General features: G+C 35.7%; 6 protein-coding genes across 7 annotated transcripts; 2 read left to right on the top strand and 4 right to left on the bottom strand.

Annotated features, from left to right (window-relative positions):
* The first annotated feature begins 601 nt into the window (after positions 1 to 601).
* LOC136799095 (uncharacterized) lies at positions 602 to 5,134 on the top strand. Its single transcript, XM_067055780.1, has 4 exons — positions 602 to 872; positions 2,779 to 2,931; positions 3,612 to 3,775; positions 4,283 to 5,134. Exons 1-4 carry the CDS (start codon positions 617 to 619, stop codon positions 4,553 to 4,555), a joined length of 846 nt encoding a protein of 281 aa, XP_066911881.1. The 5' UTR covers positions 602 to 616; the 3' UTR covers positions 4,556 to 5,134.
* Positions 5,135 to 5,464: 330 nt separating this feature from the next.
* LOC136799094 (chitooligosaccharidolytic beta-N-acetylglucosaminidase-like) lies at positions 5,465 to 19,702 on the bottom strand. 2 transcript variants are annotated; one of them, XM_067055779.1, is made up of 9 exons: positions 19,453 to 19,702; positions 17,550 to 17,719; positions 16,857 to 17,113; positions 15,478 to 15,876; positions 14,930 to 15,221; positions 14,413 to 14,531; positions 8,653 to 8,901; positions 7,768 to 7,914; positions 5,465 to 5,817 (listed from the first exon to the last, which is right to left on the bottom strand). In XM_067055779.1, exons 1-9 carry the CDS (start codon positions 19,521 to 19,523, stop codon positions 5,590 to 5,592), a joined length of 1,932 nt encoding a protein of 643 aa, XP_066911880.1. In that variant the 5' UTR covers positions 19,524 to 19,702; the 3' UTR covers positions 5,465 to 5,589. The 2 variants fall into 2 exon arrangements, with proteins under 2 accessions (XP_066911880.1, XP_066911878.1); XM_067055777.1 differs by lacking the exon at positions 19,453 to 19,702 and adding an exon at positions 18,489 to 18,844.
* Positions 19,703 to 21,175: 1,473 nt separating this feature from the next.
* On the bottom strand, positions 21,176 to 41,879 carry LOC136799093 (uncharacterized). Its single transcript, XM_067055776.1, has 7 exons — positions 41,719 to 41,879; positions 35,157 to 35,259; positions 25,796 to 25,891; positions 25,224 to 25,448; positions 23,671 to 23,904; positions 22,525 to 22,695; positions 21,176 to 21,723 (listed from the first exon to the last, which is right to left on the bottom strand). The coding sequence occupies exons 1-7, from the start codon at positions 41,797 to 41,799 to the stop codon at positions 21,572 to 21,574; spliced, it is 1,062 nt and encodes a 353-aa protein (XP_066911877.1). The 5' UTR covers positions 41,800 to 41,879; the 3' UTR covers positions 21,176 to 21,571.
* On the top strand, positions 27,304 to 30,327 carry LOC136799092 (uncharacterized). The gene is made up of 3 exons (XM_067055775.1): positions 27,304 to 27,644; positions 28,438 to 29,115; positions 29,462 to 30,327. Exons 1-3 carry the CDS (start codon positions 27,317 to 27,319, stop codon positions 29,944 to 29,946), a joined length of 1,491 nt encoding a protein of 496 aa, XP_066911876.1. The 5' UTR covers positions 27,304 to 27,316; the 3' UTR covers positions 29,947 to 30,327.
* A 1,626-nt stretch (positions 41,880 to 43,505) lies between the features above and the next one.
* Positions 43,506 to 45,943, bottom strand: LOC136799100 (uncharacterized). The gene is made up of 3 exons (XM_067055786.1): positions 45,298 to 45,943; positions 44,403 to 45,080; positions 43,506 to 44,229 (listed from the first exon to the last, which is right to left on the bottom strand). The coding sequence occupies exons 1-3, from the start codon at positions 45,686 to 45,688 to the stop codon at positions 43,733 to 43,735; spliced, it is 1,566 nt and encodes a 521-aa protein (XP_066911887.1). The 5' UTR covers positions 45,689 to 45,943; the 3' UTR covers positions 43,506 to 43,732.
* Positions 45,944 to 48,523: 2,580 nt separating this feature from the next.
* LOC136799102 (protein FAM133-like) lies at positions 48,524 to 53,423 on the bottom strand. Its single transcript, XM_067055787.1, has 11 exons — positions 53,363 to 53,423; positions 52,481 to 52,537; positions 52,037 to 52,131; positions 51,773 to 51,851; positions 51,094 to 51,150; positions 50,943 to 50,966; positions 50,520 to 50,600; positions 50,079 to 50,120; positions 49,806 to 49,871; positions 49,477 to 49,545; positions 48,524 to 49,249 (listed from the first exon to the last, which is right to left on the bottom strand). Exons 2-11 carry the CDS (start codon positions 52,502 to 52,504, stop codon positions 49,175 to 49,177), a joined length of 612 nt encoding a protein of 203 aa, XP_066911888.1. The 5' UTR covers positions 52,505 to 52,537; positions 53,363 to 53,423; the 3' UTR covers positions 48,524 to 49,174.
* Positions 53,424 to 60,948: the final 7,525 nt, after the last annotated feature.

Here is a 60,948-nt window from a genome sequence, read left to right as displayed (position 1 = left end):
ACCATAACAATTTACTGGCGTGCGTTGGTTTTGGAAAAGGTCAATTAAAACATCAATAGAATAGTTTTTTAACGAGGAGCTCGTTAAGAGGTTACTGACGTCGATAATTGCCATGCAGTAAATGAGCTTTTCTGTGAAAGGTGATTAATTTTCCTGATAAGTAAGATGTTTTCAGTTGCATTTGGCATTTGATGTTTGATGTTATTGCAGTTGTCATAGAGTTTTACATGGAAGAGAAGCATAATTTAGCTTCTTTGACGAAAATGGCGTATTCTAGCTTTACACTTTTTAATTTGACTTTATCTTCAAACTTCTATTTTGATGGGGATGTGCGTACCTTTAAATTAACTGGATGTTTTAAACTTTCACGTATGCTGTTTCGAAAAGGGCTAGCTAAAAGACCAGCTCACCAGTTTGCTACATATGGTAAAAAGCGGGCTTTATGGGAGAAACATATCGATATTCAAAATTAATTTTCTGCTATTGTTGAATCCTTACCAAAAGGCCCTTAAAGGGATTGCTTGTCTTGAAAGTTTTAAAGCGATTTCAAAATTCTACAAAGTTGAAATATTTATCATCATTTTTTGTGTTTCACAGATTTAAAAAACAAAACAAAATGAATTCATCGTACAAACTACTAGTTTCCACCATATGCATCCTGGTTTTAGGCCTGGCAGGTCTAATTGTCGGGATGCTGGCTGATCACTGGTTTCACATCGAAATGCCTGGTGCTTATACGTCAAATTTTGGAATGCTTCGATTGTGCATCAGAAAATGGTCATTCGATAATAGATATGAGACTACATGTTCACAACGACCTATTCAAACTTTCTCAGACAACACTGTATGGCAACTACCTATCGAAGGCGCAGGTAAGGCTCATTTTCTTATTCGCATCAGTTTCAAATTTTCAACAGGATTTCTTTGTTAGAAAATTATTGACTATTCGTATTTTCTTCATGAAGTTTTAGCATCAGGGAGAATATGAAAAACTAGTGACTTATGAAAACGATAATCAGGGTTAAAATTTAAACCACTGCAATTAAATCGAAAGGTATTGTTCCAGGGGGAGGGGAACCCCCCGCACTCGATTAAAAAACGACCGTAAGTGCAGCCAGAAAAAGGCCTTTGAAGTCAGATCCTTTACAGTGAACTTTGGGAAGCTTGGAAAATATACTCTTAAGGGTGGTACGTAAGGTAGGTCATTTACCTTGAGTGCTTCCCAGGGGTATATTACAAATGATAATAGGTAGTTACCAAGTTCTTGATTATATCTTCGAAAACTTAGATGACTCATGACCATGGGAAAAAGTTTTAAGCAAGATTTGGCAATCTTTTTTTTCTGGCAGGAATCGTAGGGAGCAAGTCCAGAAATTGGATTTAAAAAACGGCTTCCTAAAAACTTTCTCATGGACATGTTGGTAAGCTTTCAAGTACTAGTCAACCACCATTCTTCTAAATCAAATTAGAAATCATTAAAATATAATTAAATATACTTTGTTTCTTGAGGCTTAACGAGATTTTAAAATGAGGTCAAAATATCAGAAAACAATAGAAAGAAATCATCATTAAGGAATTTTTTAATTAAACTTTAAAACCAAAAGACCAGTAGTTATAGAGTGGTTTTTTGAACGTCCAGTCAACGTTCTAGAAGCACCATTGGCTAAAAAGCTGAGATTCCTCACATCAAAGAATAATTTATACTTTTATCTTTCAAAGTCAATATAGGTCGAATTTAGAAGATTTCCTCCAAGCTTTTCGAATTCTTTCTTTTATCAGATCTTGTTTATGGAAACTGAATGATGTCTTTGTTTGAAAGTACTACCATTTTACAGATACAAAAAACAAAACAATAGACCAAGATATTTGCATCTTTAACAGTTTTCATGTTTTGAAATATACAAATCTTTGTCAAAAAAACCCTCGAAAATACCAAGCAAATTTAGCTCCACAAATTGGTCAATTATTTCGAGGTTTTGAAAGGCTTCTAAAAATATCTTAACTGCACTTCGGTCGACACTAATGAAATAATAATTCTAGCCCTTGAATTTATGATCGTTTAAACCCTAAAAATCAAAAATAACTTAAATTCTCGTTAAGTGTGTCTTAAGTATCGATTAATTAAACACACTCTTTGTAATTAAAAGACCTTTAGAAACGTTGATCTAGTAATTAAGGTCATTAAGACCAAAACTTAATTATCATTTTCCTAAAAGTTGTCTGGTATAACAAATCACCCCACTACTCAGTGAATTTTCAGTCGCTAATTAAATCTAAACTCGAAAACAGTTGATAGAATCTCCTACAGTCTTGGCAAGCGAAAAATCTATTTCATTTGAACTTTTCCCAGGCCCGAGGAACTTTTAAGCACCTAAGCCAATGAAAAAGTTTGATAGACATATTTCTAAAACTTTCAGCACATGTAAAAACTTCTCTGACTAGAAGGAAGATATCAAATGTGAGATATTATGCAAGCCAATCTAATTAGGAATATTCACCTAAGGAAAAAACCGCCATCAACTTCACTCCAAAAATCTAAAAAAAATGTAGATTAGAAAATTATAAATTCTTTAACATTTAGAGGGTCTAAATCAAAAAATATACTGAGCACGACTTTTTTGTTCACAAGCAACCTCATAAAAACTAAACTCTTAAACTAAACCATATCCCATAACTTCATCTAGTATCCAATGAGATTCTGACGGTGAATCTTGTATGGTAGACTGTTAAAGTCTGCAACTTTTTCCTAAGTAACCCTCCACTTTCTCATTCATCTAGTATTCGATGAGATTCTGACATTACTGATGACGTCAACATTGATTGGAGGAGTTGCATTTGCTTTCTTTGCATTCATGGGTTTGACGATGGAGAAGAAAAGATTCAGATGGAGGTTGACTGGCGTCTTCGGATTCTTCCTCACGCTCACTGCAGGTAAGAACCACACCCCCTACCACACCCCTGTGTCTTGCATAATTCTTACGAGATTCTATAAGCTTCTATTTTTCTTAAAGGGTAGCCATTATGGACTTAATTTTGTAGCCCTAAAGGTTAATGCGGTATTACGCTAAAAGTAAAAAGAACGTGAAAAAGTAGGAAAGTAAATTCCGATGAATTGAAAATCCTTTGAATCAAAAAAGATGAATCTACTAGAAATCTATCACATGACAAATTAAAACCAATCGAAAAGTTTCTTTCGACATAATCTTGAAAAGCCAAAACCGATTAAGGGAGTTTTTATAAGGAAATAGTAAATTGATCGACAATTAAAAGAACCTTCTACAATATATTTGTCTACGTGATATACAATCTACATCATGACTCGTCACTACCTAAACTAAGACGTCATAATAAGGTCATAACCCTGTTCGTCAACCTCTTGAAAAAAGGAAGTAGCTCATTTGTGATGACGTAATCATTCGTTCCTGGAAAATATCTTTGTTTAATTCCTAGTTTTTCGACAAAAAACATGTTCTAAGGGGAGAATGCGGCAAAAGGGAGGTTAAGTATAATGCTTTTCTACGGCATGTTAAAATTTGGAATAGACTTTGAAGCTTTGCACTGAGAATTAGTGAAGAAATGAATTAAAACTTACTCTCATATTTTCTCTCCAGCAATCATAGCCATCACAGCATGTGCCATATCAGAAGGATACATCCAAAATGAACTTTTACATCGTGATTACAATGTGACTGAACAATGGACGTCTACTGTCTGTTGGTGTGGTGCAGCATTACTCATCATTGCTTGTTTAGCTTCACTTTTCGTCATCTACAAGGTAAAGATTAAAGACCCTCCCTCCTCTCCTCGCAATTAAGTTAGATTCCCAAGAAAACATTTTGAGGGTATTCAAGAAAATTTATCATGGAAGATACAAAGGGTCACAAGGAGGTTTAACCAAAATAAAAAATCGTTGTTTCGATAAGTTAACGAAAGTTAAAGAGGGGGGTTTGTAGGGGTTCGAAATACCGTTTTCCCGTCAAAATTTTTTCTGAATCCCTGAATCCCGAAAATTGAAAAATTTAATAACATTGTCACACCGGTTTGTACAGGTTAAAATACCGGTATATTGACAAAAAATAAGACCAAATAACGTCACCGTCTAATTTCAAACTTTTTTTTCGTCAAATCCCCTAATACCATACTAAAAAAGGGCCAATCTCGTCACACCTTAAAAGTACAACCCCCGGGACTACAGACACTCATGACTATATGCATACAATTCTCAGTTTTGACTATTGTCAATCAAAACAGACAAGGTTACATAATTTCTTACTCGTTCCAGGCCCCTGATGATGATTCAAATAAAGATTATTCCAACACTGGCAACACTGAACCAGTATATACCGTCCAAGCCAACATTCTCCACACCAATGAGAATCTGTACATGGATGCAGTGACTGCTTTACCAGATACTGTCGCTTTGAGTCTTGATTTCTTTAACATTGCTAATGAGCTACCACCTCCACCAAGTTATGCTGAAGCAAGGAGGGATCAAGGTACACCACCTTCTTACATTGAGATTGTAGGCATTAGTAACCCATACACATCTTTATAGAACCCTGGTTGGAGCAAAAGAATATGAGTTATGTTTGTTCACTCAAAATGGATTGAGTTTAAGTCTAAGTTGATTTCTCAACATTGGATCGTCTACAAAAAGCTCCAAAGTCAACCACATCTGGAATAAAATACTAAACTAAGTTTGGTGATACAATACAATGTGGGAATTAGTTTTGGTGAAGACTATGGCATTTAATAGGAATTTTGTTTCACTCTCCTCTTCAAAATTTGAAATCAAGAATTTCCATTGTTTCAACCTTACTAGAAACAGTTTAAATTATCAAAAAATTTCCTGTTCAAAATTTCCTGAAGATTTCGACTACGTAATGAACTACGTACTACATAGGGAGAATTAGTAAATTTTCTGTAAATATTATATCAACTTTGTTCGGTTAAATTTCAAGTTCAAAAATATTGTTTTAAAAACATTTTTTCTAATTTTTTAATACTTCACTTGTTATGTAAATTTTATTACCAATTACTTTTTAAAAGCACTATATTTTTTTGTAAATTTTGTAAAAAAAACTTTTGTATAAAAATTGTCAGACAAAAAAAATCATATAAATTTTAAGAATTGAAACAAAAATTCAAGGTTGTTTATTTTGTAAAAATGTCTCACGTTTAAAGTCAAATAAATTTGTACATAGACCTTGAAACAGCTTGAAAGCAAGGAAAATAATCAGCAGAGGGCACAGCTATCGGGGTACCAAAGCATTCCCAATGACCGCATGAGGTACCACCTTTTAAATGTTTAAATGTTTTTAGATTTTTCGATAAAGAAAATGGGTTGGGGTTTAACCAGAGGATTTAGCTTGCTCAAAAATCCAATTTTTTAAAAGAAAATCTAAATTTTGACTGGAGTATCTTAGGTATCCCGAGCAAAACGAAATATTGGAGAAATTCAAGGTTTGTTTGCTTGCATATTGATTTTTTTACAATAATGATAAAATTCCTAATAGTACCCTAAAAATGAAAATAATACATTTGATGTTTTCAAAATCTTTTTTGTTTTTGATGAAGAGATTAATAGTATCAATGGTGACCCTTGATGGAGCTATCGTAATAACAATGTCCTCCATTCTGCTCACACCATAAAGGTTGTAACGCATCAGCCTGTACGCCACGATTGACAAGTCGTTCTCGATGAAAGATTAGCCTGTACTCTGCATCTCTCCAGCCATGATCTGGGTTGGTCCATAAGCGCTCGGCCAAAGCGGCGGTTCGGGGCCAGATTTTACCTTCCGATGCATGTTCATCGACCTGAGGGAAAGTAAAAGAAAGAAGAATCATGAATTACGTACATGCTATATGTAGACTGCTCAAAATATTTTATTTTTTCCAAGCCTTTAACAACTGCGCAACCTCGAAAATTTTGGCCGTTTTTTTCCTGGTTGCCGGGAACAGGTTAACTTGTTTTAGATAACATTCAAAAAAATCCTGAGAAAAACGACATACAAGTCTTATATCCATTTTTCTACCATTTCGATGATCTAATCTAAAGTTTTGGATCACGTTTTTAGAGAAGGAACTTTTTTCCTTAAATATTGAATTTTTTGCCTTGGTAAAATTTGATTCATTGGCTACGTATATATCATGAAAATGAGATGCCACAAAAAGTACGAAAATTTATGATGGCTCAGTGAACTTTGGGAGGGGGGAGGGGTAGAGAAATTGAAACTGCTTTCAAAGCATGACACGAAATACATGACAAGATATGAGCGAAGAGTGTAAAATCCCATATTAAGACAAAAAGTAATATCACTTTTGGATTGAGCTTTTGGGAAATTTGAGTGTGCAGGAGCTCTAACTACGAACACACCTTTTCAAAAGATGGACGAGAATTCCAAACTTGCGACAACAGGGAAAGTTTGAGGTGAATCGTTAAATGCAGTCTTAGGAAAACCCATTGTCAAAACGTTATGTCATGAATAATAAATATGTTGTTACACAATATGACATTTTGAAAGAGGTTTTTGAGGGAGAGGAAAAGCTTCGAGAACAAAAAAGAACAAGAGGAAGATACATTTCGAACATATAGAAAGCTTTTTGTTGACTTTGCAAAACCAATAGAAATCAATAAAGGCTGTTTCATCAAAAATGAAGACCACTTCATGGAACAATCCACTGACGTGCGAGATGACTGCTTTAAGCAACTGCATTTTTCGCAATGACTCACCTCAAGAACCGACGAGGGTGCACCACTGGATGAAAAATGATCCCTTTCCGATAATGGGATACGGCTTTTGCTCAAATTTTTATATACTCTATTCGGTGGTATCAATCATTTTTGTTGTATTTCGATTTGAGAAAAAGTTTCAAAATACTATTTTCTTTCGAACCAACCAAATGTGTTTGCGTCTCACAAAAGATGTTACGGATCTTAGAAGTTTGTCTCCTACGACTAGTACCGACTACCATAGGTTAAACAAGTGATCTACCTGGTTATGTATTCAACACATATATAATTGATATATACTTGATCAAAAAGTTGAGTAATTTGACTATAAGAACATCGATGTATGCTTATAAAACTATTCTTATGGATAATTCAATTTTTGAGGCAAAAAAATTTTTTTTGTGAAAATCTGCTTCAACCATCTTTTACCGACGATGATACCCTACTTTCTTGCAAAAAATCAGAAAAAATTATGATCCAGTTTTCTACAAAGTCCAAAAATCCCTTTTAAAACCGTTTTTTGGCTGGAATTTGCCCCAAAATTTTTTTCCCCAAAATCAGGCTCCGTCACATACTAGGGTTTATAGGGGAGTTAGGCACCTTTGTGCAAAAAACGAAAATTGCGAAAATCTGCTTCAACCATCTTTTACCTATGATGGTACCCTACTTTCATGCAAAAAATCAGAAAAAATTAATGATGAAATACTTCACACAGTCCAAAAAACACGTTTTTAGCCGTTTTTTGGCTGAAATTTAGCCCAAAACTTTTTTTTCTGAAAATCGGGCTCCGTCACATTTTGAGCATTGCTATTTTGCATCATTGTGCAAAAAATTAGAAAAAAACTAAGGAGCCAATCTCGAGAAAAGCTCATAACAAACGAACTAACGGACGAACGAACGGACAACGGTTAATTCATAGGACCTCCACGTACCGGGGTAGGTCCAAAAATCGACCATGTCCAATTGCGCTTAAACTTTACGACGGTACATATTGTGTTAGATGGTTTAGGGGATGAGAATAAAGATTTTGGTACCTGCTCGGACCACATAGCAGCCTCTTGTCCAAGAAGACTTTTTCTGATGGCATCGGTGACAGTGATGTTGAAAGTTTGTAAAATCTTGACAGGATCATTTTCGTAAAGAAGTTTCCAATCTTTATACGGCGAGCACCAGTTGTTGCCCTGATGCGAAAGTAAAGAATGGAAGAATTGAATGCAATGTTTTAGAGATCTGGACAGAGTTCTGCTGACAAAGCAGATTCAACAAAAGAACTTTTTCAGAATCTATTGTGAGTGAGAGATGGCGAAAATCGTCCTTTCTTTTGTCTCAATAGGTAAAAAATGCGAATAATAACAAACGTCGAATAAAGGCACACTCGATGCCCGAATGGGTTGAAAGAGCTTGGGTTCAACAAGGATGAATGAAATTCGATGTTAACTCAAATACGTATCTCCTAATGCATGAGTTTGCAAAAGAATTGACCTCCGTAATACGACTAATTTAGACATAAGAGGAGAAAATAAACAAAAAATAATGGAAGGACCATAAATTATATTTATACAAACTGGTATTATGCCACTCCTGTCTCTGTTTTCCGCGGGAAATGAGTGTACGTGAAAAATGGGTTCAATATAATAGTTGATAGCGAAAAAGACCCAACTGGGACAAAATGTTTGGGGGGGGTAAAAATCGAGTTACACACATAACAATACCACAAAGATTGGACTTGAAGCAAAGGATGTCGGCAATATGGTTTTGGTTGGTGTTTACTAGGGTCAAATGACGTAAAACGTCTCAACGTAAAATGCCATCAGAATGTCAGGGATATTTATCGAATTTATTGGACCCTGGGAAATTCAAATGCAACAACCTAACCTAAAGTGTTTTCTAACTGTCATATAAACAAAAAACATTTTCACCTTGACCAGCCAGTTCCCATAACCACAATCCAAATAAAGGGTGTCATAAGTCGAGAAAATAGTTTTGAAACCACTGTTGACAATATTGGCAATATGAGAATCAGTAGATCCAGTCCACAATTGGATGATGTGTCTCTTAGGATCCATATATTTGGTGAGGTAGTTCTTATTGTTGGTCATGCCACTGGTCCATAGAATCAATGGGATTTCTTTGCCGTTGTTTGCTTCGTAAATTTTGTTGGATGATTTCTGCAGAAAAATGGAAAACGAATTGTACATAGTAAATTCATATTGTTTTCCAATGGAGGAGGCACCGAGTTTCAAGCCGAAAGCTAGATAAAGATCTTCAACCTTTCCCAAACAAGAAAAGTGATAATTTTCGGACTTATCCTGTATTTTGGATGATGGATTGAATCTAGCACTTTCTTTGTTTACGCATTGATTTTTTTTTCGAATTCTTGCAGTGAATATTACTTCTAATACAGCGTTTATATAAAGACCACATGGGCCGCGCAACTTATTTAGGAAATAAGTACACCCCAAAAAGTAGATTCTATTGACTTCCAAGCCCGAAGGGCTAGGCACGAGACTCCTGGATTACTCTAGGGGCTGAGTTATGTCTCGTATGCACATCGGCGTATAGTCATTTTTTCTTTTGATCATGAAAGTATAGTCCTTGAAGAGTCAGAAAACGTGTGTGGCGTTATTTGGATCAGGCACAAATTTCCATAATGGCGGATTTTAGATTTTCAACCCTTTCAAGCCCTATTGCTTGAAAAAATTTTTTTTTTAACTTTAAACAGAGAGAGAGAGAGTGAGAGAGAGTGAACCATCCTAGATCATTAGGAATTGGCCTAGAAAAATTAAATATTAAATAAAATATCTCTAGGAAATTACTACGCGTAATAAAGCAAAACAATATAGCACTAAAAAAATAGACATTATGTAAAACTATTAATCATTCTACGCCATTCACAACGATCTTGCGCCAAAACAAACCAATTATCTTTACTGATATTAGCACGACGAAGTGCTTTATACATTCCACGCCCAAAAGTAAATTCAGGTGCACCCCTTGGTCTACGATTTTTGACCCACGAAGATAACAATTTCCTCGGCATTCTTTCAAAAGACATTTTCAAGCAACTCATTACTACTTATCCGGTGTAAATAAACGTGTCGACGATTTATTCGGTGCATTGAACGAGCACATCTATGATGAAATGTTCGTAATTGATTATAAAGATTTTCCGTTAAACACCAAGATTCCGCACCATACAGAAGAATGGGAAGGATGAGAATACAATAGGCAGCACCTTTGGCTTCATACGTTATCGATGGGTTTGAGAATAAAGAACTACGTAATGCACCAAAGGCATTACCTGCTTTTTTGATTCGACAACATACATCTTCGCTATCTTTACAGTCGCGGGTAAACATGGTGCCGAGGTAACAGAACTTTTCAACTACAGGGAAGAAATAACTTCCACCAATATTGATATTTGAAAGATCAGTATCATCAAAAGTGGCAGCGTTTCGGTAAGATTTCTCAGGAGCGGATACGAATAGAACTTCCGTTTTCGCAGGTTTGTCTGGACGTTCTAGGTCACCTTTATGGATTTCCATACCGAAAAGATCGAAATGTTCAACAAGTAGCGGTGAGTACTCAGCCAAAGTCTCGCGAGATTCGAAAAGTACTGCAGTGTCGTCTGCATATTCGGAGTCTTCGACTGGGAATTCGAAAACTTTGGCATTGTAACGACGACCCGTCATCTGGAAATCATTTTTTGTGTGGAAAAGACAGAGTGGTCGGTTCGTTTTCTTTCTCCAGGTGATCATGATTGCAGCGATGAAGATGGTGAACAGGGCCAGTCCTTATATGTCTCCTTGTTTGACGCCTATTGTGCATTTCAGCGTGTGGGACACTTCGTCGACTACGAATTTCACTTGGAAGGATGAATGAAGTGATTTGAGCAGCGAAACGAGCTTCTTTGGCGTACCGAATTTAGTAATATTATATACCAATCGATCACAAATTTTATGCTGATTAAGAAAAATGTCAGAACCATGGTCTGAAAGTTTCGTTATCTGGAGATATGAAGCACTTTCGATTTTGATTTTTTGAAATGACTACTTTTGGTTCCAAATTTGCGTGGCTGTAACATTTGATTGGCTTACTTGATTTACTTGAAATTTTCGGAGGGTCTTGCCTACCGTTCAAATAATAAAATTCAGGAAAGGTTTTTTTTCTACATAGGCAAGGTAGGCAAGACCCTTCGAAAATTTCAAGTAAATTAAGTAAGCCAATCAAATGTTACAGCCACGCAAATCTGGAACCAAAAGTAGTCATTTCAAAAAATCGAAATCGAAATCGAAAGTGCTTCATATCTCCAGATAACGAAATTTTCAGACCATAATTTTGACCTTTTTCTTAATCAGCATAAAATTTGTGATCGATTGGTATATAATATGTCTATGTTTAAACTCAAAAAAAAATTTTTTTTTCAAGCAAGGCTAAAAAGGGTTGAAATCTAAAATCCGCCATTATGGAAATTTGAGCCTGATCCAAATAACGCCACACACGTTTTCTGACTCTTCAAGGACTATACTTTCATGATCAAAAGAAAAAATGACTATACGCCGATGCGCATACGGGACCTAACTCAGCCCCTATAGCCGGTTATTACTTATAACCTTATAATAAAACTGTCAATCAAATAATGTAAACACTAATTAAATATTCAGCGCGCGTGAGAAAAAAGGAAAATAACCGACTAGAAGCTACTTCCAACGCCTTTTTTTCTTCACCTAAAATCGTAAGGAGAGACATACAGATTTCTGTATGTCTGACCCGTGCGGAATTGCATTTATTTTTCTTTCTGTTTATTGCGTTTTTAGAAATGCTCATTTATTTATATGTTCCCATGTTCAATGTTACTATGAAATATCATTTAGTCAAAAAAGTTGGATATATATATATATTATTTTACCATATAAACTATAACTAGTAAATGGGACCTAAGTCAAACTTTAATCATCAAAAATTGTTAGGTAAAAATCACTATTTCATATTCAAATTTATAAATCTGTCGATAGTCAAATTGTTATCTGACAACACCTGCTCTAGGAGAGAGGGAGTTGTTCTTCCGATTCTATGATATTTATCGGAATTAAACATTAACTGTTTAATACCACGATCTACAGACATTCGAACGACATGTCCTGCATAATTCTTTTGCTGTTTTCGAATGAAACTACTGACGTCTTCAGTATGGCAGATAGAATGGAGCTTAGCGTTATTAATTTTTAATCGAAAGTCTCCTTCTTCAGTATCGACTCGACTGAAACCACGTCGTATCATTTTGCGAAGTAGACTTCTGTACGTTGAATCAAGCTTATCAAATTGCGCTGCGGTCAGATTCCAATTCTGACAAGAGTACGTTAGTCTACTTCTCACAAAGGAGTTAAAAAATTTAACTCTTGTAGATAGATGAATTCCATGATTCTGAAGGAGGTTTGTCATACTTGCGAATTTTCCAAGTGCCATCTGAATGCGATAGTTGATTTCAATGTCTCCGGTATTAGGCGCATTTGGAGAGATGTGCGAACCAAGATATTTGAACTGGCCTGAATTTTTCAACGGGACATTGCGAATATTAATGATGCTATCAGGATAGTTTGTCTCGAGGTAGCAGTGATTGAGAATCATCGTCTCGGTTTTGGTTTCGTTGATTCGAAGACCAAATTTAACGAATAAGTTGTCTAGAAGTGTTGACGCTGATTGTAGAGATGAAAGATCAGTCAAGAAAAGTATCAGGTCGTCTGCGTACCCACACCATGGGAGTGATGATTCACCTGATAGCTTCTCGTTCTGATTTCGCATTCGAAGTCGTTCTGCTCTAGAGATCGATCTTGGATTGATTCGATACTTATGTTTAAAGAAACTAACCTCGTCAGTAAAGTTACATTTTTTAATAAAAACTCGCATGACGTAGTCAATGTAGAGGTTGAACAACAGAGGACTCTCAGGTCCTCCTTGACGAACGCCTGATGATACATGGAATGAAGTGTTCGCTTCATGGAAGGTCAAGGATGTTTGACTGTATAACTTCTCTAAGATATCGAATAGTTTTAGGTCAGCATTATCAGGAAAGCGAATTCTGATTGATAGAAATAGCCAGTCTCTGGGTATATGGTCAAATGCAGCCGTTAAATCAACAAACAGTAAGTAGAGTGGTTGCGTTTTTCGATTGGATATTTGTTGTGTTCTTTTGATAGTGAAAATTCCGTCTGTTGTACCTCGGTTTTTTCTAAATCCATTTTGTTCATCTGTGATTTGTGCCTCATACCACGGTCTGATTCGATCCAGTATGATATTTATCATCAATTTACATACAGTCGAGCCAATGCTGATTCCCCGATATTTGGTTGGGTCGGATTTGGAACCCTTCCCTTTCCAAAGCGTTTTCAATCTCGAGTTTCCCCAGGCGCTTGGTAGATCCAGATTAGACCAAAGATTTTCTGCCAATTTATGGATAACTTGGAGCATAATCGGGTGCTCGCATTTTTTGAGGATTTCAGGGTCAATGTCATTGCTAGCTTTGTCTGATTTTAGTTGATGAAGGTGCTTTTGAATTTCCTCGATGGACGGGGTATCAGTGTCTATAGGGATGTTGGTGGAAATGTTACGAAGCTCATTTATAAAATCTGGCACGTTAGTCGAGAGTTCTTCAGGGATTATGAGATTATCACGGCTAGGATTGAAATGTTTTTGGAAGTGTTTTAGAAGCATTTCTGGGGGGCATTTTGCAGTTGTGCTTCTAAGGGTCGTCTCTTGGTTTTTAGCCCTCGAAAAGAGTTTGTCGAGTTCTCTATTGATGGCAAATTGAATGGATTGAATTGGATGGATTCTCAAAAACCTAAAAAAAGTTGTAAAATTAAACAACGTTTTTTGAGGGAAGTAGCTTCTAGTCGTTGAAATTCAGAAAAGAGACGCAACTTCACCCCTTCGATTCTTTTTATTTGGAGCTTGATTTTTTGTATATGGGTCTGTTTTCAACGACTAGTTTACTAGTCTACCCCTAGAGTAGATGGGAAATGAAGCCACTTATTTCCAATCCTAAACGATCCTTCATTCTAAATGCGGCGCAAATGTTAAGGCATCTTAAGGCATCGCTTTTGCTTGATAAAGGTTGGAGGGTTTAAACTCAATGGTAGATTCTAGCCCTCGGCTATACCCCCGGGGGGGGGGGGGTACTAGGGTTGCGAGCTGACGGGGGGGGGTGCCGTCCGACTTTCGAACTTTGGACCCTTACCGGGACTAAAAAGGAGAAAACAAAGGAAAATTTTGGGAATTTTGCGAGCCTTAGCGTGACAAATTTGACCACTTTTGACCAAATTTCCATCTTTCAGTGGGTAAAGAGTTGAAATTTTCCTATTTTTCCGACCCTTAGTGGGACTGAAATTTGATTTCTGATTTTTCCGACTCTTAGCGGGACTTTGGAAGTCCAAAAAAGGTACCCTTAAGGGCGGCACATACCGTACCCTCCATTTGCCTAAGTACCCCCCCCCCGGGCTATACCCTATTGGGATGAGGCAATGCAGCTTCGGCGAACTGTGGTCTAGCGGCTAAAATATCGGTTAAAGTCGAAAGATCACATATCTTCTCAAAGTATGTGCTCAAAGTCACTAAACATAGGTGGTGACTTCCGATACCAGTCTAAACTAACATTGAGTTCTACAAAAGATCACATTACCAACCTCTAAGAACATTCCCCACATTTTCATGATATCTTCTTCGCTTCGGCCGCCGTAATTTTGAACCAACCAATCAGCGATCTCTTGTGTGGAATTCCAGCAATTAAAGTTGATCTCATCCCCTGTGGACAAAATACGCAAAAGAATCATAATCCAGCAGCTAAGGTAGGCCACTGGTGAATAAAAAACTTTTTTGGAAGGACCTAACATAATCGACCGATGTGCCGAGTTTCGTAGCGAAAAGTCACAACATATAAAATCCAATTTCAATTTGGTTGTTATACTTTATATGCTTAATAAAGATTCTTTCTCAAGTTTTAGCGATTTTAGATTAAGACTTCGATTTGAAGTCATACACTATTTCCAATCCTTCGAATCACACTAAAAACGAATGCCAATGTTGTTCTGGGTACATGGAGTATCAGAAAACATCACAATGTACCTAAGAAAACATTGCGGGCGTTCAAGCGAGAACGGGGTTATAAAAAGTGCATTTTCTTCCTGACAGTCACACAAGTACCTCCGGCATGGAACAAGTCAGGATCAAACATATCAAAATATTCTTTGTAGATCTTTCCCAAGACGTCATACACGTTGTCGTTGGTTGGGTTCAGTTGCCCACACGGTGGCTCCACACAATATTGTTGCCACGGTTCACGGTTCACACAGACTGCTAATTTACCGAGACCGGCTTTTTCGCCGTATTGCCAACCTTCTCCGCAATGTGCGGGTTCATCGAATTCCGGAAGTACACGAACGCCGTGGTATGATGCGTATTCCATGATCTCACGAACGTCCGATTGAGAATAGACCTGGAAAAGAAGTAAAGTTTCGCAAAATAAGTGGACACCCCAATGAAACATTGACTATTTTGGTAATATAGGCCTCCCAACCTTTACGGAAACTCTGAATTATCTCTAAGCCATTCTCAAAGGTTCTCATAAACTTTTTACCCGTTTTAGGATCAGATAGAATAAAGCTTTGCTGCATAATTCCAGCCGTTCTAGAACAGTTGGGACCTTGAATGAGGGAAATAACAGATTCGATTCTTATCAAAGACGTAATCACCTTGTTATGATCATAAGCTCCATACTGCTGAAGTTCCGGTACCGATTTGATTTCAATCGGAAAACTATGAGTATCCGTAATATGCCAATGTAAAGTGTTCATCTTGTTGAAAGACAAAGCCTTGATGAGTCTCTTAATATTTGCCACTGAGAAATAATTACGGCTTGTATCCAATAAGAGACCTCTGTATGGATATGAAGGCTTGTCTGTGATATCTGCACTTGAGATAATTTGCAGACCATTTGATTCATCGTCGTATGCGCTTAGCTGACTTAAGGTTTCCAAGGCGTGACGTGCTCCAAAGAAATTTGTAGCTTTGATGTTGACTTGGATGACGTCATCTGATGTTGACGTCATTGTTAGACGGTAACCTTCGTCAGTGTCTAAAGTTAACTTTTCCTGAATTGAAGAGAAAATATGAGATTAATATTTTGCGTGGACATTTCGAATGAAATGGGTGAAATAACAACTGCTACCCTGTAGATCAACAACTATATGGAGAGGACGGGCATCAATGCATCTTCAAGTCCATGTGACGAAAGCTAGAATTAGTTAGCAATCTATTTGTAACTTTTTTATGTCACATCTCAAATTCCAATTAATTCATTGGATTTGCGGGGAGTTAGACAGAAACAATATTGGCTATGTAATTAAGAAGTTATACTATCAACGATTACAGGGATAGTGAACACGGGGAAATATATATACGCAGAGTTCACATCCGGCTATGACAGTGAGAGAAAAATTGCCGCGGTTGAGACCTTCAACTATAAGGCAAAATCTGTTCACGAATTTTTGTTCGGCTCGGAGAATATTTCTTAGATAGTGGCAAAGTCTTAGACTTTAGCATAACACAGAGAACCTTCATTATCTTGACGCTTGAAAACAATTCCTTCACATGTGCATAAGAGCTCGCAAGACAATAATGTTGTATTCGAGGAGAGAATCTATGGCCATTTCATGGGTACTCAGGACCAATGGCCTCTTCCTATTGGTCCTAAACTTTGAATGCTTTTCGTCTTCGACGGGTAAGTAATGTGTAATCAGTTTACCAGTATCAACTTAGTTCAATCATTTACACATTACAGGGCCCGCGCCACCGGGGGGCCCTTATGTTTTTCTTTTCTGCGCGCGTGCCAATAAAAACGTTAGAACCTTTCTAAAAGGGGACATGGTTTGTATTATCTTTCGGAAAATCAGAACAAAAAGGAAGCTGTTTTAGCCAAATAAGGCAGGTCAAAATCGAAAATTTTGCGCCTCCTTAGTTACTATATTTTTGTTGGCCCCCTCACTTTAAAAATCGTGGCGCGAGCCCTGCATTACCCATGATTAATCTTGACCGTGAAAATGAACTGTTTTACAAGCAGTATAAGAGATACCTCTTCAGTCGTCATCTGGATATCCACATTGATCTGTCGATCAGTAGTTTCTCGGTAACATTGGTGAGAACCCTGGTGATTCTTGTTTTCTTGTTCCTTCAAAGTCAGATCCAAAGTATTCTGCAGTTCAATGAAAGCATTGGTGATCAACCATTTGACTTGACCACTGCATGGCTTCCCTTGGCAAGTGTAAGATTTCAACTTGAGAGCGGTCGAAGGGAAGAAGGAGACAGTGTCTTTGCCAATCAGGGTCGTTCCTGTGATAATATAGACAAGTTGTTGAATGCAATTAAACTTAAACTTTCAAGTTTTTCTAACCATTCGACCGTTAGGACCCTAATTCATACTTTTTACTCGTCTTACATGCTTTTTATAAGCATTATACTTATATAAGCATATCTAGGCTCAGATATGACAAAAATTTAAGCATATGCTAAGTATTACCTGAGCCTACGAAAAATGTATTTTCCTGAATTTTGGCTGGGATTTTCGAAATTTTCCTAAAATTTTGCTTGGGATATAAGCATTCTTATAAGCATTTTTCAGTCTTGCCAAGCCCTCGACCTAAGCATGTTGTTTTCGAAACTACATGTTTTTTCAGCAAACTACATAAGTCTAAGGGACTCATGAGAAACATAACTAAAGAAGGTTACCGTTTAAGCGAGTCCAAAAATGAAGAAACTTCGGTCATACCTGATGGTTTTGGAAACAACATTGACGAGTTTCCACATGTTAATTTACACTTGTTGAGACTTGTTGCCTCGTTTGATGCACTGTCCACGTGCACTTTGACACATCTGGGCAATCGAGTCTCATTGGTGATCGAACTCTTGTCTTGACATTCCCAACGCCAAACACTTGAACTAAAAAGAAAAAGCAAAACTAATAAAGAAACCACGAAAATGAATTCTTGGTATTCATGACGTAATCTTTTATACGGAAACACATGAAAAACTTCGGGCGTTTGCCACCAGTTTTGAATTCAAACAAACAACGAAACTGATGGTAAACACCTGGTGTTTTAGGGTGTTTCCGTATAAAAGATTACGTCATGAATATCAAGAATTCATGTTCATCTCACTTTAGTTACCTACTACAATATGTTACGAGTTCCATTGAACATTTATTCATTTATTCACTGCTATGTCTTCTGACATTACATCACGGACCCAACAGCCCTGATTGGTTGTAAGTATATCAATACGTCACTTGCAACCAATCATCTGTTAGTTTCCTGGAAGACATTGCAATGGTGCATATCATGATAACGAGAGATAACATAACAACAGTGAGTGTACTGGACTTAGCTTTTTATAATTTTCGGTGACGCTGACTCTTTCAAAGTACGTAACAGCCCATCCATCCATTCATCCAATCATTTTCTAAGGCCTTCAGTGGCCACCCCGGTAGGTCGGTTTTTGGAGATCTGGTCCACATTTACCCGACATTACAAGTAAAAAATTGTTGGCAAAAAGAGACGAATTTTTTTCACAGACGGATTTTTTACCAGATAGCTATGTCCGTTATTCTGTACTACGATATTATCGTAGCTCAGTATGGTTTAGAAGACGGATTACACTCAAGTTAAAACATAACCGTAGCCTTTATCTGCAAATTGCGGTAAAAACTTACCACGTAGAGGCTAGAGGTGAATCATCGGGTGAGCCAACATTTAAGAAAGCAAAGAAAGGACATCCAACACACAAAATAACTAAAACTCCAAGAGCTACTAAAATTTTCTTAGAAAATCTATTTCTGCATGCAGCCATAACTTTAGGAGATCTTTTCCATTGCGCTTTCTTCTTATAGAGCATTTAAAACGACACTCAAAAATAAACAAATCATCGAAACGCTACACTATTAGCTGACAACAATTTTTTCCTTATACAAACATAGAATATCATAATCAGTTGCTGTAATGTTTACCATTTCTTAACACGAGCTTAATGTTATTGTCAAACAACCACAAAATCCTAAAAACGCTCTTACACGTTTTTCTTTTATAAGAACGTCAAAAATTTTCGAAGCCTCTGGGTGTTCTTAGTTTTTTGGATTTTAAGCCTAAAAATGTTCTTAAAATGTTCTTATTTTCAGCATTTTTTGAGCATTTTGATGTAATTTCTTAAGAAAATGCATGTTTTTAAGTCTCCAAAGCCTTAGAATGTTCTTAGAATGTTCTTAAATTTTTGGGCCTCGAAGCCTTATGTTCTTATATAGTTTGTTCTTATAAAAAAAAAACGTGTAATCAACTCATCAGCATAATGTCCCAATTTATCTCCTCTACCTCCAATTTTCTACAAAAGCACTTTCATGAAGAAAATTTAACGATACCTAATAACAGATGTGGTAAATTATGAATGACAGCAAAATTATGTTTTGTTTAGAACCTAAATAACGTGAGGATTATCATTCTCAATCAATCAATCAATCAATCAATCAATCAATCAATCAATCAATCAATCAATCAATCAATCAATCAATCAATCAATCAATCAATCAATCAATCAATCAATCAATCAATCAATCAATCAATCAATCAATCAATGACATAGCATACCTTGAAAAAATAAGTAGAAGAATATAGTAAGGAACCTACCTCTGACACTTTCCATACGCCAGTTGACAAGAGTTGACGAGCAAAACGCAAAATATCAAAATCAGCTTCATTTTGCAGCTACTGCAAAAGCAACCAACGAGCCTCTGATAATTTTCTATAAAAAGCTTTACGTTAAGTGTTGTTTAATATGATCACGAGTTACTCTGTTGATATTTAACAGCTTGATAAATTCCCCCGGATTTTGCAGCTTTTATATGTATGTAAGTAGAGAGCGAGAGATAACAAAATCATATAGATGCCTTTTAAGTATTTATGTCATACAACTCTTGTATAAGTGACGTCATAAGGTCAATAGATTTTGATGTTTTATTTAAGTAGTTGACGTTGCTAAGTATAGCATGCCTAGATTTGTAAAGTTATGGAAAATAAATCATTTTCTAGCCGCTGAACTGTAGCTAGGAAAAGTTAACCTAGTGATCCAAACTGTGAGCTTTGTCTTACGCATGCGTAATTTGTCAACTCGATGATTGCACACAAGATTTAGTCGACCCTGAATATCCAGGCTGGGAAAAGTTAAGTAGACAAAAATTAGTTAAATAATCTTTCAACTGAAATACCTTAAAGGATTCTGGAAGAATAAATCAGGGGGTAGCTTGAAAACAATATTGTTGAATATTACACCCGTTACTCGCACCATTCCTCTTGTTGACCCAGTTGCTTGATTTTCGCGAGTAACAAAACCTAAAATTAAATCAACTTACCACAGAATATGAATATCAATTTCACTTTTGTCAACTTATTTTCATTGTAAATACTAAAAAGAGCGTGTTTAGGAGACAAACTTGGGAACCTGTTTAAATAATGTAGCTTTTGAAATTCATTTAATTCACACTGGCACTGCACTTTTGTGGGATTTATTTTAGATTCATGAAATAATTTCTCTTGCATTTCTAATTATTCCTAAATGTCTTTAAGGAAAAATATTTACCTCTTATGCTGTCAATGTTTCCGCCCGGGGGAGGGAGATGCTTTCGAAAAACCTAGTCCTAAGAAGGGCAAGTGAAATTTCATGAAAAATCAAGGGAGTCTGTTAGAAATACGCAAAATTCAGAGAAAGTTCCTGCCTGAAATTTGAATGAGAATTTATGGTAGAGCCTCAATATTTGCTAAATGAAAATCCATCGGAGTACATCATAAATAATCCAGGGAGGTTTGACCTATCAAAAATGGCCACCTTAACATGGGGGTAGATTTTGTTTCTGGAAAAGCATAGTGCCACGTAGCTTTTCATTACCTTATTGGTATTATATTTCGCGTGTTACAAAATTTCGCGAATCGCGAAATTTTTTCGAGGAAACGTTTTTCGCGTGTATTAAATTTCGCAATTCACTAAATTGGGCATTTTCAAAAAGTGGGAATAAAGAAAGAAAATGACTGATTTCGCTTGAAACACAACGCATTGGGTGTAAACATACCAAAAACAGTAACAAAACTAGTGACAAAAATAGTAACTATGTATAACAAATAAGTATTTTCGATTTTCGACCTATTTTGAAAATTTTTCGCCTGTATTTAATTTCGCGATTTTGTATTTTTGAAAAATTTAAACGGTATTAAATTTCGCGAAATTTGGCCTAAAAAATCGCGAAATTAAGTACCCGCGAAATTTTGTAACACGCAAAATATAATACCAATAAGGTATTCCCGTTCAAAATTGGAGAGTTTCACTTAATACTCCAAAGAACAAAAATAACATTGCGAGTCCAATAAAATTATAACATATATTAACCACTAAAATACTGAAATTTACAATCTATAATTTAAAAAACCTCGAAGTTAAAAAAACATCCCATAGAATTAACAAAATAACAAATTGAAAATAAAATATTAAATGAATAAATTATCTGGATGAAAATAGGCTTTCCAGCAAATCCTTTTAACCAAAATTACTATTATCAGGAAACCAGGGGCTACGAGAAAGTGAATATCCAGCTGGATTCAATGGCCTGAGGATATTTTTGAAGTACTCTATTGTTTTAAATAATCAATACCCTTAAAAGGGGTATAAAGTGTCTTTTCTGGAAAAGCCTTGGACAGTTAATGAAATAACATACCTTTGTTGACTGAATAAAAATTTTACCTCACCTTCTTACACCATTCATAAGGTATGCTTCTCAGGGAGCTTTTGACTCCACTCCAACAATTGTTGTGCTTCAATTTCATTGGGTGATTCAGTAACTTGGTTTGATTCGTCGAACAAGTCTTCTACAGGACTGTTTGCCGGCGATGTTGGTAACGACACTCTCAAACCTGTGTACAATCATGGTCGAAATATATTGAGATTTTAGTGATTTTAACGTTTTTCAGAATTTAAAGTTGGGCGAGAATTGCTATTTTAGCACTTCCACTTTCTTTCATTAAATATATCGATTTTAGAGGGGTTTGGTGGCTTCTAGGCTATATTCCAAGCCTTATTCGAGCAAATTTGAGCTTTTAAATCCTGAGATCCTAAGGTCCTAAGCCTTAAGTCTCATGTTAAAACTCTACTTTCCAACTGTAGTTTAAGGCGCTTAAAATCATTCGTGGTGTTTAAAATTTCACCGGGAACTCCCTTTTGTCTCAAATATTTTGTCCATGATTTCAGATAGGATTCTTTATCATATTGAGCTCAAGAAGTATTCAATGGATAAACAGATGGTTTTAGATACTTGTAGATATTTGGCATATGGATTCCTTCTAAGGCAAAACCTCCAAATACTTGGCCTAATTAATTTCCAAATTTGAGAGTTACAAGTTTTTGACTTTTAGTTAGAAACATTTAAGAACTCATTTTTAGAAATTTAAAATTTTGAGATCTCAACTTTGGACAAAAATGTGGCAACAAATATTTGGAGGTTTTACTCAAGGCTAGAAAAAGGAATTTATATCTGGTGTGGCTATGCATGGTGAGTAAAGGAGTTTTGCATTGAAATGGTTTCCAACGAATTAAATCGTTAGAAATAGATCACGTGACGTTCCAGAATTCATCCTATAAGATACAGTTCTTTTCCTTTTACAATAAATTGGCATGCCTAATTTCGATTTCATTTTCAACCCAAGAAATCCTCTTACTTTTGATTCCTTTCTTGTTGGAATGTAGATCTTTCAACAACTTGATTTTGTTGTCTTTCAATAACTGAGCACGTTTGACTGCTTTTTCATCTTCCGTTGTGGAATTGAAACTACCGTATGTTATTTTGCGGTGATCGGAAAGTTGTTGGAAAATCGTTTCACTCATTGATTCTATGGGAAAGATAGGTGATCGGAAAGTTGTTGGAAAATCGTTTCACTCATTGATTCTACGGGAAAGATAGGTGATCGGAAAGTTGTTGGAAAATCGTTTCACTCATTGATTCTATGGGAAAGATAGGTGATCGGAAAGTTGTTGGAAAATCGTTTCACTCATTGATTCTATGGGAAAGATAGGTGATCGGAAAGTTGTTGGAAAATCGTTTCACTCATTGATTCTAATGGGAAAGATAGGTGATCGGAAAGGTTGTTGGAAAATCGTTTCACTCATTGATTCTAAGGGAAAGATAGGTGATCGGAAAGTTGTTGGAAAATCGTTTCACTCATTGATTCTATGGGAAAGATATTACAACCTATCTAAAATTGTGTACACATAGTGTGAACCACTAGGGAACAAGGCCAGCGCACTCTCACCTTATCAACGGTAATTGTGGAGTCGATACCTAGCAGTCACCGACAGGCTTCTGGAGTTTCTGTCTACCCAATACAGGGCAATACACAGGTTGCAAAATAAAAGTCTGAAGACAAATCACGCTTTTACTCGAAATTTTTATGTGCTTGTTGCATGACTTTTACTTCTGATTGGTTCAAATTTATTGACACTAATAAAGTTATCATCTGCAAAGCAAGTAACATAGGAATAAACTCACGTGAACTTTTTCGAGTAATCGCATGTTTTGACTACACTCTTATCATTTTGCAACCCGTGTATTTCCCTCGCATAGCAAGGGTTGGCCCGGGTGAAGGTACATTAATTTGCGAAGTCACAGCACCGAACAGGAATCTAACCCCGACCTCCTGGACGGCTGTCAAGATTGACAACCACTACACTACTGCGCATATCCTTCATGGATAATGGTTTTTTTCACAAACACCTAATTTTTAGTTTTCGATAGTGGAAAAAAAGATTGGGATTTGAAAAAGCTTAATAACTATAGAGGGTGTCCGTAAATAAAAGATTCATCTTACCTTGGAGAGATCCCTCGGACATGTCTAACTTTTTGTTCAATTCTTTCGTGACAGTATTGGCATCAATTTCATCATGTGTTGTCCCCAAGCTCCTCCAATCGTACAAATAACTCTCATAAGATAGCCTTTCCGAACTTTTCTTATTTGCGGGAAGTGTAGGCGAGGAGATTTCTTTGAAAGTGATGGTTTTGTGTTTCGGTGAGGTTTCCTTCTCTGCTGCAGCAGGTGTTGGGTCTGGCGAATGAAATTTGAATGTTAATGTTTAATTATACCTCAGAACTCACACAAGATTTAAGATGGAAGGTTTTCTACGCACTTTCTGATCCTTGTCACAGGAAAAAATCGTTAAATCACACTTGTGTGAAAACTGATTTCCCAGAGTGGGATTCAGTTCGTATTTCACACGGGTGTGAAAAGGCAAATGACACCCTTAATGTTTACACCATATTGAATTGAGTATCAGACTAAAACACCTCAAATTTAAGAAGAATTAAGTCAGATTGTCATTGCAGATTGAGCGTTTAGTTTGATAATTAATTCGACATGAGACAAACACATTGGGTGTTAATTACCTTTTCCCACCCGTGTGAAAAACGAACCGAATCCCACTGTGGGATCACTGAGATCAGTTTTCACACGAGTGTGATTTGACGATTTTTTCCTGTGTGTGCTGTAAATGTATATGATTAGGTGCGGTTAATGATTGCAACAACCTGATGGGCAGTAGCGTAGACAAGGGGGGGGGGCGCAAAATTTGTGTAGGCGGAGAGCAGATTTTTATGACACTGTACTCTTAGGTGCCAAATAAACGGGCCCCCCCGCTTGTTAATTTTTCGATTTTTTTCCAACCCCCCCGGACGTTATTTGGACCCCCCCCGTTTGTTAATTTTTGAAAAAATTCCCAGCTCCGAAAAGGAAAGTCTCTTGTTTTACGCTAAAAAGCCTAAATTTAGTCTATTTTGACACTTTTTAGGGGTTTTAAAAGTCCATTTTCCAACCCCCCCGGTAATTAGGTCCCCTCCGTTTATTTGATTTGAAAATTTTTTCCAACCCCCCCCCCCCCTCCGTTTATTTGGCACCTAAGAGTAATTATCTATTTATAATATAAAAAGATAATTACTGTGTCATAAAAATCTGCTCTCCTACACAAATTTTGCGCCTCCCTTGTATACGCTACTTGATGGGTCATATCGATATCGCACGAATAACTAGATAATTTCATATGTATATATGTATAGTGAGAACGGAGGATTTTTATCTCACTTTATTAATTCCAAACTCAGCGAGGGGATTAATCTTACAATTATCTTTCGTCGATAAAGAGTTTTTTCCGATTTATCAGGAAAAAAACTGTATTCTTGATACTCGTGACGTAATGTATTTTTACGAAAATACCCCGTAGTGGCAAATATAAGCTTGAGAAAATTTGTTTAAAATTTGCCATACTACTGGCAAAAACCTGGGTATTTCCGTAGAAATCGTTACGTATAATGAATATGATCATGAATTCCTATCTTGCGAATTTTGAAAAAGATACCAACTTGAAGTCTTACCCTTTACAACCACTCCACGTTTACTATTCATCACATTATCCAAAACCATTTGTTTGTATTGCTTAGGTGTTTCCATGGCAATATGAACTGCATCCTCGTTCCAGGCTTTTTCAAACCAAGGCTCTGATAGTAATTGTTGGATAGAGATGAGTACAGAGGCTAGTGAAGTGTTTGGTTTCCATTCTTCCAAACAACCAAGGCAAACTTGCCCGTCAGTTGTGGAAACTATAAAAACAAAACTCAGGTGGTTTCAAGATGTTGTTGATAGAATATTCTTTTAGTTCAGTTATTTACTGGCAATTTTATGAGAATATTAGGCTGGATTTTGACGAAAACCTAAGAACAAATTAAGAACAATCTCGCTTCGGATTTTAGAAAAAACTAAGAAAAGTTTAAGCCTGAAAGTGAATAAAATTTAACAATTAAGAGCACTTAAGAGTGAAAATAAAAAAATATAAAGAACATACAAGTCGCACCCAAAGTCATACTTGCTCTTATAAAAAGGCGTACACGTGTATGTCTTTATAACCCCGCTTCGTAAGGAAGGATAAAATATGATTGAACATTTTTACCATTAGGATGTTGGGGAATGGGTCGAGCGAACGAAATACGCGGAGGAATGGCATCGAAATCTTTATCAAATTCCATTACGATCTTGAATCGACCACCTGTGAGAAAAGGAAGAGCTGATAGTTGATAAATAGACTTATTAGTATCCTGGAAATCTAAGCTAGTTTGATTCAGTAACCAGGATTCCTCTCTGATGGTTTTTTGTGACAAGAAATACAAATTCATAAGCAATCTCATAACAGATTATCCATTCTGTACACACGACGCATTAAAGGGATATGGCAAATGTCTTACGTAGTGAATACGTGCAAACGTAGTGAATACGTGCAATACGCGGAGTATCAGAATCTTCTCGGAGATTGACTTAAAACCCCTTAAGTATATAAAAAGTCTTTAAAGCACCGATATCGTTATATGGTCTTAAGAACTTCGTATAACTAGGCTAACGAGTTTTATGTATTGCAAATAAAACGGTGCAGCAGTCAGTCATTTTTAGAGGGCGAGTCGTCTTAGAAAAAGGTCGGAGAAATCAAAACAAAAGCAGAATGACGAATGTCAGTATTCAATTCACTGCTTCATTAATGACAAGAAGTAAAACCATATAATGTGATATTTTCAAACTGATATTTGATACGAATTCTCAGAACTCTTTTGTTTACAAACCACGTGAGGAATGATATTTTTTATCAAAGCAGATATCATTTCACTTTTTTGAGTGTGTACTGTACACGCATAAGTGTGTTTGGTGGTAAGTTTTTTGTTGAGGTACGATCGTCGTTGAAAAATACGATTGCGGATAAAAACTCAAGCTTATAAGCTAAAATTGAAAACTTTGTTTTCGTTTAATAACATTTGTGCTTCTCTCACTTTTGTTCTAGGGACAAAATCAGCGTGTCTTTTGGGTATTTCTCTCACTTTTCGTCCCATGAAACAAAAAAAGAAACCATGAGATACGCACTTTTTTTCTTGTCTTGGTGGAATAAAGTATGTTACATTGCACCAACGCGAAAAAAACTTCTCGTGTCCCCAAACCTTAAAGAACGTGTAAAGGAATTGAAAAAATCTTGCATGTCATCTTGCAATCAATGCATCTTGTACAGCTTATGGTTTGATAATTCTTTTTTTTGCAAGAAGTCAACCTTCACCATTGTACTTCAATTACCTGACCAGATGCTGATTATCAAACAAGATCCATAATCATGCCCGGAGGAACAATCGTAAGTAAGAGTGGGGAGGCTGAAGGCTCAAAAGGAGATAAAATTCGCCAGCAATTTGAGAAAAAAATCTCATTTGCTCAAAGTTGGGGAGGCTGAAGTCTCCCCAGTCTCTCCGCCTCCGCCGGGCCTGATAATGGATCTACTAGGTTTGCGATAGTACCGATTTCGATTTTTTTATCAGGATTGGTTGGTAAGGTGATTGGCTGTTACGCCAACCAATTGGGTCAAATAAAAGCCACACTCATTAACAGTTAAAAGTCAAAGTACGTTTACATCTACAACTTTTTAGGGTTAAAAATCCGAGATATGTCTTATGAAGATTTTCAAGAAGAATACTGGGAGAAAGATTATGACCCTTTGGATGACTATCACGATGAAGAAAATGAAATCATAACATCTCCAAGAGTTAATACTATATTCGATTTGGATGACGAGATTTGTGGCATCACTGTTATAACACATGACAACGTGGTCAAAGTACCAGCCAGTTACATAGATTCCATCTCAGAAAAATTGAAAACTTTAGCTTGCAAGGAGAGCAAAGAAATTGATGTTAGCGAATTGAAAGTAACATGGGAAAGCGTTCAACAAGCGATTTCATTTTATCATCCTCAAAACTACATCAAATTTACAGGTAAAAGAAATTTTCAATAAAGGTACTGGTTGATTAACTCTGAAATCACAATAATAAAATCGAACAACTTCTGGGGAAGGCACAAATAATATTATCATTAAACAATAGGGCTTTATTTAATGAGTAGCTTGAAAGAAGGCTTCAGTTGATCCTAAAGGCTATTAGGATTTAGTTTATTTAAAAAGAAGAACTTTAGGCGGGAAGAAAATTTGACGAATTTGGCGGATTTACTCGAGGATTTACTTAAGTTCCCGCCAAAATCTATTTTTTCCGCCATCCGCCAAATTGAATTTCTGCCAAAAGTCCTTCCTTTGAGATAATTAATGAATATTTTCGGCAGGTCCTTCGCCCTCCCTGGTCTCAGGTAAAAATCAGGTGCCAGCTGAGATTTGACCTCTCAGATCAGACAGAGGGAGGGATGAGGGGTTTCAGCGATGTGAGTATAGCTTTACAATGGCCCATTCCGTTTTATCCCATAGAGGGGGTGGACGAACATTTCCAGGGAGTAATTTAAGCAAAATGTCCAGAGGGGTCTGAAAGAGTATTTTTCTTCATTTTTACAGGATGAAAAAGACTGACTTTAGTTTGTTTATCGTCATTTTAAGATATGAAATTTTTTTTTGAAAATTTTGCCATTTTCCAGGGGTTATCCGTTCATTACCAAGACATGTTTTTTTATTTAAAAAGGATCGCCCACCCCCTGTATGGAAATTTAATGGAATGGGCCAATAAAACACATCAAAAGGATTTCTCACACTATCTTCCAATATCTTATCGGCCTTATCCCTTTTAGATGAAGATCAATTTGCTGAACTTCTGGCACTCTGTGATGAATGGGAATTGGATGCATTTCGTAAATCAATCGAAGAATATTTGACTCAAGACCACAAGTCTGGTTTGGAACACTTCAACGGTGAACTGGATTGCAATCATATCGACATATTACATATCTGTGAAAGATTCAAACTCGAAAACATCCTGAATGGTTTCATGACAGGCTTAACAAAGACGACTGATCCCTTTTCGTTATGGAAATCTGACCGTATGAAAGATATTAGTAAGGAAGTTCAATTTGAAATCTGGAAAGTACAAATGGAAAATTTACTCACTCAAACCAATGATAAAAGTGAATTCTACGCCATTATCAATTTCTTCAATTTTCTGATATATGAAGATCGTGTTGTAGACCAATACGCCGAAAAGAAATTCAAAAAGCAAATTGAATATGGAATTTATGAGAAAATCAAACAAAGCGATTTTGAGGAGAAGAAATTTGGTACCGACGTGACAATTATCGTCAGCGGCACAAAACTGTACGTCAGTTCTCATATCTTGATAAAAAGTTCACCAGTTTTCAAGAGACGCCTTGAAAATCTTGGAGATAAGGAATTGATATTGGAACTACCTTGGAAGAACATCAAGGAAGTGCTCCTTTTCCTGACCTTTCTGACAAAACCATGCGAAATTGATGGTAAGTTATAGTAATTCGTTTCATCCTTCGACTAATAATTTTAGATCGAGTTAGGATTAATAAAGGATGATAAAGGAGAGAAATGAGCTCTCATGGAAAAGCTGTCTTCCTTAGTATGGTCTTCTGTGGTTGCGACCAGTGGCGTGGTGGCAGGGGGGCCAGGGGCGACTCAATCAGCTACAAAGGAGGGAGGTCACTAAGGGTGAGTAAAGTCCACTGCCCTTAAAGGGCAAGATGCCCATTACAGGCTTTCTAAATGCAGAATGTCTAGCATTAGCAACTTATGCAGAGCTTGTGACTTCTAATAAATTAATGAAATAAATCTAAAAATTTATGTCATTTTTAGGCGATGTTGATTTGTACGCATTAACATCGATCTGTCAAGAATATCAAGTCCAGTGGATCATCGATAAAATCGGAAACTATATTGCTGAAGAAATTGAATTTGGGGATGAAACATACCAATCTCAGTTAAGGCTCCTAAAACTCGTATCAATGATGGGGTTTGATTATACGAGGAAAGAACTGATTCAAGTTTTGAATGAGCCTTTTCAAGTTTTAAAAATGACTGAGGAATTCACTTGGCTGAATAAATCAACAAAAATATTGGTGGCACGAAAATGCTTGTTTGAATTAGGCAAGAAAAATATAGTATTATTCTATTCAAAATTGAGTTATCGAAAGAAATTCAAGCTCCTGACAAATAAAGAAAGTTTCGCTTTAATGAATGTCTTGGAGAAATATGCACAGGATGAAATATTTTTTGATATAAACGAAGAAATGAAGTCTTTGTCAGCTGAAATAGAAGAAATTCAGTGGAATAGTGAATAATTCAAATTGGTCGAGAACGTATATTGGTGAAAAAGCAATTTTTTCAAATTTCGGTAAGAACTTTTTTTGGCGAGTGTTAGTGAAAGATGGCTCGTTTTGGCCAAGAAAATTAAGGGTTATTGAACAAAGATGATTTTGTCGAGACCCTGTTGGGCAAAGCAGTAATATTTTTTATTTTTTGTAAGAACCAATTTTTGTGAATTTGGTCAAAATCATATTCATAAAGAAAGTAAAGTATTGGAATGAAAGAAGAAGGCAAAATTTTTAACGAAATGTTAAAGATACATTTTGAAAAATAATTCAAAATATTATTAAATGAACAATATGGTTGATTTTAAATGTATAACAAGACCTTTTAAATAAAAAGAAGTTGAATTTTAATTTTTCCAAACGTTTATCGACTTTTTGATCTTCTTGCCCTTCTGTTGATAAATCCTTCAATATTGTCAGTGGCTAAACTACAACAAGCTAAATCTAAAAATACAACTTTGAAAAAATCAAACCCCGATATATAGATTGATGTTAATTCCTGATATTCATGACGTAATGTTTTCTACGGAAATACCCCGGTTTTAGCCGGTAGTGGCAACTTTAAACTAGACAAAAGTTGTATAAAATTTGCCACTACTGGCAAAAACCGGGATCTTTCGTATAAAACATTACGTCATGAATATCATGACTTTCACTTTCGACGTAACTTGATTTCCGAGAATTTGATGTGCATCGGGTCCCATGCCAAACTGTAATGGTGATCTTTTTGTTGAAAAGTATCATAATACCCATTGAGATTTGAATCAGTGCATTTATGATACCACCAAGCTCCTCGTCTTTCCTTAGCACAGTTTTCAGGACTCCATGTATCAGAATCGCGATCATATGTAGTAAATTTCAAACCATCATGCTTTGCCATTTTATTGCCTGCACAAAGAGGAAATGGACCTTTTAGTGAGTCTTAGGCTGATTTAAGCCTACATTTACCTTATTTTTGTGTTTTCAAAAGTAAAATTTCCAAACCCCCCCCCCGGTAATTAGCCCCCCCGGTAATTAGCCCCCCTGTTTATTAAAATATTGAAGACTTCCACCCCCCCCCCGTTTGTTTGGAACCTAAGAGTATCACGCTTGTTTGAATCTGGATCCTAACCTAAGAATACCGGAAGAATAAAAAAGTTAAGAATATCTATGATGAAATGGAAAAACGCCATTCTTATAAAAAAACCTTTTCATGTATCTGTAATGTTGCGAAGTAGACATTTTCTCCCCCTCATCTAACTATTTTTCAACAGATTCATCTTATGGGAAGGGGCTCGAATGAAACACTTAAGGGCTACAAGACAGATAAAAATAGGCGGGAAAATACAGGATATCGTGGCAAAAAATTGACCCTGTACCTCAAAAATAAATGTTACGCGTAGATGACTCACACGATTCGAGGGAAAAAACGAAAGGAAAAAAAAAACTAATTGAAAGGAAAATAAAATTTCAGAAAGGAGGTAAAATTTTCACAAGTTTACCTGCATTGCCACTGTATCCTGCCACGTGAAGTCGATAACCATTCGATTCTTGACTGATCTCGAACGTTGAATATTTAGCCCAAATCCGTGACGAAACACCCTTAGCCTGCAAGTTGAAACGTGCTTCTGATCCTCTGAGAAATGCTTGTGCTACCAGGCGATAAATCAGTTCATTACCAAGCCAATGTTCTCTGTGAAGTTTACCAAATCCTATTTTGTACTCCGTCCAGTTTCGATAGAAATTAGTGGACCCATCAACCCTTCTTTGTATCAGGGTCCAACCACCACCATCCGTCGTCTGGTCACAATACACCTGTACCATGTCTCCATATATGTTTTGATTGATCCGATACAAGCCGTTGATACGCTCCCCATACTGATAGTGATCCTTACAGTCACGGCGCACGGGCTTCGCTCTGCAGTCACAGTAATATTTCTGGATAGTATTATAATCCTGACGGCAGAAACAAGTTCCACATTTATCGGCTTTTAAATCGCAAATCCCGTTCAGGTATTGGTCTTAGCTTTTCAAGTAAAATAATACTTTATTGGTTTGAGAGAGCTGCGTTTTCAAAGATTGAATTTCAGTTTTCAGTTGGTTTAAATCGGAAGCAGTTGAAGCACCGAATAGAAAAGGCAGCAAAACCAAAAATATCATAATAACCAACCCCATCTTGTCTGGATACAGTAGCTGTCTGCTTCACAACTAATCAAAAAGAACCATTGGAATAGATTTATACGAAAAATACTTTTTGTAGTGGTTCTATCATATAAACAATAGAACTCTTGTTCGCAAAGCTCGCCCAGCCCCCTTGAATGTAGTTTGTGAATCAAATCTTTTTGTTTGTTTGGAATACATACAGATTGATGTTGTCACATCGGCTAAGAAATTGATATTTTTTTGTAACAAGAAGCTTAGACGATGTTATCGTCCGTTACAGTGATAGTAAAGGCGGGAAAATAAGGCGGTATGGCGTTATGGCGGTATACGGGAAAAAGTCGGCGGGAAAGTTTCGAAGAAACGGACGATAACTGTTTGGCATAAAAAAGAATTTGCGGTTTTGCTTGGACTAACCAGTGAGACTGTTACAAGACAACTTAGTTCAAGGGAGTACTCTTTCCTCAAGTATGTTTCTGTAGAAGCTGTCTTTTTTAACTGATTTTTTAACTGAAGTCTACAGCAAAAAGACACAAAATATAAGGTAAGTCACTTTGTGTATTTCTATGAATACTATGAATACTCTCATATCTCCACTCAAGTTATTTCCATCTGGTGTTAGCAGTTCTTTGACAACTTTCAAACAAAGTTTATTGTGGACTTTAACAACTGCTTTTACCGTAAGAAAACTTTCACACTTCCTCAAAATTTGGGATTCTCATTTTGATTTGAATTGTCGAGAAGTTCATTACCTAGTTAAAAATTCAAGTTTTAGGTACTCGGTAAAAATTATCAGATTATTATTCTAAATTTTTTTAGGTAGCTAAGAATAAGAAATGGGATGCGTGGGAAAATAATGAGAATGTGTGTCAGTAATCTGCAGAGAGCACGATATCGAAATGAAATATTTGGCACAGCATCCTGGTATATTTTTGAGATTACGACTTGCAATATTCCACATGACGTCTTCGTACAATTTGAGATTATGGCTTGGAATATTTCACTTGACGTCCTATGCACAACGTCCTGGATACAATTTGAGGTTTTGTCTTGGAATATTTTACTGACGCCCTGGTATAAATTGAGAAAATTTTAAACTTTGCATTTTGCAAAATAACCATTTTTGAAAAAATTATTGGGGGGGGGGGCATTATTATTATTATTCGAGTAGGGGGGGTTGGGTTTTCGCCAGTAGCGTGGTGGCAAAGGGAGGGGAAGCAGTGCCCCCCAGCGGCCGATATTTTTTGGGGGCGCCAAAACACAGAGGGCGCAAAAGGACGCCTGCGATTACTAATTACGGCGCCCTTTGCTCTTTTACATCTTAGATATGGCAGTTTTCGGCCAAAAAGAGTCTAATACCTCGTACTCGCTTCGAACATATTTATTTTTCATAGGGGGCGCCAAAATCATAATATTCCAAATTTGCCTCCCCAGTTTGTCCGAATTTTTGTCAACCCACCACGCTGCTGGTTCTCGCTATCTTTGTGCAAAACAGGCAAACAAATGGCTTTATGATGGTAATGGAAATGATTACCTTTTGATTATTTCAGCCGTTCGCATGTTCAAATAGTAACTTCCTACGCACTGTCGGTGGTTTAAAGTTGGTTTATGCTTATCAAAACAAACAAAGCTGAAAAGATAATGAGAGGAGGGCTCTCAAGAAGCAAATGCACGTTTTAGAAGCCTATGGATGTCCTTAACTTTTTGAGTTTTAAGCCTAAAGATTTTCCTAACATGTATTTTTGAGTATTTTCCTTAGGAATAGGGCCTTTCGGAGTTTATAAAGCCTTGAAATGTTCTTAAGTTGTTCCCAATATTTTTGCCACCAAAGCCTTCTGTTCTTATATAGTTTGTTTTTATAGAAAAACATGTATGTTCATGCTTTATTTTCGCGAATCATGAGTACTAAATTACAGTACATTTAACTCAGACTGCTCTGTTTCACATTCTTAGCGTGTGTTAGAATCTTTCAAAAGTTTATATAACAGGCACGACGGAAGCTTTTTATATCTGGTACGGCGATTGACGAAATTTTAGCGATTTTATAGCGGTTATACCGACGAAGAGGAAAGTTTCGGGTTTTTTTGTGAAAATCTGAAACGGCGACCGCCGTACCTGTTGCGTCGTGCCTGTATAAATGCAAAAAGCATACTTTTCGTGACCAATTCATAAATCTAACGAACGGGGACTTCCGAGAGGCCAGTACAGGCCAGTAATATATATTGAAAGTGCCGATATTCCGACGAGAAAACGGTACAGTATTGAGCGTTATGATTGGTCGAAGCAAAAAAATCAAGAGTTTCAAGATCCCTTTGATAAGCTGGGTTTTTTAAATCTATTCGCCCCCTAAGATGCAATAATGGGGTGTAAACGTTAATCGTGTTAATCATTACCCATCGAGGCACTCAGGGGAGGCTTAAGCAGTTTTCGTTTACAGACAAGATGGCACTGGCGCAGTTTTACAGGTTTAAGCTGAACAATGTTGTCAGATTAACAAACTCATCGTATCCCTTTAGAGCAGAATGAATGGATAAATTATAAGATTATTATTTTCAGATCTTCTATGGTATTTCACAAACCCAAGAAAAACAAGCTTAAGCTTATCAACCCTTTTCGTGCCGCTGTCGGCATATGCCGACAAGAGCATTTTCGATTTCTTTGCCGGTGTCGGCGTTTGCCGACAATAGAGATCTTGACCTATTTGCCAGAGGTTTTTTTAAAGCTTATTGAAAGTTCGATTTTGAACTAGATTTCATTAAATAGCACAATTGAATAATGAAAATATATTTCAAAGATGTTTTTCATAATCATACACTTTTCAACTCAAAGTAAACACATATCACTTATATTTCTGATATTTTTCAGAAAATAAAGCTAAATGTGATGGTAAACTCTGTGGTCGCTCATGTCGACATATCTGGCAAATAGGTCGAACCTTCATTTTTTGCCGTGGCAAATAGGAAAATACGAACGGCAGTTTTTAAAGGGCTAATATAGTTGACCTCAAGATAGGAAAAACAACGAATATAAGGGACAGCTACCTTTCCATGGTGTCTTTTTCAACCCAGAGAGAAGAACATTCCAACGAAAAACATCCTCTTCGCCATCATCGTCCTCGCATTTCATTGGTTCAACTTCGATACCCTGTTGTTGCAGAAGAAAAGAATGAGTTAAAGGTTTTATTTTTACATAAGTGTTCCCGTTTCATATCAGACACATAATTCATATCAGCACAGTGTCTGCCTATAGTTATATTATGCTGATATAAGCAAAAAACTGTTTTTCTTTTCCTCTTTCTGACCAATCTTGTTCCACATCTGTGTCAATCCAAAGTGAATAGACCAGCCGAGGCTGGAAGGTCAGCCAATAGAGCTTAGCTAGATAGCTTTAATAAGTGGGTTAACAGATGTAAGAGATGTACTGAAACAGAGTAGACTAAAAATGTTGAATAATGTACAAAATGTGAAACATTTGATAACTTGATTTAAAATTATTTAAAACAAGCCTGAGAGCTCCTCCAACCCCTCCCCCCCCCACGAGAAGATCAAAGTATACTTCTCTTTAGCATTGTAGCACGTTTTCTACGACATCAAACAATTAAGCTATAGTTCATTACTATAAAATAAAAGAGAAACATAGTGCAATTAAAACTTTTTGTTAATTTCATTCCCGTCAGTTATGATACATTTTTAATTTCGCATAGCGAAAGTGTTACGATAGTCTTTCTGTGTGGCGAGAAAATTTTTTGGGCGCAAATTATGGCGTGGGTGTTTGGCTGCGGGCGTACTACGGCCAATATTCTAAAGGTGGACTTACTCACAAAGATAAAAAAACAGCGCTTTAGTTGATAATTAAAATACTCTAGTGCAAGACGTGTAACCAGGCCTTTGTAAACATTCATCTTCATCATGAGAACTTTTTTCAAAAAGTGATTGCTGCTGCTGTATAAGTTCTTATCAACTATCATGTTTTCTGGTCTTTTGTAGAGTTTTAAAGAGGTTTATTATTCGTTTACTACTAATTATTTTATGTTTGTGTAGTTAGTGAATGCACCAATAAATTGATAATGCTCAGTAAATAGTACAAAAAGAGTTAATTTTACACAACATAAAAACAACAACACATAAAACCCTCTTCTGTCTTCTTCAAAAAACTACAAACACACAGGTATGATATTTTTTTATTTTTTTTCGCCAGATAGTCATTGTGTGTTAAATGTTAACCAATTGTGACAAACAGTCTGCTTTAGCAAGTATTTCCACATATTTCCTAGAAAATCATGTCAATTGAAATTCAGCAATCATTTTCGTATATCGACGAAGAACTGTCGAGCTATCCAACGAAATCAAACGATAGCTTTTTTTTCGATTACCGAGCCTAATTTGGTAAGACAATTTTTTGATTAGTTTTGATTATGTAAGTTTGATGACAGTTTTTTATCTGATGAAGTCTGATTGGTGTTGGATGGGTTTGGATTAAGAAAAAGTTCCAGCTTTTCTTCCCCGATGCCAGGCGATGATGTCAACCGAATCCTATCAAACCAATTTTGGTAATCGAACCATCAAATTTCATCAAACGATAAATCGAACGATAGGTGTTCGATTATCGAACTTGATCGAACAGTAATTGAACTTTACTGGAAAATCTTCAGGTTGATGTTTGATTATATCGCAGTTCGATTAAGTTCGATCAGTGTTTTTGTAGCTCAAATGGTTCCAGTTATTGCTAGCGCAACAGCTCAATCAAACACATCGAACATCAATCAAACTAATTGAACTTTACCGGAATTTCTTGGTTCGATGACTGTTGGATTTGGTTCGATAATCGAACAGTTCGATTGACATCGCCTGGCCGATGAGATGATAGATATTGGCCTGCTCTATAAGGTTTAGCGTAGGTGTCTGCTAATAAGCCTTCAGAGTGTAAAAAGAATGGGCAACAAGGCACCGTTACCTGCTCTAACTTGGGAAGATTGGTCGAAACATGGGACTGTTGCAAATCTGGTCTGTATTTTCACTTACTGTAAAATCGAAAGAGAAATCGTGTATTTTTAAATAGACCTTTTTTTAAAGAGGCAACCCTGTTGAATAATTATGTAGTCCAGCATAAAAACAATGAAACAGCCATACTGTTTCATTCATATTATAATAATTATGCATAGCTATATCATTGTTTTTTTTGCTGGACTACATAATTATTCAACAGGGTGGCCTCATTAAAAAAAGGTCTATACGCTGTTCCTTAACTCAATCAAATGACTTTGGAGGTTCGGTGAAATGGTGGCCGAATTGCCGTCCCATGTTTTGTCAGATAGTCCCAGTTAGTTAGAGCAGTTGACGGTAATAAATCAAACTAATTGAGCTTCAATCAAACTTCAGCGATCTTGATACCCCTTTTGCTAATCAGGATTTTCATTTTGAATCATTAAAAACTCCAGTGGTACCGTTGTTTTGTATGAGATTCCTATTTCCGCACTCTGGAATCTTTCCCCTATATCTATTTTACAGGATAACTGGCAAGATATTGGGGAGGGTTCGTTTTAATGGAGTTAGAGCAGAATTATAAAGGAGTCATTGTTGTGATTTGCTAGAAGGGCCATTAATCGATTACGTATAATATTGATTCTTTTACTGTTTTTAGCACTTACTACTTTCACTGGTGTGTAAACATTTATTTTATGATTTTGAAAGATTTATGGTCAACCTAGAAATAATTAATTTTAAAGGTCTCTATTTTATAAAATAATTGCATCACTTTTAGTGAGGTTTAGTCAATTTGTATCTGGTGAGAAAATTTGAGTGACAGGTGGTAAATAAATCTTGATCGAAGTCTGCATACCCTTAAGTTACGAGCTTTTCTTAATATATTTTTATATGGATTATTGCATTGAGATTTTGGAAATTCTCAAAGCGTATTATTTCTTTGAAGTTGGCTAGTTTTTACCCTGCCATTTTCTAGTTCAGAAGCTGGAGCTCAACTACTCAACTGCTTTTTGCCTTTAGTGGCCTATGATTGTCCATGGGGTCAACTGATGCTTGGCTTGTCTGAAGGTTAGACCTGCTGTCCGGGGGGTTAAACCTGCTGTCTATGGGTTAAATCACAGGGTAAATTTCCAAAAAATGTGATAACCCACTCCCCCCAACAATATTCTGCAATATTCAAATTTGTTCTGGAAAAGCCCAATGATTTTGATGGTAATGCTCCATCAACATTTCAGAAAGATAGTATACAACAGATTTTTCTGACTAATTCTCAAATTTAGAAAAATTCTACTGTTTATAGAAAGAAGTTGATATAAACTTTGCGCAAGTGAAAGGAGTCTTATCACAAGTGACTTGTTATCAAAGCACAAAATGAAGTTTTTGGCATCAAAGAATGAAAAGTTCATTTTTTCTTCTTCATTTTCAAAAAAATTTAAAATTATTTTTCTCAAGTATATTGCAGTTCTCTGATTTATTCTGAATATAAAAGATCTTTTTAACGCTTATAAAAAGGAATTTTTTAGTCGCATTTTTTAATTTTATCTTTTTGTTTTTATTGGATTGAGAAATAAGAAAACAGGGTATCTACGACCTGTGTGTACAATACAATGTGTATATTTTGTGTAACGCTTAATTCAAAATCCATAATGCTTCACGTCTTCGTCGTTGATGTTCTAATATTATGCGAAATTTTCGACTTTAAGTCGTCTTGTTTCTGTTGGGTGTAGACAATATCCATATCTGACCAAAGTGTTATCTAGAAATAAATTAGAAAATTGCCAAAACGTCAGAACCAAAATAAAGATATCCATCAAATATACATAGAAACTGTACTTTTTGTTTTACTTGATAAAACTCCAATAACACATTAAACTAACAAGGTACAAACTTTAAGTCACAAAGCGCAAACTCCAGAAAAACACAATTTGCATCAAAATCTTTGCAAAACGTAGTTCATATTTATAACATTTCAACAGGAACTGTATTTTGGTAGACTTGGTCAAATTACAGAAACCATTTGTCAGTTGTCTGCAAGGCCAATGAGGTACGTAAAAACTGACTACTATTCAGTCAAAGCCAAAATTTGACAAGGTCAGAAAAACATAATTTACATCCAGTCTTCGTAAATAAATTTTGTAGTTTAGTACCGTCAAGTTACACAACATGCACACAACCATCTTGAAGACTTCGCTGGTCGCAAATGATAATCGAAAGCAAAACTTAAAATTCATAACTATGCAGGGAAGCTCATTTTTCCCCCATTTTGCTTTAAACTCCCTTTTGATTGGTCTATGAATTTGGGTGATCGCTTTACCGCCTTGGCGGAATAAACACACGACCATAATAAATAAATTCAACAGGGCAGCGGAGTAGCAATTAATTTCAACTGGGAGTCCTCTCTTCTGTGCCAAGCACTGGCAGTGTTTTTTAAACTTTAAAACAATGTTAAATGAAGACCAGATGGATCTGTTTGTTATGACTGTGCAAGTTGTGACAAGAGTGTGCATGTTGTGTAACGGTATAATTCATTAAATTCTATTTTTCATAACTTTCTGCAGTCCGCTTTCTGCAAGTCTGATAAGAGATATGTATAAACTGTTATCGCCATAGACCTTTTTTTAAAGAGGCAGCCATGCATGGCTGTATCATTGTTTTTATGCTGGAGTACATAATTATTCAACATGGCTGCCTCTTTAAAAAAAGGTCTATTCATTCCATTCCATCATTCAGTCAAAACGTGCGCCAAGGTTAGAAAAGGTTAGAAAAACACAATCTGCATCCGGAACTGCGTGAAAAATAGTTAGATCAATTTCAACAAGAACTGTATACATTAATATTAATATAATTGATCAAATTTCAAAGACCATTTGCCATACTTTTGCAAGTCCAATAATAGGAGATGTGATGTCATCATTTGGTTCCCGTCATCTGACCGACCCTGATTTACGGTCAGCAGGTAGAGTTGGAGAGTCTGAAAGCTTTTCCGCTGCTTTGCTGGATTTCCACTGTCGACCTCTGCACGCTCTGTGTTTACAAGTTTTCAAAACGAAGTAGCGAGCCGCATGCTAATGGAGAGTAAACCGAAAACCAGTTTATCCGGGGTTTCTCAATTTCTTAATTCGGATCAGTCCACACGGATTCCCTTTCAACAAGATGTAGCTGCTTCTTAAAAGAAAAATATTTTCGACCAACCGACCGACCGACCGAATGACCCCCACTTTTTAAAGTAGAAATGACGGGAACCAAACAATTTTTTGCGATTCGCCTTATCAAACACGTCCAAACCAACAAGTCCAAAAAAGCACGATTGCATCCAGGCTTTATCAAATTTAGACAGTAGCTGTAATTTTGTAAACTTTATCAAATTCCAATAACATTAAAACACCATCAATCCCACCTAGAGGCAAACAAGAAAAATATGTTTCTATTGCAAAAACTAATAAAAAGCAGCAATAAAAAGTATCAGAAAATTCAACATAAACAAAAACTTGAGCAAACGGCTTTAAACCTTCAAAAGATGTAGAAAAAGAATCCCCTTGATGAAAATCATGTGTTTGATTTGCCGAGTTAAAAAAATAAATGACAGAAATGGAAGCTTGCAACAGATTTACACTGGAAATACTTTGGTACAACACTGACTTATCACATCTGACTTATCGCTTGAGCCGCCATCTTGAAACACCACATTATGATCTGTAAAAACAACGCACGCTAAAAGTACCCAAAAAGTTAACCCGATCGGAAGAAAGTTTAGAAATCAAAGTGAGATCGATCGGGAAATCGGATTTTTTTTTTGCCGTCTTATGATGATGGAACTGGAAAATTTTACCTATTTGAATGCTCAGCTTAGGCTGACCAAAAAGCTTGTGAATTAAAATTGATGAGTAAAGCAAACGATATCGCTCTTTAAATAAACAAATAAACGAATTAAAGGTTAAATTAAAGATAATGGTTGATAACTGTCATTTGATCCGTTCAATGGAATCTAATTCAAAAACTTGATAAACTAAGTACTTATTTCGTTGTCCGTTTCTGGAGGGGACAATCTGGAGTTTTTACAAGCTCTTTTTTGATTTGGTTGGTCGTTAGCCTGTAATAAAACAATTTTGTTACTTTTTCTAAAGAACGCGTCATCTCTATTACTTTAAATTACCAATTAATGAAGTATTTTATAATAACTCCAGAACATTTCTTCTGGAGTAGGATAATCAAGAGGCTTTTATCCCAAACCGTTACTTAAATAGTTCTACAATCAAGGTCATAATATTTGAAAAAAAAGGAAATTCCCCAGGAAGTTTTGAAACCGCAATCGATTTGCAAGTGCTCTAAAGTAGGTTCGAAGCGTAGAGTTTTAACTCTGAGTTTTAACGCTAGACTTAGGACTTAAGACCTTAGGATCTGAGGATCCAAAAGCTCAAAAATAGTCCAATAAGGCTCAGAAAATAGCCTGGAAGTTTGCCAACCCATCCCAAATTGAAATATTCGATTAAATTAAAGAGATAACCCAAAATCGACTTTCTCGCCGGAACTTTAAATCTTGAAAAACGTTAAAATAACCGGAATTCTCAATATATTTTGATCTTGATTGTAGTATCGACATAATGTCTTGGATGTTACTTACCCATACTTTTGATTGGTTTATTTTGAACAATTCTTTTTGCAACAAGAGCACTGATCGGCAACGAACTGTTGATGACGTCATTACAATTTCATCAACTGGTCAACAAGCTCGTTCTCATCATTTCGTTTTCATTTTTAATTTCTTTAAGATCATTTTTTATGAAAGCTAGATTGAGAAAAAAAGAAGATCAGTAAATTATACCAGAAAGTTTTTGACCAAAGCCTGTTCTTGTTCTAATAATAGCGAGTTTATGTATTTGCACTTTTGAGGACGGTAAAGTGACTGACGCGATTTGGAAAAACCCGCATTTCTGACCCGCAAGATCGAGGACGGTAAAAGTGCTGATTTACCGTCTTCCTCGGCTGGTTAGGATCTAGTCAAATTAGAACCTTACCGTCTCCGTCGCTGAAAAACACACATACATAAACTCGGTAATACGCCTTTTCGACCGTAGTCGCGCGGGCATTTTTTTTTGTCCGCTTTATCCCACTAAAACCGCCCCGGTCCTTTTTTCGCACCTATAGACAATAGAAAAATGCCTCAAAAAAGGATTGGGACGGTTTTAGTGGGATAAAGCGGACAAAAAAATGCCCGCGCGACTACGGTCGAAAAGGTGTATACAAATGACGGTGCATTTTACACATTTTGTTTATAAATTGCTCTTAACAGTCAACAACTATTGCAAATTAGGGCTAGGCTATGTTTGCCGCTTCTGGCCTAAGTTGGATAAAATTAAGCTTTTTTTAGAAAATTATCACATCTTTTTACCCCGCTCTAAAAGGCGAAAAGTTTTTCGCTTAAAATACGCTTCTTTAGTGCAAGTAACAAGTCCATGTAGAAAGATTAACGCGGATTTTACTTGTCCTGGAGATATTTAGGTTTGAATATTTTATATATCCAAATTAAGCCATTAATATCCAAACTAGGATATAAATTCTGACCTAATTAGGCGAACATCCTAGTTTGGCCATCATAGCCTAATTTGCAATAGTTCTTGACTGCTTAATGGGGAAAAAGATCGTTACTTAAGGGCCTTAAGCCCTTGTTACACGTTGGGAAGATAATTTGAGTAGATTAACCAGCTGTCATTTCTAATTCAAGAGGCTGCTATTTAATACGAATAGATAGAAAAAATATGAGAAATATTGATAAGCAAAATAAACAAATTATTTAAAAAAATCCTGGTCCTTTAAATATTAGGACATATCAATTCAGGCGGCTACGGATTTACTGTAATAATGGTGCACTTACCAACCCTGTGCCGAGCTTCAACAATTTGAGCCCAATAGCAAGTTTACAGGTTTACTATGACAAATAACCACTTGTGGTGTCAGTTTAGTGAATCTCCCCAGTCCCTGAAATGGCCTTATTTCGCTATTTTGGGAAACTGGTGTAACTTTTTCGGGGTTGAGGCTAACCAAGCAGCCATGGGAGAATTTCTAAAATATCTTTATTTTCAGCAGACACGTTAGTTGTGCCCCGACGACTTGATCGATACTTGATATGGTATCCAGTGAAAATTACAAGCACTTTTTTGTGACCGTTATACGGCCAAAATATATTTTGAATTCAGTTTTAAAACTCAAAAATTTGAAAATGTTTACTATGTCAGCAAAATGCCAAGAATATGCAAGAAGGTGGGAGAATCAAAATTTTCCTCGCTTTATGATAGGCAATTCTTTAGAAAAAACTTTAGACAAATTTAAAGGCCTCTCATTGGTATTGATTGCTGTAAGTGGTTGCCAAGCTGGTGGAAACTCAATTTCTAATCAGAAAAACGACCAGTGGTAGAAGTGCTTGGAATTTTGCCTGGATAATATCGTAACCAAACACTTAGTTGTTAAAACACTCATATGTTTATTCTAATAAGAACAAAGTATTGAAGCTAAAAATTTCAGAACATAATAAGAACATTTAAGACTTTGTACCAAAATACCAAGAAATACAGAAAATAAAATAAAAATATCTTAAGAAAATTTATGGGCTCACCACCCAGAAAAGTTTCAACTAATTTTCATCCACTGTACAGTGTACCTTTTGCAAAAGGTAAAATTTTGAATAAATTTTCCTCCTCATCATTATCATTCTGGAAATCAAACTCAATTTGTGAATACTCTTGAAGTATATTCAGTAAACCACACCCATCTTCGTTCATCAGTAAATTGAATTTCACTCGATTTGCCGGTAAAGATGCTTCAGATTCATTAAACGACTCCTCAGCTAACGTAAACAGGCATTTTCGAGCCACCAATATTTTAGCCGATGTGTTCAGCCAAGTGAATTCCTCAGTCATTTTCAACAATTGAAAAGGCTGATCCAAAATTTGAATCAGTTTTTTAACAACATCTTCCTTTTTAATCATACAAGCTAGTTTTAAGAATCTTAACAGAGATTGGTACGTTTCACCCCCAAATTTAACTTTTGTGGAAATATAGTTTCCGATTTTATCGATGATCCACTGGACTTGATATTCTTGACATATTGATGCTAATGCGTACAAATCAACATCGCCTAAAAATGACATCAATTGCACAAAATTAATGTCAAAACGAGAATCAAAATCGTGAAAATTCTCGATTTCATTTTGATGATTTTTTTAATTAAATAATGGCTAAAATAGCATTCTAAGAAAAAAAGTAACACATTTTCAGAATCTCGAAATAAAAAAGAGTTCTGTCACTTACGTTCAATTTTGCACGGTTTTGTAAGAAAGGTGAAGAATAGGACGACCTCCTTAGTGTTTTTCCAAGGTAATTCCAGCACCAACTCTTTATCTCCAAGATTCTCAAGGCGCCTCTTGAAAACTGGTGAGTTATCCATCAAGATTTGAGAATTGACGTACAATTTTGTGTCGCTGACGATGATTGTCACGTCGGCACCAAACCTCTTCTCTTCAAAATCGCTCTGTTTGATTTCTTCATAAATTCCATATTCGATTTGCTTTTTGTAACCATTTTTCGCGTATTGGTCTACGACACGATCTTCATGAACCAGAAAATTAAAGAAATTCAAAATAGTATGGAGTTCACTTCTGTTTGACTTCACTTCCAACATATCTAAAATTTCCACTTTCAACATTTCATATTGGAGTTCTTTACTGAGTTTCTCTAAGCCACACTCTTTATAATTCTTTATGACGTCATCACTGATGCAACAGTCTTCTACAAACATGTTGATAATATTACCAAAGTTGAATTTCTCTAATATGTAGAATAACTTGATATGCTCCGGACCGACATCTCCATCAAAATAATTGCAACCATATTGATGATGTTCGATGAAGTATTCCTCGATACTTGTTCGAAACGCAAGCAAATTCCATTCATCACAGAGCGTCAGAAGTTCTTCAAACGGACTCTCGTCTAAAACGGAAATTATACATTTTATATACAAATTTATGCCTTCTGAGAGGAAATTGCCGAAGATCTATTCGTCAATTTAAAGTAGTAAATGTAAGTAGGAACCATTAGAATAGGTTTGAAAAATGAACTTAAGGCTCACCAGTTCAAAGATTTTAAAATATTCATTTTGATTCACGTAGACTTTGGACATCTTTTATCAAGAGAACAACTGTGTTACCTTCCAGTTTGATAGAATTTTTAGGATGATAAAACGAGATAGCTTGCTCGATACTCTCTATCGAGACATCCAGACTAGTGACATCAATTTCTCCAGTCTCTTCAGCAACCAATGTCTTTAATTTCTCTGAGATGAAGTTTACATACTTTGATGGTAATTTCAGAACTTCTTTAGGTGATTCGTACGTCAAAACAGTTACATCGCAAATTTCTTCATCCAAATTGAACAACGTGCTGACATTCGAGATCACAACACCACGTTCTGGTACGTTCATTTCGTACATTTGTTTTTCTGCTTTTTCATCAGGTAGTTCTCTCTTCCCTGATTTATGTTTCTGCTTATGCTCTCTTTCTCGTTTTAACTGTCGTTTTCGCAGTTTCTCTGCGTCCATTTTCTCGTTGTTCTTCTAGATATTAATAGCCGTGTTCTGTATGCTGTGTGTCACCACTTTCGTTTTCGCAAGCAATGTTTTTGTTCTCGATAAGTTTGTTTTGATTGACAGATCGGATAGAGTCTGGTTTAGACTTTATTCAGCCTTTGTTTTGAAATTTAAGGCCTATCTACATTTAGTAATTTTAATTTCTGCTCATGCTTACCCGCCCTTTGTTTTTCTCTCTTCTTTTGTTTTAAATATTTTCGAATGTAATTAACGATCGTATTTATTAATGATATTCGAATTTTTTTCAAAACAAAACAAATTCATTTCATAGAAAAGAAAATTTCAAATGTAAATCAAAACATAAAAATCTAAAAAGTTTGTCGGACAACAACAGCATTCAAAGGGCAATGAAAAGCAAAAGAAAAAATTAGTTTACCTCTTTCTTCCTATAAAAACATTCAAGGCGTCGTTACTGTTAAAAAGTGTGTACGTCATTTTACATGTTTAAATTCGAAAAGTTATGACAAGGATTAATAAAAACGTCAAATACAAAACTGAACGGTTGTCGTCTGAAAAATGCACAAAGATGGCGGAAAAAATTCAAGAAAATAATCAAAAATCACCATCAATAAACGACTTTTGCAGCCCGTCAAAGTGCATCATAAATGATGAAAACGCACTAAAAGATACCCTACAATGCAGGAAGTGCCACCGTTTAGTCCATTATCTTTGTACAGAACTGCCACTTTACCAGATCCAGATATGCTTGTCATACAAATCAAGAAGTTTCCAGTGTCAAAACTGTACCAAAATCGCGCCACAGGTAATGGAAAGGTATAATTCAAACGAAACATCAAAAATTGAAGGATTCAAAAACGAAATCAAAGCCTGTGAGAATATAATGAAAAGGCAGGACGAAGAAATAAACCATTTGAAAGCACAAGACGTCAATGTTATGGTCAACGAAATGAAAGAAACTATGGACACCAGAATAACCACGCTTGAAAAGAAGATTGAAAGCATCATCGAAAAGAAAGAAGAGAAAAGACCACCAATGAGCTACGCTAAAATCACATCCAAACACATCGAGAAAAACATTGGAGATGCGATTCGAAAAGAAAAACAGGAGGAGCAGCTGATTCGATCTACAGCACGCAACCTAATTTTTCATGGGATTGATGAATCGACAGATGAAACTGAAGAAGAAACAAAAATCGAGGACGAAGAATTTATCCATGACAAAATTATTGGTCATCGGCTCCATCTGAGGAATATAAAGATTACCGAGACGCAGCGGATCGGGAAATTTACGAAAGAAAGAGAAGATAAAGCGAGATACCGACCAATTAAAGTCACATTTACGAACGAAGAGGACAAGAACACAGTGTTGCAAGCAATAACAAAAGAAAAACGCTTTCCTTACCGAGTGACAGAGGATTTGACCAAAAATGAAAGACAGTTAATTAAAGAATGGTGTAAGGAAGCCGAAAAAATGAATGCTAAAATCAAGGAAGACAACACAAAATGGAAAGTCAGGGGGAGCCCGCGAAAAAAACTCTATTTCAAAAAGATCATTGTAAAAAGTACGAGCGGTTTATAGAGGCCCATGTGTCTTCACGGTGGCCTGCAAACCTGTAAAGCTTTATTATTATAAAAAAGCAACTTAGTATTGTCTTATTTTTTCAATCAGATAAAAACAAAGAGTTGCACTATTCTTTGTGACTTCCCCACTTTTTCCTGAAGAATTGTCAAGATTAAGATGGCCTTGTCGTATACGGTCAATTTATGAGCCTTTCTTTTATTGATAAATTATAGAGAATTAATTCCCCTTTTCATTTTTTTAACAAATTTTGAAAAAATTATTTTAAATTCCAAATCTCATAGATTGGCCACTAAAATTTGAAAAGTTATACCTTAAAATTTGATCATCTAAAATATAACCTTCGATTTAAACTACAAAAGTTTAACTATTCTTTTAACAAATATAAAAGTACCTTTGATACATTTAGAGGATCACTAAAAGTTTTTTTAAGTCCATCAGATAGCAAGTTCTACGTTTGAAAATTTAACCAGGGAATAAAAATATTAGAGAGCTGAAAGTTTTAGGATAATCACAAACACACCCCCTTCTTACAGACCCGGTGGGGTTTTTTGAGCCATTGAGGGGAAAAATAATGGACCAAAACCCGATGTTTTTCATGGCTGGGGGTTGAATTCCATTGTTTTCGAGCCAGAAAATTCAGTGAGGATAGGAAAAATTAGCACAATATTTTGCAGCGAGGATTGGCTTATTTGATTATTTTCAGTGGGGACAAAAATTAGATAACAATTTCCACTGGGACGATATTTTGGGTGGGTTTGTGAAAAGGGGTTGTACAAACATGTGCCAGAGGTTCCATTGATGACTTCTTTCAAAAGAGGAACCTACCATAACGACAACAATAAGACAAAGCTGTTCAACTTCTTAGATCCATTGACATAAACTCCATTAGTAATCCATTTCAACATTTTATTTTTTAGTATAATTCATTTGTTTTTGTTTATCTGAAGCGAAAAAAATTGTAAATTGTGACAGCTTGATTAGATAGTATAAAAAAATTAACCAGGTTGTGACATTATGAATATGTGCCATGTGTTTTAATTCAGTCAATGATGGTAGCAGTTATCAAAGCAAAGTATTTATCTTAAACAACAGTGGACTTTGAACAACAAATTATCGAAGATTCTTCAAATGATGCAGAATTTCTTTTAAATTTGGAGATGGAAGAGCTTTGAATACTAAGATATGACCATAAAAACATTTTTGATATTATCTTTATCTTTTTTTAAGTCGCACCTTCAGTAGATTTGATATACAAATTCATATTTATGTTATTTGTTTTCTTGTACACAAATATTTATATTAGATTATCCTAAAATATATCTCTATTTAAAATACAATTGAGTTTGCATTAAATCCATAATAGATGACCAAATGATGAAAAACTGTCAAAGTTCAAACTTCTTGGTGATTATCTTTGTTCTATGTCATTTTTCTACAATCGGCGTCGAAATAAATTGGCAATTTTTAGGTATTTTAACGTTTTTCAGAATTTAAAGGTCGGACGAGAATTGTAGTTTCAGTACTTCCACTTTGCTTCATTGGATTTTTCGATTTGGGAGGGGTTAAGTGGCTTCAAGGGTATATTCTCAGGTTTTAAGTCTTAAGTCTAATGTTAAAACTCGGAGTTAGAAACTCTACTTCCAAACTGAACTTCAAGGCACTTAAAAATCACTTGCGGTTTCAAAGCTTTGAGAGAATTCCCCTTTTGTGCCAAATATTTCGGCGCTGATTTTAGTTATTGAAAATTAATATCTTCTTGTTTCCATTGAGACAACAAATGGATAAGGTCAATACACTTCAGATTGGCTTCTCATTTCAAAGTAGACAAGAAAATAAAGCCATGAAAAAATCAGTACAAGAGACGTTCTGGATGTAGTATATTGCGTTTGAGTCGACTAGCATTGTAAACTATATGTCTCGTTTGTCAATTTTTCAATGCTCAGTTTCTTCCTTTTCCTTTTTTTCCTTTTCTATAAAATTGTAAAGAAATGTGAATATTACATCAATTTATAACCATATTTATGAGTTGTACAGTGCTTGAATCAAGTTCACTTCTAATAAAACAGAATTCTTCGAGACCAGAATCTTGCTGCTTTATTGACACCAAAATACCTCTTTTTTACAGTAGGAAAGGAATCCCTCTAAGAAGGTAGAACTGTGAATAGAAATCAATTTAGTCTGAGGAGATTCAACACACCTTTTCACCATGCCTTTCTGTGTCTGAGTTATTTCTACTCTCATCTCTGTTCAAATGTCCATGATTTTCCTTAATAAAACAATCGAAGTTTAAGTTAATGAGATAGACGAGGCCTTGGGTTCACCGTTCAAAAACCAATATTTGACGAAAACACCCACTAAATTTTGCTCCAAGTTTTGTTACAATTCAGTGTGATTTTGTTAAAGTAAATTCATTTTGAAAGACGAACCAATCTTTCAATAATGCATGGTAAGAAATTGAAACTTTCCAATATATAGCAACTTTTCAAAAAAGGATACATAGATTCACTTCCACCAATTTAGATATACCTGTTCCACCCTGTCTTCACCACTGCTTGATTCTGACTCGGATTTCTCATATTTTTGCTCTTTCCTCTAAAATGTAGAATGATTTGAAAATTTGAAAGCAGGAAAATATACAAGTTAGTCTAGGGGCTGAGTTACATCCAAGATGCATATCCGAGAAAGTTTTTTTATCGTGTGAGATACAAAGTACTTTCTTTTTATAAATTGTGAAACCAAAAGTGATCCATAGCTCAAGATAATTATTTAAAATATCTAAAGTTATAATAAAGTTCAAACCTTTGATTTATTGTGATGCTTTTTCTTTTTCTTTTTGGATTTCTAAAGAAAGGAATAAAATAATTTATTCTATTATTTTTTATTGTCACAAACAAGATGGTTAACAGAATCTTTTAAATTATGCCTTAAGGTTAGACTGATATTATATACAATATTTTATAAATACAACAACGAGAATTGATTTCAAGAGTTCATTATCTTTACTCTTATTGGTGGTCACTGACAATTCTTTTATATTTTGGTAGCTTTTACCAAATTTCCTCTTTTCATGTTTGTTTTTTTTTACCAAGCAAACAACCCTTACCAAACATATAAGCAAATTTTGCGCCAATTATAATGAGCACCAACCAATTTAATAAAATCTTGAAAATCCACTACTGAAAATCCACTATAGGGGCACAAAAGTTAGTAATTTTTCGAATCTTAAAGGGAATCTTTTACCTTGTGTCTTCTGTTATTGATTGAGGAATTTGTTGATGAAGTTGATGATGAACGTGTAGAAGAGGAAGAAGAGGAAGAACGCTTAAAGGAAAAGCAAAAGAAGAAAAAAACAACAAATTAAATGTGTAATATGAAAATGGTGGTATTATAACAATTATCAATGTTGTAATGCAATAATACAATACTTTGTATTTATCTCTTACTGAAAATGGACTTCAATTAACAAAATTATCTAAGGGATTCTTCAAATCTCACAGAGTTTGCAGAATTACTGGAGCTACCTCTAAGGTCCAATAACTAATCGAGAGGAAATCTATTCTCAGAGAGAATAACATTGTACATTGATAAAGAATATATTGAATTAAGAAAAAGAATTATTTTAAAATGCTTGTAGTTTCATGTTAAATAATCAAATGTGCTTACGGTGCGCTTTCTCTTTTTCTTTTTCTGTAAAAAAAAACAAAGTAAGATAAACCTTCAAATAATTGGTAAAATTTAAACTTTTGCACAATAGCTGACATAATTATCATCTGATAAAATACTGTAAGCATTAGGATTAAAGTTACTTGTATACCTTCTTTTCAGAGTTGAAAAACTTTTCTCTGCCTCTGTCAAGCTCAGCTCTGTAATCCTACAGTTTAAAACATAAAAAAAAAACATAATAAGATCATTAAAGGAAAAGGTGCCAGTGACTTTAGATAAATTGTTTGGATAATAAACCAGATCGAACCAGAATTTTCGATTCAAGTCAACTAAAATATCCATACACTAAGTTTTGATATATATAATTGGGGCCCCAGCGGTTTCCGTGAACGCGTGAATGAAATATTTCAGTAGCGTGAATGCGTAAAAATTGAAAAAAAGTTTTGTGAATGCATGAATTAAAAAAAATTAGCCTGGACATGAAAATCCACTTCAAGATTGCATGAATAAGTGTGAATCTGGGCTATTTTGTGTGTGGATAAATTTCTCTTTGTTTACCAATTATGTGCAATTTTCCAGATTTTCAAATGTTTCCCTGATATTGGCCAAAAAATTTCCTGATTTTCTGAAAAATTGGGTTTGAGTGAAATTTGAGAAAAATCTTCATGAATATATGTTAATTTCGAAAAAAATTGCGTGATGGCGTGAATTGAGGGTCCGCTGGAGGGGGCTTAAAATTTTCCAGGAACAACATCTTGAAAGTTGTGTAACTTTACCTTTCAGTGGATGATTTTTTTAGAAATGATAAATAATTGTGATAACATTAATACCATATTTCTTTCTTTTTCAAATTGTTCAAGAGTTCTTGAACCTTTTCTTGTTGCTTTGATTTGTTCTTTCAATTCATCCCTAAGATAACAATAACTCATTATAGATTTCTAAGAAGAAAAAACTTTTCATGAGATGGATGGTGTTTTCACTCCCTACTTTTCTTTTTGGACCTTGCTCTTATTAAAACAAAATTGATAGAAAGACAAAAAGAGAGATAAAAGATCCCAGTATTATAAAAAAAATCAAAAAGTTATGCTGCATACCATGAAGGTCTCGGACGACTGAGATAATCCTTGATACTTGGACCACCCTGAGCTGGCCCTGAGGACCTTGCAGCTGCAACAGGGTTAACAAATGCCTAAAAATATTTTGATTAAATGCCATGAGAATTAATGCATAAATGACGAAATTAACTAAAAATGAGATAATATGTTCATTTTGAAAGGTCAAAAGAAAATCCCAGCTGGGTATCCCAGTATCAAAAACAAGCAAATAAAATCTTAGACTAAGAATTAAATTGTTGCCCCTAAAGTAAAAAATACAAATATTTTGATTTTAATTCTGTTTTTCATTCTAATCTAAAGTTGTTCCATTTTCAAAGACTCAGAAAAAGTAATCAATACATGACATGCGCTTTGGAATGACATTATGTCTAATTCTAGAGGACTATTATTTTTAAGGGATTAGAAAGTGAATAAAAGACTTACCACTCTAGTATCCCTCTTGCCCATATCTTCAAATTGTTGTTATGATATTTGTCAATCAGTGTAGCTGGAACCTCGATATTCCAGGATTAGAAAAAGCTATACCTGTTATCTTTTTTCTTTAAAGAATCAACAAGCCATCAACATCGATAAATTACACACATTCCCTCAGAAACTTTTAAAATTATCTGCCATTATGACTTTCTTGAAGCCGTTCCGAAATTAACCAATCGGGTTAGGTATCGGAATTCCTATGGGAGTTCTTTTCGAGATTTGTAAAATAGCTAAGTCAGCAAAAAAACTTTTCCCGGGGGTTTGAGGAATAAACAGAACTGTTATCATTCGTTTTTTATTTAACCGTATATTTAAATTTGCGCTCAAAAATACTTTAATAAATAGGTTGATAATATTCAAATATACTATTTGTATCTCTCAGAAAATAAACACTTACAGAACGACATAGTTTATCATTTGGACTACCCCCGTGTTTGGACCATTCTATTATGGGCGCAAAATAGGGCGGAAACTAAGTAGCACCCTCAGTGCAAGATTGCGGCCTCATCTTTATTTGCCCGCACGAAAACGAGCTAGTCATTTTTTTCTCGCACGCTCAAGGGGAAAATGAAAGTGATCAATATTCTTTGAAGAAAAAACGTCAGAAACAAACCCAAAGACCAAAAGATGTATTTTGTTGTTGAGAATCGATCCTGTGAAGATGAAAAAATTTCTGCTATGCGTTTTTTTCGGAACGCTGAAAAACTCTAATTTCGATCTTCCTTTAAGGTAAAAAGAGGTTGCGAGATTTGGGCTAGCGAGGCAAAAATTGCTAAAAAACTGGTAAAATCGTAATCCTCAAAAATCGAAGTTCCAGCCTCACTGTCAATCTCATTATGATTTTGTAATATAATTATTTCAAAAAAAAATCTGAAAGAAATGCTAGAAATTTATTGTCTTGTAAAAGAAACTTTTTAAAAATATTATAAGTATCCTCTAAATTTATTGAATAAGTGAGGAGAACTGGGCAGTTCGATAAGTTTGGAAAAAACCTTTTCCCTACATAAGCTAGCTGAGAAATTTCAAAACCCTGACATGAGTCCCTACTGAGATTTCTGTGATGGCATGGTTAGGTTATTTTAAAAGATAGCGTGATTCTATTTTTTTTTCAAAATAAAGATTTTGACTTAATCAAGAGTTGAGTGGGTGATGTGTAGGTAAGGCAAAAGTTTGAAGTGTGAAGCGTGATACGAGATTCTTTTCAGCAATTTGTTGTTATCATGATGAGAACAAAAAGTTTGGCGTGAAGCTTGGTGAAGATGGCAAACAAGATGGCAAAGGAATGTGATTTGAAATTTTTGTGATTTGCAAATGCAATGGGATATTTCATAGACAGCTTGAAAAAGGGTTTGTCAATGTGAAGGCTTCTTGTACAAGAGACCTATCCTGTATTATTATAATCTGACCTATACAGTCCAATCTTAGACTTAAAAAATTTTAGGTTGAAAATTCTTAATTTAGCACTGTTCTTCCTGTTGTTTACTACATATATTATATACAAAATATAGATTAGTTTCCCCAGGAAAGGAATTTTCCAAAAAGTGGCTTTTTTAGAAAAACCCTTGTAATGCCTCAAAAGATAATTTGCGAGGTCTGGCAAGGTTCTAAATTTAGTAGTGTTGGCTATCATTAGATGAGGCATGTCAGTAGTTTGAATATTTTTTTTGTGAATTATTGTGACTGCTGGCAGTCTAAGCTTAAACTCCTATATTAGGATTAGAAACAAGGCTAGTCTTACTTCTTTTATCTTTCCCTTTATAAATACAATACTGACAAGTTGACACAACACAGTGACAAGTAATTCCTGAGAGAAGTTTATATCTAAATCTGCAACAAAAACGAAAGTGGTCTTTTCTACTGATTGCTTCCCGGCGTTCCTTCGCAGATGTTTATCAAATTTCCACCAATGAGGTTGCCGTATTTCAAACGGCCCTTTTTTTTGGCACCCGTGGCCTCTCAGTGCCTTGCACGACGGGCGGCTGTAAAATCCCACTCCTTCAAATATTTGTTTCAATCTGTGATCCTAAGGCTTAGGTTTTTTCTCATCTTCAATTTACTGAAGAAAGCGAGAATTTGATGCGAGAGTTAGATTGTCAACAAAGTGCCGTAAAAAATCATTGAATAAAAGAAGAACTTAAAATCTTGAATATTTTTATTTTGAAGAATTGGTGCAAAAAAGAGAAGCATAGAAAAGTTTAATTTTTTATTGTTTTAATTGAAATGGGGGATTTGGAAAATTTTCTATGTTTGTTTTTTTGCACAAACCCCCGTAACTATGGGCGAGCACCCCGTTGCTAAGATGTTGGCTTGAAATCGAAAATGAAACCACTGAAAACGAAAGTAAAATTGGTCCGTACTCGAAATCCCGTAATCTTGATATACGAGTTTTATATATACGAATGTTTATTTGAAGCGAGTGACGTCAAACGCTCCATCGCTTTGCCACTAATAATTTGATCTTCTTTGTTCCAGTCATTCGCGTGCCAAGGCGTGTGTCTCCACTATGGATTTTTTTCATATTACGATTTAAAAGCCTACTCGGTTTAATACGCCGTTCATTAAGGGGTCACTCACAAATCGATTTTAGGTTAGAAGAACGTCAATTGACGTTTTAAAAGCTGACCCACCGACCCACACCCAAAAACGTCAAACACCTTGATATCCCCGAAAATCGATAAAAACTACCTTCATCGCTGTTTCGTCAGCCATCTTGATTTTCATTACGGCTCGCATAGTTTATACTTGTTCACAAAATTCCCGTAATTAACTATCTATTATTATTATTCGTTTTTATCAACCACTATCCGAGTTGTTGGCCGACAAGCGAAAGGTTCCTCAGTCCTCAGTCGTGACGAATAAATTGAGAACACTGATTTGTTTTTCACTTTTACGTTCAACCGTAAGGTGTTTACGTGGATCACGGGGAAAAATATTCACCCCAGAAAACATTTTATAGATTATGATTTTACTTTTTATCTTTCGAGTCTTTTCCGTTTCTTGTCGTTCTGGTCTTTTGAGGTTTTTTTTTTTTTTTTTTTTTTTTTTTGTGTGTGTGGCCCACTTTTCAGTTTTTTTTGTCTTAGCTGGCTAGTGTCTCTTTAGTGCATCTTTTAGTGTTCCATTTTCATTTTTGATATAGTGCAATATATAAAAAGTATAAATAGAAAAAACAACCCATGAAAATTTAATTGTATATAACTTATTTTGTGTTTAGTTAAAATAATTATCATAATATAGTCCTAGCTACAGTACCCAAAAAAAAAAGAAAAAAAAAAAATTAATTATCTCCGTAGTATGTAGCGACAGAAAGAACGGCCATCTGCAAAAATTCAAGGGCTGTTCGGGCTGTCAAACAAAGAAAAGACATAAACATCGGGCCGTTTGTTTTGGTTTTCAAAACAAACGAAGCGATCAAACAGAAACATGGCGAGAAGTAATATTTAGCATGGAATGAAAAATCGATGTTTCTGAAAAACGTCAACAACCTTTAACCCACCCACCCATATACGTCAATTGACGTTCTTCTAAGGCGGCAATCACAAATATCTTCGTTTCGCGTCGCCCCACCCCACCGATTCTCGAAAATTGAGTAGAATGGAGTCGGTGAGTCGGTAAATTTGTCGGACTTTTTCTGTCAATGACCTTTTTTTCCTTCGTTCAAAAATTTTATTATTGCAGATTTTTTGCGAGCGATTCCTAGCGCATTCGCAGCATTTTGACTTTGATTATCATTACATGCGCCATTTTGGGTTGGAGGTCACAGTGTGTTCAAAGGTCATAATTTTAAACCATTCATTACATGTGGTTGTTTTGGCTGCTGGCTGGCTGGCAGTTTCCTCCTAGAATGCACTCTAAAAATGGAGGGGAAAATGGAAACCCAAAAATTTTTTTACGACCGACCGACCGACCGACTCCCTTTTTAGACCCAACGACAGTTAGGAACATTTGGTGAGTTTCTGTACGCGACCGCAATCAAAAAAATCATAACAACACTCATTAAAAAATGGCGTTCGAGTCTTTTCTCACTTTTTTTAGCCTAGACGATGTAAAAAACAAAGTAAGTATAGGCACACTGTGCTTTTATTGGCTGAAATTTTTTTTCGCGTTGATAAAAATTTTTCAAACTTTCAGCAATGATTGACCAAACTGTTATAATGAAAATTATCCAGCGCATTTTTTATCTTTTTACCTTCTTCATTTTCAATGAAGCACTCAAAGTTTACTGAAGGTAAGCACATAAAGATATTCTTATAATTATTGATATTCATTGAAACACCGTTCGTTGTGCGCTGCGGTGGAGTGCGTGACGTAACTCGCGCGACAACTAACTCGCCTTCTGTTGGAAGATCATATTGGGCGTTTTAGCGTTACCACCCTTGAAGCAGCGGGCGCCTCTGTCTTTCCGCAACTCTTTCCACCATTTTAGATGGCCTTAACAATAGATCCAAAAGGGCGCCATAATCTTGGAAGATAATTTGTTTTGGTCTCCGGTTTTGGGAAGAAGCAATGTTTTTGGTTGTTTTTGATGGGAAATGGTAAGAAACTTAAGTTTACAAGTGTCATTTAGTTTTTGCTGGCTTATAGAATGGCAGGATCCTGGATGGTTTCCCTAACTGAACGAGGACGCGAAATGAAGATATTTGTGATTGCCGCCTAACCTAAAATCAATTTGTGAGTGAGCCCTAACTCAAATCAAATGACTTTGGAGGTTCGGTGAAAATTGCCGTCCCATGATTTATCAGATAGTCCCAAGTTAGAGCAGTTGACGGTAGTCATTTAACTTTATTTGTTTCAATCCTTGATGCTAAGGGACGAATTTTTTCTTATCTTTAGTTCTCAAACGAAAGCAAGAATTTTAAGTTTTTCTTCTATTTCTTCATATGTTCGCCAATCCAGGAGTTTTCATTACAGGCAACAGGAAAACTGCACGAAACCCGCTCAATTGAAGGACTTCCCTAACTGTTTTATTGGTTTCTTTTGTTGATTTCTTGTGTGATCAATGATGACTTGCGCAATTTCTTGAAATGAAAACACACAGATTTTACCAAGCTAACTGGTGGTCACTTCACCTTTGATTATAATCGATCATTATCGATTACTTTGATCACAATCAAACTTTCGATTGATACCGTCTGGGCTAAAGAATTTGCCAGCCGCCCAAGCCTGCCAGTATAGACTTAAACTCGTATATCAAGATTACGGGATTTCGAGTGCGGGCCGATTTTCAGAAGTTTCAGTTTCGATTTCAAGCAAACATCTTAGCAACGAAGTGCTCGCCCATAGTTACGGTGGTTTGTGCAAAATTCCAAACATAGAAACAAATTTTAAACCACTTTATCGAAAAGGAAATAAGAAAACACAACTTTTGTATGTTTCATTTTTTTGCACTTTTATTTATAATTCAAGATATTCTGCTTTGTTTATTTCTACAGCAGCGACAGAAATACTAGAAAGACTTGAGTGCTCAGCTGACACATGCGAGAAGGGGATGTGGATGAGTGATTTTTCGATTGGAATGTGTAATTATATACACGTGTCGCATGCATGCAGTAATTAATAAAAACTAATTTAGCCAAAATCAAACTGTCGGCAAACATAACGACAAATGTAACGTCAACAAGTTACTGATGCAGTAGGTATAGTGTGGATAGGCCTATCTTTTCACAATGTTTATGGTTTTTTCTCTTCTCTGTTGAATATTTACAAAAATGTTAAAAATGTGGGAAACGATTGTCTTAACGTCACTTTCGTTATCTCATCGTTGTCTATCGTGTTTGCAAGAAGAATAAAGTTCTGCTACAAAAAATGGGAACTGAATCTGGTACGAATTTTTAACCCTTTTTTGTATGGTGGCCCAAAATGGCCTAATGTATCATAGGTCTCGGATAAAATTTGTGATAACGGTACAACATATTTAAGAATTTTAACCGTTTTGATGTATCATAATACCCCTGTCTCACAGCCCCGGTGGAACTTTTTACCACAGCGAAGACAAATATTTCTATGGAAATCTCAATGGGGAAAGAAATTATATTGTTTCAAGCGTAAAAAATGCATTTGGATTGGGATGAATTTCGAATGGGGATGAGATAAAATTTGATTTCCCAGTTGGGCTGAATTGAGGTATTTTTTCCACTGGGAACGAAATTTTGGACGAATTTTCCAGTTGGGCTGAGGTCCAACCGGGTCTGTGGCACAGGAGTGTATAATATTTCGCCTTTTCTCTAACCTCTGAAGTTATTGGCATATCCTCTCTCTCATACATAATTTACATCGAGTGCGTAAAAAAACTTCACAAAGGTGACTGAACAAAATTGTCCTGGACCGGTAAAGAGATTGAATCTAGCAATTCCTTTTACGTCGGCACTTATTACACCACAGCCTAATTTTGGGCGTACGCCAATTAGGGCCGTTAATAACGCCAAAATTTGTAAAAATGGCTACTTGTGCTTCAAATTAGCCAACAATGACTACAAAATTTACATTAGTGAACCTGTCGAAAATTCCATCGAAAATCACTGATTTTCAAATATATTAAATATTTCACTGAAGTTTTAAATATGGATTAAAACAAATGGAAAATTTCTTCGAATCATACCTAAAATCCTTTAAATTAAGAAATAATAATACAAATTAACGCCGGTTTTAGGTTGAAATTCCAAAATCTTTGCCTTTTTAACGCTGGTTTTTTAACGCCGGCCTTTATTACATCACGAGCCCAAAAATAACGTCAGTAAAGGACCGGTGTAAAAAGGGCCGATAAGGTATTCGAGTTATGGAGACTAAAACAAACTGAAATATATTTTCAGTTGGCCAAAAAGAGCCAGCAGATGATAAAAAGATATGAAAAGTGTTTAAATTGATTGCCCGGTGGGGTGGATTGTCCGTATGAGCGTATCTAAGATCAGACATAAGGACATACTCCCTACTCATAGACCCATTGGGACCCCTTTTCCAACTTGAAAAATTTGCCAAAATGTTGTCCCAGTAAAACATTTTACTCGTGTCCCCACTGAAATTAACCAGAGAAGTGATTCCTCGCTGCAAAATATTGTGCTTTCTTTATCCCCGCCAAATTTCCTGGCTTGAAGACAATAAGAATTTTGATCAACATCGGGGTTTAGTCCGTCATTTTTACCCCAGCTGTTTGAAAAAATCCCACCGGGTCTGTGAGAAAGAAAAGTACTAATGGATAAGCAATGAATATTCATTGGCGATGACCTTTCATTTTTCACCCCCCCCCCCCAGAAGCGTAGACAAGAAGGGCGCAAAATTTGTGTCAAGGTTATTTGTGTCTTTTGTACTTGACGTTGTCAGCCTGTTAAAAAGTAACTATCATTCTCTGTGCTATAATTTCATTACTTTTACTCCAAGACTGGTAGCTTTTATGTGGCACTGAGACAGGGGTATATTTAGAATAAGAGCCTTTTTAGACTAATTATCGTAAAATCTAAATCCACTAAAAACAGACCTTTATGTTCTTTTATGTCCCTTTCCTAACGGGCTAATAAACGACTCGGACTTTTTGAGACAGGGACGTTCCCCTCGCACAAATGAAACATGTATAACAACGTTCCATTTTTTTTCAGAATATTGCTTGACTTAAAGATGAAGGGCCCAATGAACCGTCCGTGACAGACAAATATTATCGTCAAGCTATGAAGTAAAAATTGATGGTAGTGTTACCTAATTGTAATTTATCGAAAGTGTACGTAAGGTAAAAATGCTAAAAGAATAAAAGTTTATCTGGCTAAAAAATATAAAAGCCATGGATCATTTTACAATTAGAAATATCTTTGTCTTCTTTTCGTTTTTCTTATAGCGCCGGACCAGATTTCTAGATAGAGATAAATACAATATATAGAGTCCCTCTAAAAGCACCCCGTGCTCATCACAGTACAGCCCCACTGGAAAATTTAATCTTCATTTGAAATTTAATAGATTTATATCCCCTATTGGGATTTCGATAGAAATTTGTCCCGAATCCCCACTTCCACCGAGGGCTGTGAGACAGGGTGCTCAAAAGTACATATATCGTAGAAGAAAAAAAACTATGACGTATAGCGAATAGGCCACAGGGTGAGGTATAAAATTGAATGGGGATTAAACATGTTTCTCGTTTTGATGGCAGTATAACTTTGACAGTCTCAAAGTATAGTGAAATTTCGTCCGGATCTCGTATTCATGTAATTTCCTCTTCATCACGAAACTAATTGAATTTGAAAGAAGATATGACTCTTACCCCCGATAAAGACGACGTGCTCATGTCCAATCAATCTGAAACAAATACATTATAGGAAAAAAAAATTAGAAAAAGATTGAGGTATCCCAAAATCCCAAAGTTCAAATTCAACCCGGAAGCAAATTCAATTCGGCTAAATTTTAGGCCAAAATTAATTCTCGCTAAAATTAATCAA

This window comes from Clytia hemisphaerica, unplaced genomic scaffold (assembly GCF_902728285.1).
Source record: "Clytia hemisphaerica strain Z4C2 unplaced genomic scaffold, Clytia hemisphaerica genome assembly, whole genome shotgun sequence".
In the NCBI taxonomy this organism is placed as follows: domain Eukaryota; kingdom Metazoa; phylum Cnidaria; class Hydrozoa; order Leptothecata; family Clytiidae; genus Clytia; species Clytia hemisphaerica.
Note: the sequence above shows the minus strand (reverse complement) of the source record. Positions and strands in the feature narration are given on the sequence as shown.

Coding starts and splice junctions, on each gene's coding strand:
- LOC136799095 (XM_067055780.1), top strand. CDS start 617: ATGAATTCATCGTACAAACTACTAGTTTCCACCATATGCATCCTGGTT. Junction 873..2,778: donor ACTACCTATCGAAGGCGCAG/GTAAGGCTCATT, acceptor TCATTCATCTAG/TATTCGATGAGATTCTGACA. Junction 3,776..4,282: donor CACTTTTCGTCATCTACAAG/GTAAAGATTAAA, acceptor TACTCGTTCCAG/GCCCCTGATGATGATTCAAA.
- LOC136799094 (XM_067055777.1), bottom strand. CDS start 18,670: ATGCTCTATAAGAAGAAAGCGCAATGGAAAAGATCTCCTAAAGTTATG. Junction 17,114..17,549: donor GTTGTTTCCAAAACCATCAG/GTATGACCGAAG, acceptor ATATTATCACAG/GAACGACCCTGATTGGCAAA. Junction 15,222..15,477: donor GAGCTTATGATCATAACAAG/GTGATTACGTCT, acceptor CTTCTTTTCCAG/GTCTATTCTCAATCGGACGT.
- LOC136799092 (XM_067055775.1), top strand. CDS start 27,317: ATGTCTTATGAAGATTTTCAAGAAGAATACTGGGAGAAAGATTATGAC. Junction 27,645..28,437: donor AAACTACATCAAATTTACAG/GTAAAAGAAATT, acceptor TATCCCTTTTAG/ATGAAGATCAATTTGCTGAA. Junction 29,116..29,461: donor AAAACCATGCGAAATTGATG/GTAAGTTATAGT, acceptor TGTCATTTTTAG/GCGATGTTGATTTGTACGCA.
- LOC136799093 (XM_067055776.1), bottom strand. CDS start 41,799: ATGACGTCATCAACAGTTCGTTGCCGATCAGTGCTCTTGTTGCAAAAA. Junction 35,260..41,718: donor TAAACCAATCAAAAGTATGG/GTAAGTAACATC, acceptor CTGCAACAACAG/GGTATCGAAGTTGAACCAAT. Junction 23,905..25,223: donor ACGTGGAGTGGTTGTAAAGG/GTAAGACTTCAA, acceptor TTCATTCGCCAG/ACCCAACACCTGCTGCAGCA.
- LOC136799100 (XM_067055786.1), bottom strand. CDS start 45,688: ATGGACGCAGAGAAACTGCGAAAACGACAGTTAAAACGAGAAAGAGAG. Junction 45,081..45,297: donor AAATTCTATCAAACTGGAAG/GTAACACAGTTG, acceptor TTTCCGTTTTAG/ACGAGAGTCCGTTTGAAGAA. Junction 44,230..44,402: donor AAAACCGTGCAAAATTGAAC/GTAAGTGACAGA, acceptor TGTCATTTTTAG/GCGATGTTGATTTGTACGCA.
- LOC136799102 (XM_067055787.1), bottom strand. CDS start 52,504: ATGGGCAAGAGGGATACTAGAGTG. Junction 50,121..50,519: donor TCAATAACAGAAGACACAAG/GTAAAAGATTCC, acceptor TCCTTTCTTTAG/AAATCCAAAAAGAAAAAGAA. Junction 49,872..50,078: donor AGCATCACAATAAATCAAAG/GTTTGAACTTTA, acceptor TCTACATTTTAG/AGGAAAGAGCAAAAATATGA.